The following is a 72,089-nucleotide window of genomic DNA, read 5'->3' on the forward strand; positions in this document are numbered from 1 at the left end:
TAAGAGAAGGAGCATTCTTGGTACTATTCTTGTAATAACATATGAAATTATATAGAAATTTTAAGTTCCTAAAACTGGTTGTAGAACTATATGCTCAGAGTGAGCATCTATTTTGTAAAATAGCAATTAAGACCAAAACTTTAATCAGATAAAATCTGATCAAATAAAAGTTGTAATATATTACAGTATTTTTGACATCAAATCATGGGAAACGGGCGATAACTTACAAGTTTCTCTCCAAGCACAGCACATTTTTGTGTATTTTTCAAGAATTCAGCTTCCTGTAATTCTTGTTTAACTTCCTCCACCTAAAGTGACACAGTTTACCAAATAATTTTAAATAATGATTAGATTTGGTTAGATTCTAAAGGCTTCCTCTTTGAAAATTATACATTTAATTTGGATATGGAATTGACTTGCCCTCTTTGTTTCTGTGAAAGAAATATACAAAAATGCCCTCTTATTAACACACAATGGATTTCTCCTGACCATTATTTCTAGTTATGCACAGTCTTCTAACTGTCTCAGCAAAATCATTCTGAATTTTTTCCATTTCTCAGGTAACAAATAGAGACCAGCTCAAGAGAGATTAAAGACTTAAATGTAAGACTTGAAACTATGAAACTACTACAAAAAACATAGGGAAAACCTCTTCAGGACATTGGTTCAGGCAAATAATTTATGGATGAGATCTCAAACATACAGGCAACAAAAGCAAAAGTAGATAAGTCAGATATGGCTTCTGCACAGCAAAAGAAGCACAGTGAAGAGACAACCCCTTGAATGAGAGAAAATAACTGGAAATTACTCATCTGACAGGGTAATAATATGCAGAGTATACAAGGAACTCAAATTCCTTAAAAGTAACAAAACAAGCCCATGAAAAATGGGCCAAGGACAGGAATAGACTTTTCTCAAAAGACATACAAATGGCTAACAGGTATATGAGAAAATGCTCAATATCATTGATCCAGGAAATGCAAATCAAAACCATAATAAGATATCATCTCACCTCAGTTAGAATGGCTATTATTAAAAAGACAAAAAATAACAGATACTGGTGAGAATGCAGAGAAATGGAAACTCTGTTACACTGTCAGTAGGAATGCAAATCAGCACAACCATGATGAGAAATAGTATGGAGAATTTTAAAAAACCTAAAAATAGAACTACTGCATGGTCCAGCAATCCCACTACTGGGTATTTATCCAAAGGAAAGAGTTCATGCCAGACACGGTGGGTCATGCCTGTAATCCCAGCACTTTGGGAGGCCAAGGCAGGTGGATCATTTGAGGTCAGGAGTTTGAGACCAGCCTGGCTAACCTGACAAAACCCTATCTCTACTAAAAATACAAAAAATAATTAGCCGGGCATCGTGGCACATGCTTGTAATCCCAGCTACTTGGGGAGGCTGAGGCAAGATAATAAGTTGAACCCATGAAGTGGAGCTTGCGGTGAGCTGAGATTGTGCCACTGAACTCCAGGCTGGGTAACAGAGTGAGACTCTGTCTCAAAAAAAAAAAAAAAAATTCAGTGTAGCAAAGGGATACCTGCATTCTCATGTTTTATCACAGCACTATTCACAATAGCAAAGATATAGAATCAACCCAAGTATCCATCAACAAATGAATAGCCAAGTAAAATGTGTGAAATGTACACAATAGAATAGTGTTTGGCAATAAAAGGCAATAAAATCATGTCATTTGCAGAAACATGGCTAGATCTAGAAGTCATTACGTTAAGTGCAATAAGCCAGGCACAGAAAGACAAATACTGCATGTTCTCACTCACATGTGGGAGCTTATAAAACTTGATCTCATGGATACAGAGAATACAATGGCAGATACCAGAGGCCAGGAAGGCTGGATGTATGGAAGGGAAAATGAAGAGAGGGTGGCTGTTGGGGTCAAACGTACAGTTAGAAGAAATAAGCTGTAATGTTTGACAGCAGACTACGGTGACTAAGCAACAATATTTCAAAGAAGCCAGAATACAGAGTTGTCGCATGTAACAAACACTCACATGTACCCTATAAATAGGTAAAATATGGGTGTCAATAAAATATTTTTTTAAGATGGAGAGGCTATGCCCAAGTCTTCAAAGAGGGGCTTTGGATCCACACAGCACATCCTGCCCACCTGCATCCACTGCTCCACCATGCTGGTCCTGTCTGGGCCTTCATGCTCTAGCCCCCAAGGCAAGTGGTGCTGACTTAGGTGGCCACACTGTGGACCTGGGTGTTGGTGGTCCAGAGGGTGGATGGTAGGGGCTTTCTGCCTTTTTTGTTCCACTGGGACCAGATAGAGCCAGGCAGTGATAGGACACCACCTTCTTGACCAGATCCTGGGACACAGGGGGAGTGTCACGTGGCCCCTCCTCATCCCAACTGAGAGCCCAAAGTATCCCCAGGCCTGGGCCATGGCTGGGCTGAAACTCGGGAAGCCTAGGATGCAGCTCAAGCCTTGTGGCATCTCTGGGTTCTCAGTCCATTGCGGGTGCCCCATACAGATGACCCAGGACCGATAGCTGGTAGGAAGAGACTGGCATTTCTCTGGCCCATCCTCACTCTAGTCAAGCACCCTAACTGTCCTTCCTGGTCCATTTCCCTGGTCACATTCCTCAGAGCAGCTCAGGGCTTTGTTCAGGTGTCTACCATAGTCAGGTACCTAATTAGTGCTGAGACTTGCAATGCCACCTGGGCAGATGGGTAGGTGCCCCCTGGTGAGCACCCCCAGCAACCAGCAGTGTCTAAGTAAAATGTGTCTGCCTGCACCTACTTGTGTTTGAGTATCACAGCGCTGCATGCCAGGGACATGGGCTTCCATCCCTCCTGTTGGGAAGGACACAGGCAGCAAGTGCCTGGGGGTAAGGCATTTGCCAGGTGGTGGCACAGGTGGCGAGTGCTGGAGCCAGGATTTGAACCCAGATCATGGAACCCTGTGTGGGGGAATGCCAGGTGTGGGGATGCTCATGAAGGAAAGAAGGGTGACCCAGCCCCACTGAGCCCAGCTACTCTCTGCAACCCTGGAGTAAACTTCTCTGCCCCCAGCTAGGGAGAAGGCCCAGGAGGCCAGGCCTCACCTTGCTTGCTGGCTCAGGGGATCACAGAGGGACAAGAGATTTAGAGTGTGTGTCTTTCTTTTTTTCTGTTTCATTCAAAATTTCATTTAGTATGAAGCAAGAGGAGCCTTATGTTAACCCTGCCGATCAGACAGAACTTCAGTTACAAAAGAATACATTCTTTTTGCACTTGTAATTGGCTTCCTCTCTACTTTTGTTGGAAAGAGCAGGTCGGTGTCACAGGCTCGGAATGCATTTTTCAATCCACACCAAATGCCCTGCTGTTTGTGTGAGCGGCCTGGAGCCTGGCTGCTCGGGGCTGCATGGCAGGAGGGTTCCGGCAGTAGGGTCAAGATGCCACTGCCCTGGTCCAGCTCAACTCCACTGCCAGGGTTGTCCCGGTCTGGGTCCCTGGGCCTTACAACATCTTGTTCCAGGATATTCACATAGGGGCGCCTTTCTGCATCTCCCCATCATAGGTAGGTGCTCCTCGAAGTCCCCTGCCTGCTGGCCTGGAGACAGCGGCCAGCACCCCACCCCTATTGCATGCCAGTGGAGACGAGCCCTGCCCAGAAGCCCCACAGTTGGCCCTGGCTTGGACACCAGGTTGGGGGACTGGGGCGGGAACTGGCCCATCACTGATGGCCCTGTGTACTGGGTGCAGACGAAGAAGGAGTGGGTGGGGAAGGCGCCTCAGGCAGCCCCTGGGCTCCATGGGTGGCTTGTGCTGTGTGATTTTGAGGCCATTTGCAGCGAGGTCTACCAGCCTGAGCTCTGAGGTGCAGCTGCAGCCAGCCGCAACAGCACCGCTGAGTGTCTTGGGGGCTTTCTTCAGAGGAGACTGTCAGTATCCTCAAGTTCCAGGCGCTCTAGCCCCAGCCCTGCTTCTAGAGGCTTTCTTCCATGGGCTGCCTCTGGTTCTCAATGGCCTGAAAGCTTTGCCAGCTCCCATGAAGTTTGGTGGGAACACAAGGCTGTCATTGACATTTGTGGCTCCAGGACTTGCACACGCGGGTTGCACACGTTGGCCACTGTGCCACATGCAGCGATACCAACTGAGATACGCACATGCATGCCACGCGTGGCTTGGCCTGGTGTTCCGCGCACGCGCGTGTAACTGCTTGGCTTCGTATTGGTCGCTTGGCTTGGTGGTCCTCCTTTAGATTAGCGTTTTCTCCTTTGTCATTCCTTTGCTGGGTTTGACTTTTTCTCTGCTGGGCTTGGCGTTGCCCTGGCTGGGCTGGGTGTTTGGCCTTTCCCCAGGTGGGTGTGGGCTGTCCCCGGGTGGTTGTGGGCTTTTCCCTGGGTGGGCGTGGGCTTTCCCCAGGTGGGTGTAGCCTTTCAAACCCTGCTGTGCTTGGCCTCTCCCCAGCTGGGCTGAGCTCCACTGCTGGGCTTGATGGGTTTTGGCTGGGCTTGATCTTTCTCCTCGAACAGGTTGGAAACCCGGAGTTTCCTGCTTGTTGATGAAACTTGTTGGCAGAGGCAGTTGGCTAGCTACTACCCCGCTCTGCAGGCTGGTAAAAGTTGATGGGGACTGAGGTTTCTCCAAAGCCAGTTGCCTCTGCTATGAAGAAGCCTTTTGGCCTCAGGAGCAAGATGGGTAGGTGGTGCTACCACTACTTCTCCTGCTACAGGGGGAGTGGCAAAAACAACGTGGGCACTTGGGGAGACCACGACGACAGCACCTTCACGGAGCCAAGGTACCACATCTGTCGAGAAGATCTGGGCAAGCTCCACAGAGCTGCCTGGTGGGGTAAAGTCCCCAGAGCCGATCTCATCGTCATGCTCAGGGGCCCTGGTGTGACAAGAGGGACAAGAAGAAGAAGTAACCGGGGCTTGGAGGAGGCCAGATGTGGGGGTATGGGGTGGGGATGTGCCCTCCTGTGGGGTGGGGGGAGGGCTGACTTTCTCGCCTCTGCAGGTCCCGCAGCACCCTGGGTGTGGAAACCTCGGAGAGGTTGAAGTTGGCGCAAAGGCCTCTTCATGAGCAGCAACACAAAAACAAAACTTTAGCTGATTTCCAATCCAATCATAATTTCCCTTATAGAATACTTAATAGACCGTTTTAAAGTGGTTTAACTCACAAAGTCGATGCAGTGGATTATTTTTAATGTACAGATTTAAAAACAATGCTATATACATTATAGAAAGGTGTATAATGAGAAATAAATCCCATAATGTATCAACTTCCGGGCTAAATATTCTTCAAATAAAGTCCAATATGCATTTTATGTCAATTTACCCGTATATAAATAGGTTCTTCACTGAGGATCTTAGAAGAAAACTGAAATGGGAAGATGGTTCATGTCCTTGAATAGGAAGATTCATTTTTCTCAATATGTGAGCTATTTTTGCGTCACTTTTACCTAAGCCAAATAAAAATATCAAAGTTTTGGCTTGGGCGTGGTGGCTCAAGCCTGTATTCCCAGTACTTTGGGAGGCCGGGGCACGTGGACCACTTGAGGTCAGGAGTTCGAGACCAGCCTAACAAGGTGAAACCCTGTCTCTACTAAAAATACAAAAATTAGCCAGGTGTAGTTGCGGGCGCCTGTAATCCCAGCTACTTGGGAGGCTGAGGCAGGAGAATCGCTTGAACCTGGGAGGTGGAGGTTGCAGTGAGCCGAGATGGTGCCACTGTGCTCCAGCCCTGGCGACAGAGCAAGACTCTGTCTCTCAAAAAAAAAAAAAAAAAAAAATCAAAGTTTTAACATTTTTATGCTACACGTGCTGTCTTTTACTATTGTGATAAATTAATGTTTTGTAACAGAATGGAAACAGACTTCCCTTTCTAGATATCAAAATGTACTATTTCTACAAATTGTTTACTAACAGTTGAAAAGAGATAAATGAATAGAACAGAATAGAAAATCCAGAACTACCCAAATATATGTAAGAATTTAGAACTTGGTAATTGTGACATTTTATATTAGTAGAAAAAGATGAATTATTAATAAATTAAATGCCTCTTTGGAGAAAACTAGATGTTTATATCACAAAAATAAGTTTCTGATAGAACATAATTTAAAAGTTTTAAATATAAAAAGATGAGAAAAGTGCCAGAAGAAAACACAAAAGCCTATTTATACAGATATATTTTACCTTGACAAAGACTTCCTAAGAACCTCACAACGAAGCATTCTGAAGTTTGTTTCAGCAAACTAAAAATTAAAACATCCTGTATAGAAGAAAAAATTTAACAAAAGACAACATACTAGCAAAATATTTATTATATATGTATCAGATGAAAAGTGTATTTTCATTTTACGGATAATTCTTTCAAATCAATAAGAAAACAATTTAATAAGCTCAATTTAAAATTGGGAAAATTACTTTTTGGCAGATCTACCAGTGACCTATGCACTTAAAAAAAAGTTAGTGTTCCTGGTGAGAGAAGGAATTTAATGAAATACTGTTTTCTATTTAAGTTAGAAGGGGAATCAAATACTGTTTTCTAGCCACAAAGTTTGTGAGGATGAAGAGCAGTGGTACTTACACAGCTGCTTAAAGTTTAAGTTACTGTGCCTTTTCAAATAGACACTTTGGTGGTAAGAATCACATTTTAAAAATGTGTATGCCTTTTATCCATTAATTCCATTGTGCTGAAATATCTTTAGGAAATTGAAACATCTGTTTTTCTCAGTATTGCTTAAAATAGCAGTGTATTAAGAACTCAACAGATTTTATGAACAAATTTCATCTCACCTACAGGATGGAATAATATGTAACCACTGAGGGTGTCAATAGGTACAGACATACATGACATGCAAAGATGTACTTTGGTATATATCAAGTGAGAATAAAACAGTTTGGTTATACATAGACACAAACAGAATATGCTCTTGTGTTAGGTGAAATTATGATAAAATTTATTTGTGGGCATTTGTATTGTAAGTGAAGTTTTTCCCTTTGTCTTATCTGTGATTTCTGCAATGAACATCTGAAAAGTTCTAATTAAGTTTCATTATGAATGAAATAATCCTTGGGAAGAGGAGGAATATGATACTCGCATAGATAAATTCTCAGTTTCAATTATTTATTTTTATTTCTGTGGCTAGGTATCTTCTGTGAACTTTAGCCTCTTCAGAAGTTGAGGGAATCTTTTTACCTCTGCCTGTAGATTTTATCATGTATATATTTTGTTATGTAAGTTTTTATTATATATAGATTAACATGTGCAAGAAGTATGGATTAATCATTGTAGTTTAGTTATATCTTTATGAAAATTAAAAGAGCAAATATAAATGATCATTACTATTGCAAATGGATTGCTCTACAGGAGTTTTCTTCAAAAATATTGAGCTCCCCAACTGTGTTTATCCATTCTTTAAATCCATTTATTCATCAAACATAAGCCAGATACCTATTATGTGGCAGGCATATCCTACTATTGTGCAGTATCCTTCCATCTTGAAAACTTCATGCTTTCCTGCCCAGCCTGAGCAAAGTGAGAGATTTAAAAGTGGAGTAAGAGGACTTAATCTTAATCAAAGATTTTTCTCCCTCCTTTCAAACAAAAGCATTTCTGAAGGCAGAAAATAGTAAAAGATAACCTTTAACTGCCCTTTTGAAAATTTGTTACAGTCTTCGATAAAGACTGTTTTAGTGCTTTTTTAAAATTTTTAATTTTTTTATTTTTTAGATGGAGTCTCCCTCTGATGCCCAGGCTGGAGTGCAGTGGTGCAATCTCGGCTCACTGCAACCTCCGCCTCCCAGGTTCAAGCAATTCTCCTTCTGCCTCAGCCTCCTGAGTAGCTGGGATTACAGGTGCATGTCACCATGCCCAGCTAATTTTTGTATTTTTAGTAGAGACAGGGTTTCACCATGTTGGTCAGGCTGGTCTCGAACTCCTGACCTTGTGATCTGCGCACCTCCGCCCGCCAAAGTGCTGGGATTACAGACGTGAGTCACCCCACCTGGCCTGTTTTAGTACCTTTAAGAACTAAAATGTGGTACATAAACATCATGGAATACTATGCCGCCATAAAAAATGAATGACAGCATAGCCTTTGCATGGACATGGATTGTATTGGAGGCCATTATCCTTAGCACACTAACACAAGAACAGAAAACCAAATACCACATATTTTCACTTATAGGTGGGAGCTAAATGATGAGAACACACAGACACCTAGAGGGGAGCAACACACACTGGGGCCTATTGGAGGGAGGAGGGTTGGGGGAGGGAAAGAAGGAGAAAATATAACTAATGGGTACTGGGCTTAATACCTGGGTGATGAAATAATCTGTACAGCCAACCCCCTTGGCACACATTTACTTATGTAACAAACCTGTACATCCTGCACATATACCCCTGAGTGTAAAAGTTGAAAAAACTCCACAAATAGTTTCATAAATCCATTAAAAATAGAAAATTTATAATTGTCTTAAATCATAATATTGATTGGAAATATCTGATTTATATACATTCTATAAATCTAGGTATTAAAAGAGAGCCACACCTATTCATTTGAATTCCAAGTTTCCTTTGGCTTAAAGTTGTTTGAAAATTAAAGTAAGAATTAGTTTAGTTTAGACATTTGTTGTTTTTACCTCAGCCCTCTCATTCCATAGTACTTTTAAGAACTAAAATTAATCTAAATGCCAGTCATCTGGTTAGAACTGCCCCAGAACTGTTATACATACCATATTCTACTTAACGTAAGGGATGATGGATTGTATGATGCACCTGTTGTTTCATGTGTCAATAAGAGAATTATTTAAATGCCACCAATTATAGTTACAGTAAATCATGAATTATGAGTGGTATTCCAATGTAAGGAATGTCAAAACATGGAGACAGTAAGCATCTTACAATCATCAAAATACAATGTAACCTGTAATCTTTAAAACATTCCTCAAAGTGTAGATATAATTGTATCATCTCACATAATTCAAATGTTGTCTTTAGTAGTATTAGCAAAAAATATCTAACAATTATTGAGTGGTTATTTGTGTTAGGAATTATTCTATATATTTTGCATAAAGTCTCATTTAAGTATTACAGTGGTTTCCTGTGAGAAAGCTACTATTTTCATTCCCATTTTATTGGTGAGAAATTGAGACACAAGCTAAGCAACGGCTAGGAAGTGACAGAGCTTAAAGCAGGATTCCAGCCCCAGCTGAATGTATTCCAAGGGCTATGCTGTTTCTATTCAAATAGGTTGCTATTTCATTAATACAGTGAGAAATGAGAGGTAATAAATAGTGTGCTTTCTTCACAGGAAAATTAAATGTTCATTTTGAAGGCAGAGGAATAGCATGCTATTCAGTGTTTGCAATTATATGAGTCATTTATATGGCTTTAGATAGTGCACTACAATTTCCTAAAAAGTTCTCTCACTCTCATAGGACTGCTCTACACTTGCCCTGTGCCAAAGGCAATTCAGAAGTGGTAAAAATCCTGCTGGACAGAAAATGTCAACTTCATGTCTTTGACAGCAAAAAGAGGACAGCTCTGATAAAGGTATGCAGTAGTCAACTATATCAGCATGAGATGGATTTGAGAGAATAAGAATGAGTTTATCTCATTTAAATATAAGTAGTGGGTGAAAGCTGTGGAATGTTTTATTTTGAATTACTGGGATTTACAATTTACCTTTTTGTCTAATACTGACAGGCCATACAATGCCAGGAAGAGGAATGTGTGATGCTTTTGCTACAACATGACACTGATCCAAATCTTCCTGATGTGTATGGCAATGCCACCCTGCACTATCCTGTCTACAATGAGGATAAATCAATGGCTGAAAAACTGCTTCTATATGGTGCAGGTATTGACTTTAAAAACAAGGTGTAGATCAACCAGTTTTATTTTTGAAATATTGAAATGTATTTGTTTTAACATTGACCTATGTAAGGGTCAGTTTTCCATATTTGGAAGCTCAAGCATAACCTGAATGAAAATATTTTGAAATGATTTAATTATCTAAGATTTTATTTTAAATATTATTACTTTCAAAGAAGCATTAGAGGGTGCAGCTTTTTGATGAACATTTTTGAAAACGCTGAATTTTTGAAACGTAATACTTTTTTTTTCAAATTTTTCCTCTCAGGTTTTTCTTTTCCCTAATCAATGTAAAATGACAAAATTTGCCCTGGAAATAGGTTTTACATTAAAACTCCAAGAACACTGAAACATGTTACAATGAGTAGAAATCTTGCTGCTGTGGCAGCTTCCTAAAAAAAGTATTAGACATAAAAATAATGTATCTCTCAATGCTAAAGCTTAAGATATTTCTGATTGCTTATAAGGCAGAAATGGAAAGCAAAAAAGAGAACAATCAGAAATATCAAGGCCAATTTGGAAATTAGGTAATGGAGGGAAAAGACCATGAAGAGATTCCATGTGTGTGTTTTTTGTTGTTGTTTTTCATTCATTTTTTCCCTTTGTATGTTTAGACAAGGTTCTCTTGAGTTTTAGAGAATGACAGTTTTCAGTTTGGGGGAGGGAGTTAGTGAGTTGTAAACTGCCTAGAGATCAATTTTAGGAGGACTCTGAGGAACAGATTGGCAATGAATAGGTGATGATGTAGTGGGAAATGCTTGAGCAGAGGGAATAACAAGAATTTCACTGACTTATCCTAGTCTGATAAAAATGGCCGCCTTATGAACCTAAACTCTGCTTTCAAATCTAGACTGTCTTGATGGGAAGGTGGGAGATGGGGAGCTTATAAGTAGCAATTTCAAGTTGGATTTTGAGTTTACTGTACCCTGTTCTACCCCTAAGCAGGAAAATTAAGTGATGTTTTCATCAAGTAATTCTCTCTCCTACTCTTTCCTCTTTTTGGCCAAATCTTCAAATGATAAAGGGAATTGTTCATGTCGGTGAGAGATGAGACTGAAGAAATTGTCTATTGCACTACTTCTCAGCTACAATTGTGCAACACAGTAACCTGAGGAAGACTTTTTAAAAATCTACAAGTCTAGGCTGTCCCCTGAAGATTTTGATAGAGTAAGTCTAATAAAGCCTAGACGTGTATGTTTAAAATTACTTCCTTGAAGCTAGCCATGGTGGTGCATGGCTGTAGTGCCAGCTCCTTGGGAGGCTAAGGTGGGAGGATCGCTTGAGCTTGGGAGTTTGAGTGTAGCCTGGGCAACATAATGAGACCATGTCTCTAACAATAACAGCAACAAATTTCTCAAAATCCAGATACAGTCCTGGTTAAGAACCACTGAATAGATAAGTTTAATATGTAAATTCTCATATCTCAGCAACTTAAGATATCTCTAGAAGAGTCGGAGTGGGATGCATACTAGTTCTTTTAAGTCTTTCCAATAATATTAGTCCAATTTTTTTTTTTTTGAGACAAGGTCTCTGTTTCGCAGGTTGGAGTGCAGTGGTACAGTCACTCTCACTGGAGCCTCAACCTCCCCAAGCTCAGGTGATCCTCCCACCTCAGTTTTTGTATTTTTTTAGTAGAGATGGGGTTTTGCCATGTTTCCCAGGCTGGTCTTTGAACTCCTGGGCTCAAGCAGTTCACCTTCCTCCGCCTCCCAAAGTACTAGGATTGCAGGTGTGAGCCACCATGCCTGGCCTAGTCTGACTTTTATCTCTGGTGGGGACATTAAAATGAATATTATTGGCAGTATCTATCAGCTTACAGCATAATAACTTTTTCTTCCTAACATCAGTTATTCACTGCCATTCAGAGGGTCTTTAGAAATTCGCAATGAATAGTCTTTCAATAAGTTGAGGCTTGCCTTCTCAGGATTTTGCATCTCTTTGTTATTCAAGTGCTTAAGTCAGTGTGTCTTTATTAAAAGCGAGTTCTCTTAATTAGAATTGTGGCAAATTCTAAACTTTTTTGTCAGTTGCAGCTGTATTTTGAACTATCTCAGTATGTCTGTTAAGTTTTTGATGCTTTGGCTTAATCAGGGTGGCAGTTTTAAACACTAAAAACCATGAAGTCATTAAGAATACAGATAGGAATTCTGCTAATGATTTAGTTTCAGCAGTCCTGTGAACTGATTGTCTATTTAGTTAACAATCTGAAAAAATTAGATAGAAATATTTTTAAGTGAATAATTGTAGGAAAAATTCTTGAAATGGGTAGCATGAGTCTTAATAGCAATTTTTGTTGCGTGTTGGAGCTTGATTTTTTTTGGTAAAACATCTGAAAATAAATATTTTACATGCAAATTCTTGCTTTATACACAATGATTTATCTTAGGGTTTGAGGATATAGAGATAAAAGATATAGCCCCTGCCTTCAAGAAACTCATGGTTGAGATGGGAAACAATATTATCATACAATATAGCGTGACAAATGCTGGAATAGAAGCAAGATTCTTTTGTTTAAAGTGAGTTTTTGAGATGAGAAGAGTTAATGCAGTGAGGCAGAGAGGAGTGTTTCCAAGGGAAGGAAGAGTGTGTGGGAAAGCACAGAAGAGTGAGAAGGAAGTGACTACATTTTATTTACTTTATATGAGCTTAAGTTCACAGAATTTTAATAAGGTTTCCAGTTCAGTTGAGAAATATGTAATTTTTAAAATTATGAATTGTTTTGCCATTTTACAGGGTGGCCTCACACCACTTTTACTTGGTGTACATGGACAAAAACAGCAAATGGTGGAATTTCTAATCAAGAAAAAAGCTAATTTAAATGCACTCGATAAGTTTGGAAGGTATAGTTATTTTTTTAACCTGTGTTTTGTTCTAGAGTGATAGCAGTCACTCAAGTCATAAATATTAATAAGATTAACTTATACTCATTGGAATATAGCGAACAGTATCAACACAAATCATCAATTAAGTAGAAAAACAATTATTTGGACTGGGCAACATAAAGAGCAGTTTTAGTAGGATTCATCTTCTCTTATTATATTGACTGATGTTATCTGATATGTGATGGTTTTGCTCATGTGATCTTACGTTAGCTAAAGAGATTTCATATTAGCTGTATGACGTGTGACTTTAACTTTTAGTTTATGACTTAATATTGAATTTCTTAACCCTTTATAGTGCTTTTAACTTGCACTTTTTATATGCTTTTCCACCAAACATGCTATATTAAACATAAATAGAAGTTGGAAGTCATTTGTCTTTGTGATGACTCTGCTTTAAGTTGCTTTCTTTTTTTGAGACGGAGTCTCGCTCTGTTGCTCAGGCTGGAGTGCAGTGGCGCAATCTCAGCTCAATGCAAGCTCCATCTGCTGGGTTTACGCCATTCTCCTGCCTCAGTCTCCCCAGCAGCTGGGACTACGGGCGCATGCCGCCACGCCTGGCTAATTTTTGTATTTTTAGTAGAGACAGGGTTTCACCATGTTAGCCAGGATGGTCTTGATCTCCTGACCTTGTGATTTGCCTGCCTCAGCCTCCCAAAGAGCTGGGATTACAGACATAAGCCACTGTGACTGGCCTTAAGTTGCTTTCTTAAATAATATTAATGTTAGCTTATTCCTACAGGACAATTAATTGCTATTCCCAGGTACTGTGGGTTCATCAACTTTTTTTTCTTTTATTTTCCAGTGTATTTTGATGTTTTATTTTTGATTGGTATGGACAGAGGGAGTGAAGAGTTTTAAGTGGGTACACTTTTCCTTTAAAGAAGGCAAGCCGTAGGTGTGTGATAAAGAGAGAAGAGCAAGGCTTTAGATTCACAAAAGACTGAGTTTAATTCCTAGCTTTTCCACTCGCTAGCTGTGTGATTTTGGGAACTATTATTTATCACCAAATATGTTGTCATATATGAAAAGGAGGATAATAATATATCCTTCAAAGTTAGCTGTGCATATGTAGGAAAGATATATAACATTTAATTCAGTGCCTAGCACATGCTTATTGGTATCATTAACTGAAACTACTGTGACTGCTCTTCTCACCATTACTAATATTACTGCTTTCAGCATGCAGATAGCTCTTATTTGTCTGACCCTCTGGCTGATTTTCTATTATGGTATATCATTCCAGGGAAGCAGGAAAGAAATCTTCACTTAAATTTTTGTCCCCTTCGGATAAGTAGACCTAGCACAGTTTCTTGCCTATCATAGGACTTTAAATTAGTAGTTTCTCCTATTTAGTACCCCACTGGGATAAGAGGTTTCCTTTATGTCCCTTCCTTTTAACCTTGGTGGTATTTTACAAAGACAAACACTTAAGCACCCAAGTTATTTATATCTTTTAGTACATGTAAATGTTTAGTTCTGCATGGACAGGCAAGATATTAAATTGGTAAAGTGTATTGATTAGCTCTTAAAATAACTTTATTAAAGTTCCTAATGGAGAAGTTATCCCTGTCTTTTTAGAACTGTCCTCATACTTGCTGTATGTTGTGGATCAGCAAGTATAGTCAACCTTCTTCTTCAGCAAAATATTGATGTCTTTTTGCAAGATAGATCTGGACAGACTGCAGAAGGTTATGTCATTTCTAGTCATCATAATATGTAAGTGTTTACATTAAAAGACTAGTTAACACTAAATAGAGGTTTAAAATCATTATTAACTGCCTTTTATATATAAGGTAAGATGTCATAATTTGGTTCAGGTAGTTTTAGAGTGGCAATGAGTTAATCCAATGAGGCCCTCATTGGTGTTTTTCTCTAGCAGATATTAGTTGGGCTTATTCTAAACAGCCAGAGAGGTTAAAATAAAGTGACAGAAAGAGATCAGTGTTTGTTTCTTCTTCTTTGCTACCAGATCTGTACCATGAGGCATCTTGACATCCTGTATAGTGCCTTTTCTTAGGCAGTAGAAAGTCACACATTAATCTACCCCAGAGCAGTGGAAACCCATTTGTGGTTGGCCCCTTGAATGATCTGTTTTCCATAATAATGAAAATCTCTCAAGCTACTTGCATCTCTATGTCAAGATTTAAAAATATTTTCAAATTTTACCTCACGGGAAGCCATTGAACAGAATTCTCAGAATCTCAGATAGAGTAGTTGTACGTAAAAGAATCAAGCCTTGTCCATGGCTCATCACTAATCATGTGTAAAAGTATAAAAGGAGGGCTTTGTACTTGCTTTGGCAGCACATATTCTAAAACTGGAACAATACAGAGAAAATTAGCATGGCCTCTGCATAAGGCTACACAAATTTTTGAAGCCTTCCATATTTTGTGCAGTCACTGGATGGTTATTTGACTGTTTGTTGACTAGCTCTAAGGAAACAATGTTAGTCAAAGCAAAACGGGTGTCACCTAGTAGTGAAATTGTGATTTACAGTATGAAAATATTCATAAAATATTCATTCTTATCTCAGAGGTGGTCTCTGAGATAAGAATGGAGCTGAATAACACATGGGATGTTGTGTGCAGAATATATTATTAATATGTATAGAAAATGAGAGAATATCAACTTGCAACTCCTTTATGGAACCTAAAAAACAAGTGTTTTCTCTCCAATGTTAGTTGGACATAAAGCATCATTCTAACAAACATCTGCTGGTTCAGAGCTTGAGTCTGTAGAGAAGAAACCATGGTCCAAGACAGGTCTTGTCCTCCATTGGTTTTCTGCCCTTGATGTTATTGATGAGCTCCATAATAGTAGACAATCACATTATCTACTTCAATGAAATAATATATTTATAAATAAATTTAGTTACAAACTATGAAATAGTTGAGATGCCCTGAATTCTGAAGTATAAGCCCTAAAAGTAGGACAACTAGTAAGCAAAATTAAGACTTAATAGTATTTTCTGAATACCACATTTGCCGGTTAAAACCTGTGAACAAAATACAAATTGGGTTTTATTTGGGATTCCAGGATAATTTCAGCCATAAAGTTTAGGAACAGATTATTCAATTGCTTCACTATTTCTCTGAAACTCCACAAGCTAGAAGAGAGTGGGGGCCAATATTCAACATTCTCAAAGAAAAGAATTTTCAACCCAGAATTTCATATCCAGCTAAACTAAGCTTCATAAGTGAAGGAGAAATAAAATACATTACAGACAAGCAAATGCTGAGAGATTTTGTCACCAACAGGCCAGCCATAAAAGAGCTCCTGAAGGAAGCACTAAACATGCAAAGGAACAACCGGTAGCAGCCACTGCAAAAACATGCCAAATTGTAAAGACTATCGAGGCTAGGAAGTAACTGCATCAACTAATGAGCAAAATAACCAGCTAACATCATAATGACAGGATCAAATTCACACATAACAATACTAACCTTAAATGTAAATGGGCTAAATGCTCCAATTAAAAGGCACAGACTGGCAAATTGGATAAAGAGTCAAGACCCATCAGTGTGCTGTATGCAGGAAACCCATCTCACGTGCAGAGACACACATAGGCTCAAAATAAAGGGATGGAGGAAGATCTACCAAGCAAATGGAAAACAAAAAAAGGCAGGGTTGCAATCCTAGTCTCTAATAAAACAGACTTTAAATCAGCAAAGATCAAAAGAGACAAGGCCATTACATAATGGTAAAGGGATCAATTCAACGAGAAGAACTAACTATCCTAAATATATATGCACCCAATACAGGATCACCCAGATTCATAAAGCAGGTCCTTAGAGACCTACAAAGAGACTTAGACTCCCACACAATAATAATGGGAGAATTTAACACCCCACTGTCAACATTAGACAGATGAACGAGACAGAAAGCTAAAAAGGATATCCAGGAATTGAACTCAGCTCTGCACCAAGTGGACCTAATAGACATCTACAGAACTCTCCACCCCAAATCAACAGAATATACATTCTTTTCAGCACCACACAATACCTATTCCAAAATTGACCACATAGTTGGAAGTAAAGCACTCCTCAGCAAATGTAAAAGAACAGAAATTATAGCAAACTGTCTCTCAGACCACAGTGCAATCAAACTGGAACTCAGGATTAAGAAACTGACTCAAAACTGCTCAACTACATGGAAACTGAACAACCTGCCCCTGAATGACTACTGGGTACATAACAAAATGAAGGCAGAAACAAAGATGTTCTTTGAAACCAATGAGAACAAAGACACAACATACCAGAATCTCTGGGACATATTCAGTGTGTAAAGGGAAATTTATAGCACTAGATGCCCACAAGAGAAAGCAGGAAAGATCTAAAATTGACACCCTAACATCACAACGAAAAGAACTAGAAAAGCAAGAGCAAACACATTCAAAAGCTAGCAGAAGGCAAGAAATAACTAAAATCAGAGCAGAACTGAAAGAAATAGAGACACAAAAAACCTTTCAAAAAATCGATGAATCCAGGAGCTGGTTTTTTGAAAAGATCAACAAAATTGATAGACTGCTAGCAAGAATAATAAAGAAGAAAAGAGAGAAGAATCAAATAGACACAATAAACAATGACAAAGGGGATATCACCACCAATCCCACAGAAATACAAACTACCATCAGAGAATACTATAAACACCGCTATGCAAATAAACTAGAAAATCTAGAAGAAATGGATAAATTCCTCCACACATACACCCTCCCAAGACTAAACCAGGAAGAAGGTGAATCTCTGAATAGACCAATAACAGGCTGTGAAATTGAGGCAATAATTAATAGCTTACCAACCAAAAAAATTCCAGGACCAGATGGATTCACACCTGAATTCTACCAGAAGTACAAGGAGGAGCTGGTATCATTCCTTCTGAAACTATTCCAATCAATAGAAAAAGAGGGAATCCTCCCTAACTCATTTTATGAGACCAGCATCATCCTGATACCAAAGCCTGGTAGAGACACAACAAAAAAAGATAATTTTAGACCAATATCCCTGATGAACATCCATACAGAAATCCTCAATAAAATTCCGGCAAACAGAATCCAGCAGCACAGCAAAAAGCTTATCCACCATGATCAAGTCGCTTCATCCCTGGGATGCAAGGCTGGTTCAACATACACAAATGAATAAACGTAATCCAGCATATAAACAGAACCAAAGACAAAAACCACATGATTATCTCAATAGATGCAGAAAAGGCCTTTGACAAAATTCAACAACCCGTCATGCTAAAAACTCTCAATAAATTAGGTATTGATGGGACGTATCTCAAAATAATAAGAGCTATCTATGACAAACCCACAGCCAATATCATACTGAACGGGCAAAAACTGGAAGCATTCCCTTTGAAAACTGGCACAAGACAGGGGTGCCCTCTCTCACCACTCCTTTTCAACATAGTGTTGGAAGTTCTGGCCAGGGCAATTAGTCAGGAGAAGGAAATAAAGTGTATTCAATTAGGAAAAGAGGAAGTCAGATTGTCCCTGTTTGCAGATGACATGATTGTATATCTAGAAAACCCCATCATCTCAGCCCAAAATCTCCTTAAGCTGATAAGCAACTTCAGCCAAGTCTCAGGATACAAAATCAATGTATAAAAATCACAAGCATTCTTATACACCAATAACAGACAAACAGAGAGCCAAATCATGAGTGAACTCCCATTCACAATTGCTTCAAAGAGAATAAAATACCTAGGAATCCAACTTACAATGGACATGAAGGACCTCTTCAAACACTGCTCAATGAAATAAAAGAGGATACAAAAAATGGAAGAGCATTCCATGCTCATGGGTGGGAAGAATCAATATCGTGAAATTGGCCATACTGCCCAAGGTAATTTATAGATTCAATGCCATCCCCATCAAGCTACCAATGACTTTGTTCACAGAATTGGAAAAAACTACTTTAAAGTTCATATGGAACCAAAAAAGAGCCTGCTTCACCAAGTCAATCCTAAGCCAAAAGAACAAAGCTGGAGGCATCACACTACCTGACTTCAAACTATACTACAAGGCTACAGTAACCGAAACAGCATGGTACTGGTACCAAAACAGAGATATAGGTCAATGGAACAGAACAGAGCCCTCAGAAATTATGCTGCATATCTAAAGTATCTGATCTTTGACAAACCTGAGAAAAACAAGCAATGGGGAAAGGATTCCCTATTTAATAAATGGTGCTGGGAAAACTGGCTAGCCATATGTAGAAAGCTGAAACTGGATCCATTCCTTACACCTTATACAAAAATTAATTCAAGATGGATTAAAGACTTAAATATTAGACCTAAAAGCATAAAAACCCTAGAAGAAAACCTAGACATTACCATTCAGGACATAGGCATGGGCAAGGACTTCATGTCTAAAACACCAAAAGCAATGGCAACAAAAGCCAAAATTGACAAATGGGATCTGATTAAACTAAAGAGCTTCTGCACAGCAAAAGAAACTACCGTCAGAGTGAACAGGCAACCTACAAAGTGGGAGAAAATTTTTGCAACCTACTCATGTGACAGAGGGCTAATATCCAGAATCTACAATGAACTCAAACAAATTTACAAGAAAAAAACAAACAACCCCATCAAAAAGTGGGCGAAGGACATGAACAGACATTTCTCAAAAGAAGACATTTATGCAGCCAAAAGACACATGAAAAAATGCTCATCATCACTGGCCATCAGAGAAATGCAAATCAAAACTACAATGAGATACCATTTCACACCAGTTAGAATGGCAATCGTTAAAAAGTCAGGAAACAACAGGTGTTGGAGAGGATGTGGAGAAATAGGAACACTTTTACACTGTTGATGGGACTGTAAACTAGTTCAACCATTGTGGAAGTCAGTGTGGCGATTACTCAGGGATCTAGAACTAGAAATACCATTTGACCCAGCCATCCCATTACTGGGTATATACCCAAAGGATTTTAAATCATGCTGCTATAAAGACACATGCACACCTATGTTTATTGCAGCACTATTCACGATAGCAAAGACTTGGAACCAACCCAAATGTCCAACAATGATAGACTGGATTAAGAAAATGTGGCACATATACACCATGGAATACTATGCAGCCATAAAAAATGATGAGTTCATGTCCTTTGTAGGGACATGGATGAAATTGGAAATCATCATTCTCAGTAAACTATCACAAGAACAAAAAACGAAACACAGCATATTCTCACTCATAGGTGGGAATTGAACAATGAGAACCTATGGACACAGGAAGGGGAACATCACACTCTGGGGACTGTTGTGGGGTGGGGGGCGGGAGGAGGGATAGCATTAGGAGATATACCTAATGCTAAATGACGAGTTACTGGGTGCAGCACACCAGCATGGCATATGTATACATGTGTAACTAACCTGCACATTGTGCACATGTACCCTAAAACTTAAAGTATAAGAATAATAAAATTAAAAAAAAAGAATGCTTGTGATTTTTGCACATTGATTTTGTATCCTGAGATTTTGCTGAAGTTGCTTATCAGCTTAAGGAGATTTTGGGCTGGAACGATGGGGTTTTCTAGACATAAGAATCATGTCATCTGCAAACAGGGACAATTTGACTTCCTCTTCCTAATTGAATGCCCTTAATTTCTTTCTCCTGCACTTTCTATTATGTCAAGCTAATGCAATTTAATTTACTGAGTCACAGTGCACTCGATTTATGAGTATTTCACCTTTTTTTCTCTTTAATTAGAAGCTTATTGAGAAGTTTGTGGAATATATGCATAAGTGTATTGGATAATTAAAGTTTTGATATTCTGATATTTTTGGAAATACTTGAAGAATTTAACATTTGGTAAGTATTTTTCATGTGAGTATTAAAATAGTAATTTTACTTATTATATTTTTATACATAGAATTTTTCAATTACTTTCTGACTACAAAGACAAACAGATATGAAAAAGCAGTTATCTCAACAGCAATCCAGGTAAGACTTCTGACAGTGAATTACTTTAGGTCAGTAGTTCCCACCCTTTTTGGCACCAGGGACCGGTTTTGTGGAAGACAATTTTTCCATGGACTGGAGGAAGGAGGGGATGGTCTTGGGATGATTCCAGCACGTTACATTTATTGTGCTACTGTATATTATTATATTGTAATATGTGATAAAATAATGATACAACTCTCCATAATGTAGAATTAGTGAGATCCCTGAACTTGTTTTCCTGTCACTGGATGGTCTCATCTTGAGGCAATGGGAGAAAGTGACAGATCATCAGACATTGGATTCTCATAAGAAGCACACAACCTAGATCCCTAGCATGTGCAGTTTACAGCAGGGTTCATGCTCCAATGAGTATCTAATTCTACCACTGATCTGACAGGAGGTGGAGCTCAAGTGGGAATAGGAGAAATGGGGTGTGGCTGTACATACAGATAAAGCTTTGCTGGCTTACCTGCCACTCACCTCTTGCTCTGTGGCCTGGTTCCTAACAGGCCATGGGCTGACACCAGTCTGTGGCCCAGGAGTTGTGGACCCCTGCTCTAGGTGGTCCTACCATAGATAAGAAAGTAAAAGTAAGGAAGTTTTTATCACAAAAATAAAACAGTTTGAAAAATCACTGTGTATAAATTGCATGTATATATTTAAATTTTTTTTGAGAGTAGGTTCGATCTCAGAATTATTTAAAAATTTCATTTTAGGTGATTTATAATTTCAAATATGTGAAAAATTTAATTATGTTCTCTAAAATCTTATATAATATTTTTATATAAATAAGAAAAACACAAGTTAGTATATGGTATATCTTTTTTACGTTCATATGATAACAAATTGGACTTGTTATAAAATTGAATCTTCTATGTAATTTTTTAAATAAATGGTTTGCTTTGAGCAAATGAATGTTAATTACAGTTGACCCTTGAACAGTGTAGGACTTAGGGGTACCAATCCTCCATGCAGCCAAAAATCTATGTATAACTTTTGACTTCCCTCACAACTTACCTACTAATAGCCTACTGTTGACCAGAAGCCTTATTGGTAACACAGTCAGTTAAGATGATATTTGGTGTGTTATAAGTATTATATATTGTATTTGTACAATCAAGCGGAGAAAAGAAACTGTCAGGAAGAAAAAATATATTTAATATCAAGTGGAAGTGGATCATCATAAATGTCTTCATCCTTAATCTTCAAGTTGAATAGGCTGAAGAGGAGAAAGAGGGAGGTTGGGCTTGTTGTCTGAGGTGACAGAGGTAGAAGAAAATCTGCATATGAGTAGTAGATCCCTGCAGTTCAAGCCTGTGTTGGTCAAAGGTCAGCTATATTACACTGTGGTTTGTGTCACTAAAAAAGTAACTATCTTTAAAAGTGGTAACTCAGCAATACCTTTCTAATACCATAAGCAAATGAGAATGAGAACTGCAAGACTTAGTCAGTGTGCAGCAACACCAATGGGAAATTATTTTTTTAAAGATACCTACAGAGTGCAGACATCAGGAAAGCACTTCCTTGTTGAGAAGCACAGGTCATGTTACATATCGTTATACCAACAAGGTCTCACTGTTATTGACTTCATTCCTCCTAATTTGAAATTGAAAGAGATGTATTTACTTTGTTGGAAGAAGATGTATTCTTCTACCTGCTGGTTAACTGTCATGATAACAGTAATTTTCTTAGAACAAGATGCTCTGCTACCATTGGCCAAAAGATTATCATAATATTCAAGTTGCTCAACTCTAGGCTCAGCAGATTATAATAAAAGTACAAAAATGTTTCACAACAACAAAATATGCTAGTATGCTACCTGGATGTGGACACCTAATGTAGGAGTTCGAGACCAACCTGGGCAAAAGAGCGAGACCCTGTTTCAGTGTATTTTGTATTCAGTGTGCGAAAATTTTGTTTAGAAATTTTTAAATGACTATTTTTAGTGCAGTTTCAGGTTCACAGCAAAATTGAGAGTAAGGTACAGAAATATTCATGTGCTCCCTCTCCTCAGACATATGCATAGCCTCTGCCATTACCAGTATCCCTCACCAGAGTGGTACAGCTGATACGATTGATGAACCAGAAATGACATGTCAAAATCATCCAAAGTATACAGTTTATATTAGTCTTCACTCTTGGTGTTTTACATTCTGTGGGTTTGGACAAAGGTATAAGGACTTGTATTTGTCATTATAGTATTTCACAAAGTATTTTCACTGCTCTAAAATTTCTTTGTGTTTCACCTATCTGCCCTTTCCTGTCCTCCTGTGCCCTTCCAAACCTTGGGCAACCACAGATCTATTTACTGTATCCACAGTTTTGCCTCTTCTAGAATGTCATATAGTTGAAATCATATAGTACGTAGCCTTCAGAGTGGTGTCTTTCACTTGGTAATATGCACTTTACAGTTCCTTTATGTCTTCTTGTGACTTGATAGCTCATTTCTGTTTAGCACTGAATAGCTCATTGTGTGACTGTACCAGAGGTTGTTCATTCACCTATTGCAGGATATCTTGGTGTCTTCAGAAATTGATTAAATTTTTACATCAACATTCATGAGGGAGTTTTCTTTTTTGTTATATTATTGTTTGGTTCAGGGTAATGCTAGCATTATAGAATGAGTTGTGTTGTATTTTTGGGGGGAGAGTTTATGTAAAATTGTATTACATTTTCCTAAAATGCTTGATAGAATTCACCAGCATAGCTATCTGGGCCTGGGGTTTTCTTGGTAGGAAGGTTTTACCTACAACTTTATTTTCTTTTGTAGATATAGGGTGATTCAAGTTATCCATTTCTTCTTGATTGAGCTTTGGCAATTTTTATTTTCCAAGGAATGTGTCCATTTAATCTAAGTTGTCATGTTTAGTTACATAAAGCTCACACTATTATCTTGCTATTCTTTTAGTATCTGTAGAATCTATAAAAATGTCACATTACTTATTTCTGAAATTGGTAATTTGTATGTTTTCTTCTTTATGATCAGGATGGCTACATCAAAGTTGATCACTTTCATTAACCACCTCAAAATGTTCAGTTTTACTGATTTTCTTTATGGTTTTTCTGTTTTATTGGTTTCATCTTTGATATCATTGTCTGTTTTGCCTCCTGTCACAAAATACTGTAGACTGGGTAGCTTATAAACAACAGAAACTGATTTTTTTTTTGAGATGGAGTCTTGCTGTGTCCACCAGGATGGAGTGCAGTGGTGCGATCTCAGCTCACTGCAACCTTCGCCTCCTGGGTTCAAGCAAATCTCCTGCCTCAGCCTCCTGAGTAGCTGGGACTACTGGTGCCTGCCACCACAGCTGGCTAATTTTTGTATTTTTGTAGGGATGGGGTTTCACCATGTTGGCCAGGATGGGCTCCATCTCTTGACCTCAGGTGATCCGTCTGCCTTGGCCTTCCAAAGTGCTGGGATTACAGGCATGAGCCACTGCACCTGGCCAGAAACTGATTTCTTACATTCCTGGAGGCTTCAAAGTCCAAGATCAAGGTGATGGCAGATTTGGTGTCTGGAGAGGGACCAATTCCTGGTTCCTAGGTCCCTTTTTTCCCCCTGTGTGCTTCATATGGCAGAAGGGGTGAATGAGCTCTCTGGGGTCTCTTATATAAGGGCACTGATCTCATTCATGAGGGCTTGAATTCCAAGAGCTAATTGCCTCCACAAAGCTGCAATTTCTAATAACATCACCTCTGTGATTAAGTTTCAGCATATGAGTTTTGGGGGAACACAAATGTTCACATCATAGCAAATGATTATTATTTTCTCTTCTTCCTTTGGGTTTAATTTGCTCCCTTTTTTGTTGTTTCTTCTATTTTACTTTCTTAAGATAGAAGTCAAGGCTGTTGATTTGAGTGTCTTCTAATGTAGACATTCAGTGCTTTTTATTTAAGTATTGTTGAGGCTACATTCCACAAATTCTGACAAGTAGTATTTTCATTTTCATTCAGCTCAAAATAGTTTCTGATTTCTCTTTGCATCACCTCTTCAACCTAGGATCATTTAGATGTGAGTTACTTTGTTTTAAATTTTTGAGTATTTTGATGAGATATTTTGTTAGGGATTTCTAATTTGATTCCTTTATGGTCAGTGCATACTTTGTATGACTTAAATCCTTTTGACTTAATTCTTTTATGAAGATTTATTGTATGGCCTAGAATATGGTCTGTTTCGCTAAGTATTCCAAGGGTACTTGAGAAGCATAGTGTTCTTCAAGTCTACTCTCATCTTGCTGATTTTCTGCCTCCTTGTTCTAGCATGTATTGAGTAAGCGATATTGAAATCTCACGCTATACCTGTGAATTTGTCAATTTCTTCTGTTTGTGCCTCATGTATTTTGAAGCTGTTATGCTACTAGGTACATAAGCATTCAAGATTATGTGTTCTTTATTAATTTAACTTTTTTTCATTATGAAATGATTTTGTTGATAGCTAGTAATATTTTTTGCTGTGAAATCTGCTTTGGTATTAATATAGCTATTCCTGTTCAGCTTTCTTTTGTCGACTGTTTGCACAGGATATATTTTTTCATCCTTTTAGCCAATTCACATCTTTACATTTAAAGTGTGTTTCTTATAGGTAGCATGGAGTAGGATCTTGCTTTTTTATACAGTTTGACAATCTGCCTTTTAATTTGGGTTTTTAGACTGGTTTCATTTATAATGTAATTATTTATATATTAATAGTTAAGTTTATCAGTCATTATACTTTTTGATTTTCATTAGTCCCAGCTGTTCTTTGCTTTTTCTTCTTTCTCTGCTTTCTTTTCAGTTAGTTCTGTAATTTTTATGAATTTAGTTTTCTCTCTCTTCTTTTTGGCTTATTGGCTATAACTCTTTTATTGCTATCTTAGTGATTGCATTTCAATTTGTAATATATGATTTTAACTTACTGCAGTCCACCTTTGGCAATATTATACCATATCATAAATGGCATAAGAAAATTAGAATAGTATACTTTGATTTTTCTCTCGCTGAGCCAGATCCTTCCTGGATTTGTGTGAATATAGTTTTCATTGAGTTTAGAAAGTTTCCAGCTGTTTTCTCTTTATGTTTTGTCTTTCTCTCTCCCTTTTTGGAGACTTACATAATTATTGCTTAAAGTTTTCTCAGAGTTCTGTGATGTCTCAAATTTATGAATTTTCTCTTTCGTGATGTCTAGTCTTTATTCGCTTCCACCCAGTGCTGTTTTTCAGTCCTGACTATTTTTTTCTTTTTTTCAACACTAAGTCTTGCTCTGTCATCCAGGCTGGAGTGCAGTGGCTCGATCACCATTCACTGCAACCCCCAGCTTCCAGGTTCAAGTGATTCTCCTGCCTCAGCTTCCAAAATACCTGGGATTACAGGTGCAAACCATTACACCCAGCTTATTTTTTTGTATTTATAGTGAAGACAGGTTTTTGCCATGTTGGCCAGGCTGGTCTTGAACTCCCGACCTCAATTATCCACCCACCTTAACCTCCCAAAGTGCTGGGATTACAGATGTGAGCCACTGTGCCTGGCCCAGCCCTGACATTTTAATTTGAATTCCTACAAGTGCTGTTTGCTTTCAGAAAATATCTTCCATGCTTCTACTTGAGATTTATTTGGGGACACAGGTGACTTACTTATAAACAACTTGATCTTTCTGGTCTTGCTTCATGATTTGATCAAACTTTCCACTCCTGAGGCAAGGTATTTTTGATAAGTCTATTCATTGCCCTGTGAAGTCTGAGTTTTTCCAGTATAGCTCACAGGAATGGACACTTCCTGGCACATTGTGAGCAACAGGCACTGTTTTTTCTAATTTTTTTAATGATTTTCCCCCGGTCTCAGGTAGATTTCTAGCACACATGTACTGTTCATTACTCTGCTAAATAAATACCCAAAAGGGTATTTTTGCAGGTCCTCAATGTTCTTTTCCTGTACTGCTTTCTCCTTTCTAGTATTCTGTTTTGTAATTTTTGTCTGTTTTGGTTTTTTGAGACTCTCAGCTTCATTGTTCCAAGTCAGGGAATCTGGTGGACTCATCAGTTTTTTTCTTACTGTGTCATATCCTGGAAACTTTGTCAAGTCAGGGAGCTGGGGTGTTTGTAAGGCTTATTCATTTGTTTCCTGTTTTACATGGATCGTGGTCTTCATTACCTGAAGTTCAAGTTCTTGACAATTACTGCAGTATGTATTTTGTCTTTTTGTTTTTGGTTGTTTTAGGTAAGAAGGTAAATCAGTATCTGCTGCTCCATCGTGGCCAGAAGCAGACTGCAGCAGAGCTTCAGCCCATGCCGTAGACTGGCTAGAATGCCTTTCTATGCTCTTTACTTAACTGCTTCCTTCTCACCCTTCATTTCTCAGTGTAGCCATCTCTTCCTCAGGGAGATCTTTCTGATCCCAGTATAGATCAAATTCTATGTGATCATAGAACTGTTTTCTTGCAGCGTCTATCTGAATTTGTAATTTTCACATTTATTATATTTGTTCTTCACTACACTTAAAGCTAAACAAGAGAAGAGGCATTGTCTGTTTTATCTGCAGAGCTCAGTAGATGGTCTTCCACATGGTAGAAACTCAGTGCATATTTGTTTGGTGTATGGATGGGTAAAAGTTAAAATATACAGGCCTTTATATCCAAAAAGTACTCATGTATTTTATTTCCACCTTGTTTTCCCCCAATGCAGATTCTGTTAGCCTATCAAAAATCCAGGATGCTGTTCTTTCCAAAGAACTCTTACTAGAACTTAAAAATATCACTGTGAACAACTTACAGTAGAAGTTAAACAAATGGAAAATATGGTTCATGTACTACAAAAGGAGCTATATGAAGCAAAAGAAACACAGCTACAGATCGAGCATAAAAAGGTGAATGGGAAGAAGAATGCTGCAATTTGAGGTATGACATTCTAGTTGAAAGAAATATTTTTACTAAAGATATATGTAAGAATTGTTATTGCTAACATTCTGAGGATTAACGGGTAAAAACATCTTGCTCTTGTGAAATATTAAATTCTTGGAAATAATATAAGAAATTCTTAACAGTGAATTTTTCTACAAATAATTAATGGCATATTAATTCATGATTTTAATGGCTGCATAGAAGTCTGCTCTATAGAAACCTCATTATTTAACAAACTGAATTTGGGGTTTTAAATTATTTTGTATTAGAATTAATGCTGCAAGAAACACCTTTTATTGTTACTATTGTTATTATTGTCAGACATAGGGTTTTGCTCTGTCACTGAGGCTGGAGTGCAGTGTTGCAATCATAACTCACTGCAACTATGAACTTTTGGCCTAAAGGGATCCTCTCGCTTCAATTTCCTAAGTGGCAAGGACTATAGGCACACACCCCCATGCCTGGCTAACTGTTTAAATTTTTCATGGAGACACGGTCTCACTCTGTTGCCCAGGATAATCTCCAACTCCTGGACTCAAACAGTCCTCCTGCCTTGGCCTCCTAAAGCATTGGGATTACAGGTGTGAGCCCTCTTACCCAGCCCAGAACATCTTCTATATAAATCGTTTTCTACATTTCTAATTATTTATTTTCAAGAAAGTCTTCAATATATAATTTTTTAATTAAAATATAGAAAAATTTTTAAAAAGGTCCTGCAATTTCTTGAATTTTAGCAATCAGACCTTGGTGATGACCTTGAGCAGTAGGATATAAATAACTCCCACGTGCTTAGCATATCAATAATGGAACACTGGTTAATACCTAGGTGCTGGGTTGATAGGTACAGCAAAGCACCATGACCCACATTTACCTATGTAACAAACCTGCACATTCTTCACATGTACTCTGGAACTTAAAATTTTAAAAGAAAGAATATTTGTATTAATTTACAGTTCAACCAACAGAGCGTGAAATGGCCATTTGTCTCAACCCAGAATACACAGTTTTATTCTTTTTTTTTACTCTCTTTAAATGTATTTTTATTTATTTCAATAGCTTTAGGGGCACAAGTGGGTTTTTGGTTACATGGATGAATTGTATAGTGGTGAAGTCTGGGATTTTAGTGTACCCATTACCCAATAGGTAGTTTTTAATCTCTCATCTCCCTTCTACCTGTCTTCCTTCTGAATCTCCAATGCCTTTATACCACTCTGTCTGCCTTTGCATACCCATAGAATAGCTCCTACTTAAAAGTGAGAACATGTGGTATTTGTTGTTCCATTCCTGAGTTACTTAGAATAATGGCCTCCAGCTCCATCCAATTTGCTGCAAAAAGCATCTTTTTTTTTTTTTTTGTGGCTGAGTAGTATTCTGTGGTGTGTATATCACATTTTTCTTTATTCCACTCATCAGTTGATGGACACTAGTTGATTCCATATCTTCGCATATTGTGAATTGTACTGCAATAAACATATGCATGCAGGTGTCTTTTTGAGATAATGATTTCTTTTCTTTTGGGTTGATACCCAGAAATGGGAATGCTGGGTTGAATGGTAGTATCTACTTTTAGTTCTTTGATAAATCTCCATACTGTTTGTTGTACTAATTTGCATTCCCACCAGCAGTGTATAACTGTTCCGTTTTCACCATATCCACACCAACATCTATTGTTTTTTTATTTTTAATAATGGCCATTATGGGCTGGCTTGGTAGCTCATGCCTGTAATCCCAGCACTTTGGGAGGCCGAGGAGGGCAGATCATCTGGGGTCAGGAGTTCGTGACCAGCCTGGCCAACATGGTGAAACCCCGTCACTACTTAAAAAAAAAAAATTAACTGGGCATGCTGGCGGGTTGGCAGGTGCTGGTAGTCCCAGCTACTTGGGAGGCTGAGGCTGAGGCAGGAGAATCGCTTGAGCTCACGAGGTGGAGATTGCTGTGAGCCGCGATTGTGCCATTGCACTCCAGCCTGGGTGACAAGTGCAAAACTCTGTCTTAATAATAATAGCCATTCTGGCTGCAGTGAGGTGATGTCTTGTTGTTTTGTTTTTCATTTTCCTGATGATTAGTGATATTTGGCATGTTTTTATATGCTTGTAAACCATTTGTACATCTTTTGAGAAATGTCTATTCAGGTAATGTACCCACTTCTTAATGGAATTATTTGTATTTTTCCTGCTGATTTGTTTGAGTTTCTTGGAGATTCTGGATATTAGTCCTTCATCACATTTATAATTTGCAAACATTTTCTCCCATTCTATATGTTTTTCATTAACTCTGGTGATTATTTCCTTTGCTGTGTAGAAGCTATTTAGTTTAATTAGATCTTATTTATTTTCCTTTTTGTTGCATTTGCTTTTGGGGTCTTCATCATACATTCTTTGCATAGGCCAATGTTTTCAAGTCTTAGATTTAGGCCTTTAATCCATCTTGAATTAATTTTTGTATATTGTGAGTGATAGGAATCCAGTTTCATTCTTCTATATGTGGCTATCCTATTTTCCCAGCACCATTTATTCAATAAGGTGTCCTTTCTCCAGTGTATGTTTTTGTATCCTTTTTCAGAGATCATTTGGTTGTAAGTGGCTTTATTTCTGGGTTTTCTATTGTGTTCCATTAATCTGTGTATCTACTTCTATACCAGTATTATGCTGTTTTTCTTACCATGGCCTTGTTTAATTTGAAGTCAGGTAATGTGATGCCAATATATTTGTTCTTTTTGCTTGGTATATTTTTTGCTATTGTGGCCCTTTGTGGTTCTACATGAATGTCAGCATTTTTTTTCTAATTATGGAAAGAATGACATTGATATTTTGATAAGAATTGTATTGTATACGTAGACTGCTTTGGGCACTATGGTCATTTTTGCAATATCAATTCTTTCCATCCATGAACATAGAATATATTTTCATTTGTTTGTGTCATCTATTATTTCCTTCAGTGGTGTTTTCAAGTTATCCTTATATAGATCATTCACCTTCTTCATTAAGTCTGCTTCTAGGTATTTTATACTTTTGCAGCCATTGTAAAAAGATTGGGTTCTTGATTTGATTCTCAGCTTGATCGTAGTTGGTGTATAGTGGTGCTACTGATTCATATTCACTAACTTTGTAACCTCTGAGACTTTACTGAATTAATTTTTCAAACCTAGGAGTGTTTTCTAGGAGTCTTTAGGGTTTTTTAAGTATAAGATCATATCATTGGCAAACAGAGATAGTTTGACTTCCTCTTTCCCAATTTGGATGCCCTTTATTTCTTTCTCTTGCCCAATTGCTCTGCCTAGGACTTCCCAGTTTTATTCTTACTATGTATGAAACAAAAAGTAAAATGGAAAGTAATTAATGTTTTATTTCACATCACTCTCTCATACACAAATAAAATTAATTCAAAGTTCCATGTTGAAAACACGTTATTTTTTATTGTTCAAATATTAGATCCTGTCTTGTTCCAAAAGGAATTTTAAATTGTGTATTAAATACATAGGAATCAAGAAGATAAGTGGAAAGTGTTACCAAAACAATAAATATAAGAAGTATAGTTAACACAAGGGTCCCCAGTCCCCAGGCCAATGACCGGTATCCGTTTGTGGCCTGTTAGGAATTGAGTCACACAGCAGGAGATGAGTGAGCAAGAGAAGCTTCATCTCTGTTTACAACCACTCTCCACTGCTCATATTACTGCCTAAGCTCCACCTCCTGTCAGATCGGCGGTGGCATTAGATTGTCATAGGAGAGTGACCTGAACACTATTGTAAGCTGCTCATGCAAGGGTCCTGTGTTGGGCAATTTTTGTGAGAATCTAGTGCCTGATGATTTATCACTATCTCCAGCCTCCCTCAGGAAAACAAGCTCAGGGCTTCCACTGGTTCTACATTATGGTGAGTTATATAATTATTTCATTAGCTATTACGTAATATTAATAGAAATAAAGTACACAATAAATGTAATGTGCCTGAATCATCCTGAAACTATCCCCCTTCCTAGGTCCATGGAAAAATTGTCTTCAACAAAACTTGTCGCTGGTGCCAAATTGGTTGATGACAGCTAGGTTAATAGATAATAGGACCCCTTCACCCTGTCTTGGATTATAGTAATCTGCAGATATGCATTGTGTGAATGACATCTGAAGGTGCTATCTTGCACTGTAAATCATTTTAGGGATACCTGCAGTATTTCATAAAAATTAAAATTTATTTTTAGTTAATTTATAAACTTGTTTATAAGTAGTGTGTTCTTCTTAATTAGTTAATTTGAAGTGATCTGTCCTAATTGAGATGTTCTTATGACTGTATTAAAAAAAGGTAATTTTCAACTTGTAATTTTACTGCATAATTTCTATTATTCTTTTCCATAATATTTATCAGAGTTACTAATAACAGAAACTCACCAATTAGCAGGATGTTCTTTTGTCACTACTTTTCAAGTATATTTGTCACTTGGAAGAGATTGAAGTGAGAAATTAACAGCATGAGAACTGGAAAGGAAAAGTAGTCAAGAACACAGAAATTTTATTTGGATAATAAACCTACATAGGGTGAGCCAGATCACAAACTTTTTATTTTCTAACAAAACAAATTTTAATATAATTATATGTAACTGTAGATTGACCTTAAAACAAGAAGAGGAGAAGAGAAGAGATGCTGAGATGTTGTACAAAAAAGATAGTGAAGAGTTAAAAAGAAAACAAAAGGAATATGAGAAAGAAGTTGAAATGAACCAACAACTCAAACAGATTCTGAAAACTGCAGTCACGGAATTGAGGAGAGTAAGAATGAATGTGCATCAGGTAAATTAATTTTTGGTGAAAACTTTATATTTCTAACTTTATATTTTATCAGTATTACTCATAATATTCCTTTGATTTAATGTGCATTATTCAGGTTTAAAACACACCAAAACTGTTAGCTAATTTTACAAATGAGCTTTGACATTTATAGCTAGAGTTATTTATTGTAAACAATAGCATCTCAACCTGTGAAGCTCAGTCTTAAAAACTCAGTCTGTGTTTTCTGAATGAAGGAATGGAGGATAAATTGAGTTTAATCACTAACATAAATATTCGTTTATGCATTTTTATGTTAAAATACAGGCTAAATAGCTTTGAAACTATAATGAAACTCATTAAATGTTTTGAAAGAAATCTTATTACACAATGCTATATTTTTCTGTAGGTAGGAACTGTTTATCCTCTTAGAGAAATTTAGCTGTCATGTATGTAATTAAAATTTGAGTGATTCTTGAAGGATAACTGGGATTGTGTTTTAATAGGCTACTTTTTTTAACAGATTTATAAAAGAGGTTCTGCTCTTTTAGACTTTATTTTTCAATGCTATTAGACCACAAGTGTAATGTATCTCTAAGTTGTGTAGGAGCAAAATGATACCCAGAAGCAACTTCCCGAAGAACAGAATGCCAGAATATTACAAAATGAGATTCTGAGTAATAAGCAAAAGGAGATACAAGTGGCTGAAAAGAAAATGAATTCTGAGCTATTTTCCTTACTCATTTTCAGATATATTTTTGTATGTGTATGTATTTGAAAAACCAATTCTATGTATTTTGGAAAGTATAAAGGATTTTAAAATCATAGGTGTGTGTGTCTGTGTGTATCCTATGTATCCATATATGCATATATATGTATATACATATATGTATATACATATATATACATATATGTATATACATATACATATATGTGTGTGTGTGTGTGTGTATATATATATATATATATATATATATATATATATGCATGCTTGTCCTTTGGAATGAGGCCATTGTGAATGTCACTACTCAATTGTTGCAGACAATCAGAGTTGAATTAAGAATATGGCAGGGGGTGGAGCCAAGATGGCCGAATAGGAACAGCTCTAGTCTACAGCTCCCAGCATGAGCGACACAGAAGATGGGTGATTTCTGCATTTCCAACTGAGGTACCAGGTTCATCTCACTGGGGAGTGCCAGACAGTGGGTGCAGGACATTGGGTGCAGTGCACCGTGCATGAGCCAAAGCAGGGCGAGCATTGCCTCACTCGGGAAGTGCAAGGGGTCAGGGAATTCCCCTTCCTAGTCAAAGAAAGGGGTGACAGACGGCACCTGGAAAATCAGGTCACTCCCACCCTAATACTGCGCTTTTCCAACAGGCTTAACAAATGGCACACCAGGAGATTATATCCCACACCTGGATCAGAGGGTTCTACACCCACGGAGCCTCACTCATTGCTAGCACAGCAGTCTGAAATCAAGCTGCAAGGCAGCAGTGAGGCTGGGGGAGGGGCGCCCGCCATTGCTCAGGCTTGAGTAGGTAAACAAAGCGGCTGGGAAGCTTGAACTGGGTAGAGCCCACCACAGCTCAAGGAGGCCTGCCTGCCTCTGTAGGCTCCACCTCTAGGGGCAGGGCACAGACAAAAGACAGCAATAACCTCTGCAGACTTAAATGTCCCTGTCTGACAGCTTTGAAGAGAGTAGTGCTTGTCCCAGTACACAGCTTGAGATCTGAGAATGGGCAGACTGCCTCCTCAAGTGGGTCCCTGACTGCTGAGTAGCCTAAATCGGAGGCAGCCCCCAGTAGGGGCGGACTGACACGTCACATGGCTGGGTGCTCTTCTGAGACAAAACTTCCAGAGGAACGATCAGGCAGCAGCATTTGTGGTTCACCAATATCCGCTGTTCTGCAGCCACCACTGCTGATACCCAAGCAAACAGGGTCTGGAGTGGACTTCCAGTAAACTCCAACAGACCTGCAGCTGAGAGTCCTGACTGTTAGAAGGAAAACTAACAAACAGAAAGGACATCCACACCAAAAACCCATTTGTACATCACCATCATCAAAGACCAAATGCAGATAAAACAACAAAGATGGGGAAAAAACAGAGCAGAAAACCGGAAACTCTAAAAATCAGAGTGCCTCTCCTCCTCCAAAGGAACACAGCTCCTCACCAGCAATGGAACAAAGCTGGACAGAGAATGACTTTGACGAATTGAGAGGAAGCCTTCAGAAGATCAAACTACACTACACTACTACTACTATGGCAGAAACTCTACAAGCCAGAAGAGAGTGGGGTTCAATATTCAACATTCTTAAAGAAAAGAATTTTCAACCCAGAATTTCATATCCAGCCAAACTAAGCTTCATAAGTGAAGGAGAAATAAAATACTTTACAGACAAGCAAATGCTGAGAGATTTTGTCACCACCAGGCCTGCCCTACAAGAGATCCTGAAGGAAGCGCTAAACATGCAAAGGAACAACTGGTACCAGCCACTGCAAAAACATGCCAAATTGTAAAGACCTTCAAGGCTAGGAAGAAGCTGCATCAACTAACGAGCAAAATAACCAGCTAAGATCATAATGACAGGATCAAATTCACACATAACAATACTAACCTTAAATGTAAATGGGCTAAATGCTTCAATTAAAAGGCACAGACTGGCAAATTGGATAAAGAGTCAAAACCCATCAGTGTGCTATATTCAGGAAACCCATCTCATGTGCAGAGACACACATAGGCTCAAAATAAAGGGATGGAGGAAGATCTACCAAGCAAATGGAAAACAAAAAAAGGCAGGGGTTGCAATCCTAGTCTCGGATAAAACAGATTTAAACCAACAAAGATCAAAAGAGACAAAGAAGGCAATTACATAATGGTAAAGGGATCAATCCAACAAGAAGAACTAACTATCCTAAATATATATGCACCCAATACAGGAGCACCCAGATTCATAAAGCAAGTCCTTAGTGACCTACAAAGAGACTTAGACTCCCACACAATAATAATGCGAGACTTAAAAACCCCACTGTCAACATTAGACAGATGAACGAGACAGAAAGTTAACAAGGATATCCAGGTATTGAACTCAGCTCTGCACCAAGCGGACCTAATAGACATCTACAGAACTCTCCACCCAAAATCAACAGAATATACATTCTTCTTAGCACCACACCACACCTATTCCAAAACTGACCACATAGTTGGAAGTAAAGCACTCCTCAGCAAATGTAAAAGAACAGAAATTATAACAAACTGTCTCTCAGACCACAGTGCAATCAAACTGGAAATCAGGATTAAGAAACTCACTCAAAACTGCTCAACTACATGGAAACTGAACAACCTGCTCCTGAATGACTACTGGGTGCATAACGAAATGAAGGCAGAAATAAAGATGTTCTTTGTAACCAACGAGAACAAAGACACAACATACCAGAATCTCTGGGACACATTAAAAGCAGTGTGTAGAGGGAAATTTATAGCACTAAATGCCATCAAGAGAAAGCGGGAAAGATCTAAAATTGACACACTAACATCACAATTAAAAGAACTAGAGAAGCAAGAGCAAGAACATTCAAAAGCTAGCAGAAGGCAAGAAATAACTAAGATCAGAGCAGAACTGAAGGAGATAGAGACACAAAAAACCCTTCAAAAAATCAATGAATCCAGGAGCTGGTTTTTTGAAAAGATCAACAAAATTGATAGACTGCTAGCAAGACTAATAAGAAAAGAGAGAAGAATCAAATAGTCACAATAGACAATGACAAAGGGGATATCATCACCGATCCCACAGAAATACAAACTACCATCAGAGAATACTATAAACACCTCTACGCAAATAAACTAGAAAATCTGGAAGAAATGGATAAATTCCTCCACACATACACCCTCCCAAGACTAAACCAGGAAGAAGTTGAATCTCTGAATAGACCAATAACAGGCTCTGAAATTGAGACAATAATTAATAGCTTACCAACCAAAAAAAGTCCAGGACCAGATGGATTCACAGCCGAAATCTACCAGAGGTACAAGGAGGAGCTGGTGCCATACCTTCTGAAACTATTCCAATCAATAGAAAAGGAGGGAATCCTCCCTAACTAATTTTATGAGACCAGCATCATCCTGATACCAAAGCCTGGCAGGGAAACAAGAAAAGATAATTTTAGACTAATATCCTTGATGAACATTGATGCAAAAATCCTCAATAAAATAATGGCAAACCAAATCCAGCAACACATCAAAAAGCTTATCCACCACGATCAAGTTGCTTCATCCCTGGGATGCAAGGCTGGTTCAACATACAAAAATCAGTAAATGTAATCCAGCATATAAACAGAACCAAAGACAAAAACCACATGATTATCTCAATAGATGCAGAAAAGGCCTTTGACAAAATTCAACAACCCGTCATGCTAAAAACTCTCAATAAATTAGGTATTGATAGGACGTATCTCAAAATAATAAGAGCTATCTATGACAAACCCATAGCCAATATCATACTGAATGGACAAAAACTGGAAGCATTCCTTTGAAAACTGGCACAAGACAGGGATGCCCTCTCTCACCACTCCTATTCAACATAGTGTTGGAAGTTCTGGCCAGGGCAATCAGGCAGGAGAAGGAAATAAAGGGCATTCAATTAGGAAAAGAGGAAGTCAGATTGTCCCTGTTTGCAGATGACATGATTGTATATCTAGAAAACCCCATCATCTCAGCCCAAAATCTCCTTAAGCTGATAAGCAACTTCAGCAATGTCTCAGGATACAAAATCCATGTATAAAAATCACAAGCATTCTTATACACCAATAACAGACAAACAGAGAGCCAAATCATGAGTGAACTCCCATTCACAATTTCTTCAAAGAGAATAAAATACTAGGAATCCAACTTACAAGGGATGTGAAGGACCTCTTCAAGGAGAGCTAGAAACCACTGCTCAATGAAATAAAAGAGGATACAAAAAATGGAAGAACATTCCATGCTCATGGGTAGGAAGAATCAATATCCTGAAAATGGCCATACTGCCCAAGTTAATTAATAGATTCAATGCCATCCCCATCAAACTACCAATGACTTTCTTCACAGAATTGGAAAAAACTACTTTAAAGTTCATATGGAACCAAAAAAGAGCCTGCTTCACCAAGTCAATCCTAAGCCATAAGAACAAAGCTGGAGACATCATGCCACCTGACTTCAAACTATACTACAAGGCTACAGTAACCAAAACAGCATGGTACTGGTACCAAAACAGAGATATAGACCAATGGAACAGAACAGAGCCCTCAGAAATAATGCTGCATATCTAAAGTATCTGATCTTTGACAAACCTGACAAAAACAAGCAATGGGGAAAGGATTCCCTATTTAATAAATGGTGCTGGGAAAACTGGCTAGCCGTATGTAGAAAGCTGAAACTGGATCCCTTCCTTACACCTTATACAAAAAGTAATTCAAGATGGATTAAAGACTTACATGTTAGACCTAAAACCATAAAATCCCTAGAAGAAAACCTAGGCAATGCCATTCAGGACATAGGCATGGGCAAGAACTTTATGTTTAAAATGCCAAAAGCAATGGCAACAAAAGCCAAAATTGACAAATGGGATCTAACTAAACTAAAGAGCTTCTGCACAGCAAAAGAAACCAGCATCAGAGTGAACAGGCAACCTACAAAATGGGAGAAAATTTTTGCAACCTACTCATCTGACAAAGGGCTAATATCCAGAATCTACAATGAACTCAAAGAAATTTACAAGAAAAAAGCAAACAACCCCATCAAAAAGTGGGCGAAGGATCAGAGAAATGCAAATCAAAACCACAATGAGATACCATCTCACACCAGTTAGAATGGCAATCATTAAAAAGTCAGGAAACAACAGGTGCTGGAGAGGATGTGGAGAAATAGGAACACTTTTACACTGTTGGTGGGACTGTAAACTAGTTCAACCATTGTGGAAGTCAGTGTGGCGATTCCTCAGGGATCTAGAACTAGAAATTCCATTCGACCCAGCCATCCCATTACTGGGTATATACCCAAAGGACTATAAATCATGCTGCTATAAAGACATATGCACACGTATGTTTATTGCAGCATTATTCACAATAGCAAAGACTTGGAACCAACCCAAATGTCCAACAATGATAGACTGGATTAAGAAAATGTGGCACATATACACCATGGAATACTAGGCAGCCATAAAAAATGATGAGTTCACGTCCTTTGTAGGGACATGGATGAAATTGGAAATCATCATTCTCAGTAAACTATCGCAAGAACAAAAAACCAAACACCGCATATTCTCACTCATAGGTGGGAATTGAACAATGAGAACACATGGACACAGGAAGGGGAACATCACACTTCGGGGACTGTTGTGGGTTGGGGGGAGGGGGGAGGGATAGCATTGGGAGATATACCTAATGCTAGATGACGAGTTGGTGGGTGCAGCGCACCAGCATGGCACATGTATACATATGTAACTTACCTGCACATTGGGCACATGTACCATAAAACCTAAAGTATAATAATAATAATAATAATAATAAAAGAAAAAAATAAATAAATAAAAATACAAAAATTAAAAAAAAAAAAAAGTGGGCGAAGGATATGAACAGACACTTCTCAAAAGAAGACATTTATGCAGCTAACAGACACATGAAAAAATGCTCATCATCACTGGCCATCAGAGAAATGCAAATGAAAACCACAGTGAGATACCATGTCACACCAGTTAGAATGGCGATCATTGAAAAGCCAGGGAACAACAGGTGCTGGAGAGGATGTGGAGAAATAGGAACACTTTTACACTGTTGGTGGGACTGTAAACTAGTTCAACCATTGTGGAAGTCCATGTGGCAATTCCTGAGGCTTCTAGAACTAGAAATACCATTTGACCCAGCCATCCCATTACTGGGTATATACCCAAAGGATTATAAATCATGCTGCTATAAAGACACATGCACACGTATGTTTATTGCGGCATTATTCGCAATAGCAAAGACTTGGAACCAACCCAAATGTCCAACAACAATAGACTGGATTAAGAAAATGTGGCACATATATACCATGGAATACTATGCAGCCATAACAAAGGATGAGTTCATGTCCTTTGTAGGGACATGGATGAAGCTGGAAACCATCATTCTCAGCAAACTATCACAAGGACAAAAAACCAAACACCTCATGTTCTCACTCATAGGTGGGAATTGAACAATGAGAACACATGGACACAGGAAGGGGAACATCACACACCGAGGACTGTTGTGGGGTGGGGGGAGGGGGAAGGGATAGCATTAGGAGATATACCTAATGCTAAATGACGAGTTACTGGGTGCAGCACACCAACATGGCACAAGTATACATATGTAACAAACTTGCACGTTGTGCACATGTACCCTAAAACTTATAATAATTTAAAAAATGGCATTATCCTACCCTATATAGGATCCTACCCTATATAGATAAAGTCATATTCTTAATTCAACTCTGTTTGCCTGCAACAAGCCAGCAGTAACATCTACCATGGCCTCAAACCAAAGGAGAAGCATTTGATATTTTTTCATAAGAATTGATGATACTTCCTTAATCGCAGAAGTTTGGCTACTAACAACAGATGTTGTAGTTTTTGGACATTATTTTATCTTCTTAAAATATTAATGGAGAAGTCAATTTATTATTTTCACTGGTAGGTAAAGAGGAAATATATTGCTGGTTCAGAGGCCATATTGTGGATGCCATTCTCCTTACTTTTGAGGAGAGTAAACAGTTTATTCCAAGTAGCATCTCATTTCAACGCAAAGAGCTTTGAAAGCAATGGCACCCCATAATATATATTTTGTGATAATTTATATATAAGTCTTTTGTTCCTAGAACACGAATGCAGTGTATTTCCCCTATTTCATACTTATTACTGTTTCAAACATTACAAAGGGGAAATAAAAGTTGTTGCAATAGCAGATAATCTCATGATTTTCTAAGAAAAGCTCTATAAATTTTATTTTGTTTAGCAATCTTATTTTGAAATGAAAGCCTTCTTTTGTATTTGTATATTTATACCACAGAAGTAACTGTGATTTAGTGGAGGAGCAGTAGAAGTAATATCAGAAGACCTAGGGAAAACCTGCATCTTGCATATTTTTTGACTTCTCCTTTTCAGAATTGTGATCTTAAATGAGCTCAGTGATGTATGTAGAAGTGCAATGCTTAGATGTAGATGTGTACAATGTAGAAGTGTACAATGCTTAGATTTAACATTTATGAATAAGTGTAATTCTTATAACTGACAATAAAAATGTTAGAAAAGTAGACTCTCTCTCTATAGAACCTTCTCAGGAAAAAGGAACAGAAAAATCTTTGAGAAATGTACTCTGTCTAAATATATGCAGGGCTAAGGCTCTTAACATGGTGTGGTTTATAGGTTAGATCTCAGAGTGTAAACCAATTTTTAAAATATTCTCAAATTTATTCTTCTTATAGTTTACACCTCTGGTCTTTTTGTAATTCAGAGAAAGGCTTTTTCAATTCTGAGATCCATAAAAATCCTCTAGTTAGTGTTTTATTTTTTACATTTATGGATTCATTGTCTTGAAATAAATTTTCAAACTTTCGAGAATTTACACTCTATTAGGTTTGAAGTTTTGATCCAATTTTTTTTCCAGTTAAATATTCACTTATAGGAATCCTTTCATTGTACAGATATACGCGTTATTTTTTAAAAATTTCTTAAGAAATCGTGATATGTCATTGTATTGAGGGCTAACTAAAAGTTTCCTTTGTTTACTTAGATTTGTCTTAGGCATAAGAAAGAAAAAGATCTGTTGCATGAAAATAGCATGTTGCAGGAAGAAATTGCCGTGGTAAGACTGGAACTAGACACAATAAAACATCAAAACCAGCTAAAGGAAAAGAAATATTTTGATAACATTGAAAATATGAAAAAAAGAATGACAGTCTTCTAAAAGCTATAAAATTGAATGAGGAAACGTTAACAAAAGCAGTATTTCACTACAATGAACAGCTTAGCATTTTGACAGCTGAGAATAAAATGCTTGGTTTTAAACTGGGGGATGTAAAGCACCACGAGGAAAGACTGGAAACAGAAATTCAATCATATAACTGTAGACTGGCTACTACTGTATATTATTGTGACCAAAGTCAGTCAGCAAAAAGAGACCTCTTTCCAGAGAATAAGACATAAATAGGTTCATTTACAGGAGAAAATGAAGTTTGATATGCTTACCCTAAAAGGTAACAGTGAAGTTCTTTCTGAACAACTCTCTAATGCTAACAGTAAAATTAACTGCCTAAAAATTAAGCTCCATCACGCAAGATAAATGCTCAGAGAAAAGAGTTCAGTTTTAGAACATTTCCAAAGAGATCTATGCCAAACACAGACAGTGTCAAAAGAAAGAAATTGAAGAAATATGTCAAAATGAACAAAGCAGAGTAAATAAATATACTGGAGAGCAGAAACCTATGAAGACAGATTTTCTCAACTACAAAGTGAAAATAATTTGCTGTGACAGCAACTGGATGATACTGACAAGAAAGCTGAGAGTCAAGAAAAGACAATCAGTACTATCCAAGAGCAATTCCATGCTGTTGTCAGAAAACTTCTAGCTGAGAGTATAAAGTCTTCTGCTGGAAGAGGAAAACAAGGAGTTAATCAATTTACGTAATCCCTTGAAAGAAAGAATATATCAATGTGAAAAAGAGAAAGTGGGAAAAAAGTAAGTATTAACAAAGATATTTTTCAAACTTCCTGAAAGAAAATTTAAAGTAATATTTGGTTATGGTAAATGTTATGTGTATTTGAATATAAAAATATGTAGACCATAAAATATATTTGCTGTATGGCCTAGAAACATACCAGCAAAAAAAGGTAGACCTGAAAGATGCTTATTTTGAATAATGAAATTGTATCACCTTTGAAATTTTAAGACTTTAATTTACAAATTGTTACTATATATAGACTAATAGTTCTAATGTAGAATTCTGCTGAAATAATTTTAATATCTCTCTGTGGACTAATTTTAAGACCATGATGAGGCAGATAAACAGAAATGCCTTTTATCTGAAATGAGTTTTTTGAAATTAAGATTCAATTATGTGGGTTACTTTGACAGTTAATTCCAGATTTCCCAGGTGAACTGAAATATACTGCTGTATCTCATAGTACTTTTTTAAAGTAGCTTTTTATGTATTTATGTTGGTGTAGTTTTATTTTTATTTATACTGATTTGACTTAAATCTGAGACTTTAAGTCTCACATTATTGTTATGACCTCTCAATTATTTAAAGGCATTTACTTTTTATAAAATCATTATTTGGAACAGATGTGAATTTCCAGCAAAACCATATTTGATTTAGTCTTACCTCTGGTATTTATAATTTTAATGTTCTTAAAAGTAATTTGCTCATGATTTTTATCTTATGGCTCAATGACTGCCATTTGGATATAACCTTGTCCAGTACAAAGATAATTGTGGTTGTCTGCGGTTGCTTTGTTTAGCATTGGGTTTCCATTTTCAAACTAATAAAGGTTGGCAGAATTCACATATATTTGGAATGGAGTGAGTAGGGGAGAGAGTTATAGGAACTGAGGTAAGGGAGGGAGGTGGAGGCCAGGTTACCTAGGGCCTCCAAACGTCATTGGAATTTTACTTTTATTCTGAGGTAGAAATCTATTAGAAGGATCTCAGCAGGCAATTGAATATGTGAGGAGTGGGGAGGTTTTTTTGAGGTTCTAATAAAAAAGAGGAAAGACATTTTACACTCTAGCATTTTCCACTACTAGTCCCACCCACATACCGAATTTTTGGGACTTCAGTAGGTTGTTAAGCATTGTAAATGTATCAGGGATTAATGATTCTGTCATCTAGCAGAATACTTATTTGGAAGGAACATAACACCTGTGTCCTTGACTGAATTCAGTAATAATGTGTACTCATGGGGAAAAGAAGGTGAATCCATGTATGTGGTGCTATTTTTCAAAGTATATGTTGAATGTTATGATCATTATTTAATAATAAGGTGATATATGATATCAGTAACAAAAATATCTTAACAGGTAATTATGAGACAACTTCTACAAGAACTGGCTGATACCCTAAAAAAAACCTACGTCAGAGCCTTCCCTAGAGGCTACACCACATTGTCACATTAATTTAGAAGAGACACAAGATTCAAAGAAGGAATTAGGTAAAATCAGAGTCAAGTATGTATGAAATGTAACATGTCAACAGTTCATCTGTAGGTGGTGGAGGAATATATAATGTTTTAGGATGCTAATTGCAGTGGATAGATTTCTTTTGTATTTTCATTATAATTAATTTTATTATCTTTATCATGCACTTATTTCTTCTAACTTTTCAGTCTGTCATGTTTTTCTCGTAAATATGTACATTTTAAAGATAATATTTACCCTTAGGAAAGCTGGGAATTATACATCATTCCTCACAGAAGTTGAGGGAGGTTTTTTGTGTGTGTGAAACAGTATTTTTCAGGGATTTCTCTGTTGTCATGTTGAGGCAAGCCAGATTACATCAGAGGATAATGTTTAATAGAATGTTCCAGAAAAGCATCTTATTGCTTATCTTACTTTCTTGAATGGGTGCAGAATCTTTGTATATTTATTGCATGAATTTTAGGATAACTTGTACAGAAAGGCCATTATACTTTTCTCCAAAATGCAGATGTTTTAGGTTAATTTACAAAGTACTTGAAATGTTAGGCATTCCCTTCTTTTTTCTTTCGTTTTAAGTATATTGTAAAAGCATGGAAATGCTCAGTTCGTGTAGAGTATATACATCCAAATTAGAGGATTAAGAAATGTATCTAGATCCTACCATTGGGATTTTAAAAGACAATTGTATTGATGTATAATTTGAACACCATACAGTTCACATGGTCTCTTAGTATATTCACAGAGTTGTATAGCCATCACCACCATCAATTTTAGAACATTTTCATGACCCTAAAAAGAAACAGTGCATCATTTTGCTATTATCCACCAGTTTGCCCTTCCTCAGCTCTAGGGAACCACCAGCGTACTTTGTCTTTATAGAGTTGCCTATTCTGGACATTTCATATCAGTTGAACCACACAATATGTGGTGGTCTTTTGTGATTGGGTTCTTTCACATAGCGTAAGGTTTTAAGGGTCATCTGTGTTGTAACATGTATCAGTACTCAGTTCCCTCTTATTGCTGAGTAATATTCCACTGTATGGATATATCAGTCATTTTATTTACTCATTCCTCAGTTGTAGACCTTTGAATTGTTTCCATTCTTTGGCTATTAATCATGTCTGCTTTTATGTACAAGTTTTTGTATTTTCATTTCTCTTGGGTGTATACATACCAGTGGAATTGCTGGGTCATATTGTAACTCTATATGTAACCTTTTGAGGAGCTGCCAGTCTGTTTTCCAGAGTGGCTGTATTATTTTACATTCCTATCAGAATTGTGTAAGGGTTCTAACTTCTCTATATCTTTGCCAACATTTTCACATTTTTTATTAAGAAAAGATTTCATCTTAGTGGCATGAAATGATACCATATTCTGGTTCAATTTGCATTTCCCTAATTCCCTATGATACCTCATTCTGGTTCGATTTGCATTTCCCTAATGACTAATTACTTTAATCATCTTTTTACGTGCTTCGGAGTGACTTGTGTATCTTCTTTGGAGAAATGTCTATTAAAATGCAGCCTATTTTTAAATGTGGTTGCCTTTTTGTTTGTGAATCCATAAGATCCTTAACAGATATGATTCTCAAGTATTTTCTTTCACTCAATAGGCTTTTTTAAAACTTTCTTGATGATGTCTGTTCACGTGCAGACATTTCAAATTTTGATAAAGTCATTAATCTTTTTTTGCAGTCACAAAGATTTATGTCTATATTTTCTTCTAAAAATTTTATAGTTTTAGCTCTTATATTTAGTGATTCTATTTTGAGTTAATTTTAGATACAGCATATGCTAGGAGTCTATTTTTATTCTTTTGCATGTAGATACCCAGTTTTCCCAACACCATTTGCTGAAAAGACTATTCTTTTAAACAAATTAATATTCTTTTTTAAGTGTTGTTCTTTTTGGCACCCTTGTTGAAAATCAATTGACCATAAATGTGAGTTTATTTTTGGATTCTCAATTCTAATATGTTGTTTTATGTCTACTGTTATGCCATTACCAAAGCAAATTTTAGAATTTTTTTCCAATCATGTTACTTATTATTACCAATTGCTTAAAGTAAGAATAGAAATTCAAGTACTAGGTTGCCTTTAATTTCACTGTTTGCTTCTTGAAGGAACATGTGGTCAGCTTACATTATGGTAACTTCATGCTTAACCTTTTGAGGAGCTGCCAGTTTGTTTTCCAAAGTGGCTGCACCACTTTACATTTCCAGCAGCATTGTATAAGGGCTTTAATTTCTTTACATTTTTGCTAACACTTATTTTCTATCTTTTTTATTGAACAAATATTTCATTCTGTGGTGTGAAGTGATACCACATGGTGGATTTTATTTATATTTTCCTAATGACCAATTACATTAAGCATCTATTAATGTGCTTATATCCATCTTCATATCTTCTTTGCAAAATTTCTATTCAAAATCTTTGCCCATTTTTAATTGGGTTATCTTGTTATTTATGAATTGAAAGGGTTCTTTATATATCCTAGGTATAAGTCCCTTATCAGATATATACTTTCCAAATATTTTCTTCTACTCATTGACTTGACTTTTCACTTTCTTGACTGTTATCTCACACACAGCATTCTTCAGTTTTGAAGTCCATTGAATCCATTTTTCCTTTGGAGTCAGAGCTAAGAAAACACTGCCAAATGTAGTTACAAAGATTTATGCCAGTGTTTTCTTCTGAAAGTTTTAGAGTTTTAGCTGTTACAGTTAGCTGTTTTATTTTGAGTTAATTTTTAAGTATGGTATTTAGTGAGAGTCCAACTTTATTATTTTTTTGCATATGAATACCCAGTTGTCCCAGCACCATTTGTCTAAAAGACTATTCTTTTCTCATTTCATTGTTTTGTTAACCTTGTGAAAAATCAATTGACTGTAAATATGCAGGTTTATTTTTTAATGATCAGTTCTTTGTTTGTCTATTCTTATGCCAGGGCCAAATTGAATTTAATAAGTTTTTTTCAATCATGTTGCATATTACCAGTTATCTTATGTCATAATAAAAATTAAATATAGTGGAACATCTTTAACTTCACCTTCTGCATCTCCAGAGAGTCTGTGGCCAGCTTATACTTTACTTATCCTAAGACATGATGAGAAGTCAGGCTTACAAGACACAATTCATTTCTTTTTTTTCCTCCATTCAAGCCTTTAGTCTCTTATCCAGTGCCTCCCTCTATTGTTTCATTTTCAGTAAATTTTGGTCACAGGATCCGCTGACATAGCCTACTATTTAGTGCATTATGTCTTATTAACTCATTATAATTCATAGAATCATCCATAGATGCTTACCATCTAGGAAGGAGAAGTTTACGTCTGAGCTGCCAGCTTTCCTCAGTGGAAATCAAGTGAAGTTATCATCTTTCAATATGCAGATCCTTTTTCCACCTGGTAGCTGGTTCTCTTGTGTAGCACTATGGCTAATCCTTTTCTTGGTGCAGATCCTCCATTCTCAGAAACCACAGTTCCCTGTATTGACCTCGTTTTACTGAAACAGATGCACAGCTGTGCTTTCTAGCTTAGAAGATTTTTGGAATAAAAAGTTTAACTCATTCCAAGAAAAATTTTTAGGAGTGCAGCGCTTAAAAATCTGGTAATGTTCAGGAAATTTATCAGAGACAAATAGTAGATTAGTAATTTGAATTTTAAAATTTCAGAGTCAACTTGTGTGCTATAGAGAAGCGTTGTGGTATAACATAGAGATTGGATGGTCTTAACTTCTCCATACAAACAAGCTTGAAGTAAGGATGAAGGAGAAATCGCATTTGATTTCTTAACACTCAAGGCACACTACGTTTATTTTACTTCTGTAAAGATTAAAAATAATTCCATCGTGTTCTCCTTATTTCCTCACTGAGTAAAGGAAAATGAAAATGGAATACTAGATTGATTAATAAATACTCAAAGCTGCTTACTTTTAGAATTTTTAGTTAATTGAAATCAGGTAAACTGTCTGATTTTGGTTATTTAACCAAGTAGTTCTAGTTGTTTTTCCAAATCACGTCTTCTTGCTTTCCAGTCTTATTTCCTAACTTGAGGGTAAATTCTAAGGAGACACCCTTGCCTTGTTATCAGAGTTCATAATTGAAGGGAGTTTTAGGGAAAGGTTCATCCTCAGGAACTTATGTCTCTCTCCCAGTTACCTGCTGCTTCTCAATAATGCTTGTCATCAATAAATTAATCTCAACATTTATTTGATTCTACTTTAAAGGAGACTCTTTTCTGCTGCGTAAGTTATGTTTCCTGTTGTCTCTTTTTTAAAATCATTTTTTTCTAACAATTACCCAGAGTTTAGTGGCTTAAAAGAGAAACATTTAGGGCTGGGCGCGGTGGCTCACGCTTGTAATCCCAGCACTTTGTGAGGCAGAGGTGGATGGATAACGAGGTCAGAAGTTCAAGACCAGCCTGGCCAAGATGGTGAAACCCCGTCTCTAATAAAAATACTAAAAAAGAACAACATTTATTTTGCTCATGAATCTGTGGCTTGGAAAAAGCTTGGCCAGGACAGCTTGTCTCTGCTCCCCTCAGCTTCCCTAGGAACAGCTGAACGACTGGGGAAATGGAATCGTCAGATGCTTTGCTCAACCATGTGTTTGATGGTTAATGCTGGCCATTGGCTGGAACCTTGGTTTGGGCAGGCAGCATGAACACTGACACTGGCACGCTCAGGCTCTCTTTGTGGCCTGAGCTCTCTCTTGGTCTGGGGGCTGGGTTTGAAGGGAAAGCAGTTGGAGATAGAGAAGCCACATGGAATCGCTTTTACTGCATTCTTTTCATTAGAAGGAAGTCAGTAAGTTTGGTCCATATTCTATTTTTTTAGTGGGATGAATTTATCTTCTCTTTTGTTTTTAATTGACATGTATATACAAAATTATGAGCTATAGAGTTATATTTTGATACATGTATATAGTGTGTAATGATCAAGGTATTACTAGCATATTTATTACCTCAATCATTTTTCAAAAAGTCTTCCAGCTTTTTGAAAATATACAATAAATCATAGTTAAGCATATTCACCCTACAATGCTACAGGACACGAGAACTCATTCCTTTTATATAACTGTAATTCTGTATCTATTAACCAGCCTCCCCTCCCTTACTTCCTTGAGCTTTTTTGTTGTTGTTAAGAGACAGGGTCTTGCTAGTCTAGTCTGGGCTCTGGGCAACTGCAGTCACCCAGACTAGAGACAATGATTTGATCATAGCTCACTGCAGCCTCAAACTCTTGGGCTTATGTGATCACCCCACCTCAGCCTCCTGAGCAGCCAGGATTATGGGTGTGCACCACTGCACCTGTCTGATTTTTTACTTTGTAGAGATGAGGTCTCATGATGTTGCCCAGGCTGGTCTGGAACTTTTGGCCTCAAGCAGTTCTCCTGCCTTGGTCTTTTAAAGTGCTAGGAAATTGCAGGCATGAACCATGTTGTCCAGCCTTCAATTTTCCTTTAGCTCCCACACACGAGTGAGAATGTGCAGTATTTTTCTTTCTGTGCCTGCACTTAACATTCTCCAGACTCATCCACGTGGCCACAAATAACAAGATTTCATTCCTCTGTATGTAGAATACTATTCCATTTTGTATGTATACTACATTTTTTTGTCCATTTGTTGATGGATGTATGGGTTGATTCCATACATTAGCTGTTGTAAATAGTGCTACAATAAATGTATGAGTACAGTTATCCTTTTGATCTTTTGTTTTCTATTGGCTGAATACTCAGTAGTGGGTTTGCTGGATCCCTCAGCAGTTCCAATACTAGTTTTTTGAGAAAATCTCATGTTGTTTTCTGTAGTGGCTGCACTAATTTACCTTCCTACCACCAGCATATAAGAGTTTACTGTTCTCTGAAACCTCACCTGCATTTGTTATTTTTTGTCTTTTCAATGATAGTCATTTATTTGAACTGGAGTGAGATTATATCTCGTTGTAGGTTTGATTTGTGTTTCCCTGATGATTAGTGATACCGAGCATTTTTAAATGTATTTATTTGCCATGTGTATTTCTTTCTTTAAAAAAGAAATGTCTATTCAGATCTTTTGCCTTATTTTGAATTCAGATTATTTTTTTAATGTCAAGTGTTTGCGTTCTTGTATATTTTGGATATTAGTCCTTTATTAGATGAATAGTTTGAAAGTATTTTCTCCCATTCTACAGGTTTTCTCTTTACTCAGTTGTTTGCTGGGCAAAAGCTCTTTAGCTTAATGTGGTACCATTTGTCTATCATTTGTTTTTGGCCTATGCTTCTGATGTCTTATCCATAAAAATCTTTGTGCAGACTAATGTCCTGAAGCATTTTTCCTATATTTACTACTACTAGTTTGATAATTTTGGGCCTGACATTTAAGTCTTCAATCCATTCTGAGTTTATTTTGGTATTGATGTTAGATAGGAATCTATTATCATTGTTCTCCATATGGATATTCAGTTTTCCCAGTGGCATTCATTTGAAGAGGGTGTCCTTTCCCCAATGTGTGTTCTTGGCGTCTTAGTCCAAAATCAGTTGGCTGTAAATATGTGGATTTATTTCTGGGTGCTGTATGCCATAGACTTTACCCTAAGAATCATTACTTCTTAAAATGCAATTCAAATTAGCATAAAACATTTGCAGTTTAGGGAAAGGCTTATGACATTAGAATCCTTATTTACAGGATTCATTATTTTGTCTCTTTTTTTTGAGATATGGTCTTTGTCTGTTATCCAGGCAGAAGTGCAGTGGTGTGGTCATAATTCACTGCAGCCCTGAACTCTGTGTCCAAGCCATCCTTTTGCCTCATTCTCCCAACGAACTGGATGTACAGGCATGAACCACCATGCCTGGATAATTAAAAATAATTTTTTCTGTAGAGATGTGGGGTCTCACTATGTTTCTGTGGCTGCTCTCGAATTCCTGGCCTCAAGTGATCTTTCTGCCACAGACTCCTAAACTGCTAGGATTACAGGCATGAGCCACCATGCCTAGCACAGAGTATTATATTATTTTCAGTGTCTTATTCTGAGAGCCATTTATTGATGTTGGCCTAAATATCTTAATATGATATCTCTGAAACTTTTTTTGACAAATTATGGGGAATGATGATGAGGGAAGAGGTTTATAAACTTTCTCCTAAGAGAGAACTTAGAGCCACTTAAGGAGGAACAAAAAGAAACAATCAGAATAATGAAAGATCAAGTGCAAAAATTCTGCATCAAATATGATGATAGTAAAGAATATATTTTTGTGACTCATGGTGGTCTAATTTTGTTCTTGAATTTCTGAGTAATTTAAGGGTTAACATTTGAGGAATCTGCTACATTACAGGTAATATTTTATTCCAAGTACATGTATTTCAAAAGTTTTATTGGTTTATTATTAAACCAAAATTTTTATTGGTTTTATTAGATTATTCTCAGCTACTTCATTATCAAGCTGTATTATTTCATTCATGCAGTTTGATGATCTCACAGCAGAACTGGAAGCTGTATCTTTACAATGTGTCTATGGCTGAAAACAAGTTACTCAACAGGAGTTATCTATGAAAAAAGTACAACAGGAATGTGAAAAACTTGAGGAAAATAAAAAGATGTTGGAAGAAGGAATAGCAAATCTTATGACACATATGGAAAAATATGGTAGAACTTAGTAAAGTACAAGAATATAAATTGGAGCTAGAAGAAAAAGCAATGCCAGCAATAGAAAAAAAATAGAAGAAATCCATTAACAGGTTAGTTTTTAAATCAGGTAAGTTTATCTGTAATGTGCTTTCATTTATTTCACTGCAAATTACATTTTAGATATTATATGTATTGTGTTTACTCTGCCTCTCATAGCAATTTATAGAGTTCTAGAAACAGGTGGCATCTGTGTTTTTCTTTTAAATATTTAAACTTCCATCATTATTATAACAAAATTGATCTTTCAGGGTAATGATTCTCACTATAGACTCACTTGATTATTAATACCTGTAGGCATAAGACTATTAGGAAAAGAGAAGATTGTGATTTAGAAATTAAATGATACTTTTGAATTGGTCTTAAGCTATATTGTTCATTGTTCAGTTTTTAAAATTATAAATGGATTCTATTACTTTTTAAATGACCAGATTGCATTAATACTAACACTACTAAACATACACTCATAGAAAATGGAATAAGCTTATTAATTTGTTTTGAAAGCATAATTTAGTGAGATGCCTTCAGGAGATTAGTGGAAAGTGAATGCTAACTTGACAATATAATTTTGGAAAATAATGTCAGTAAATAATCTTACCTTTAAAATGTTAGTCAAGGACAGTTTCTGTGTCTCCTTCCTCTCTCTCTCTCTTTCTTTTGTATGGCTTTTTTTTCCTGAAAAAATCTCATGTAGTTAACTTGATCTATTAGTTTTTTTCACTAAGTATTTTTGAATCATTATAATTAATAAAGTGATCTTGTTATAAAATTACTTGTCAGAATTTCCCTAAGTAAAAATATTAATGAGTTTAATTTACTTTTTGGTACATCACAATCTAAACCCAAAGTGTCAAGTACTACTGCTACTCTGGGTACATCCTGGCCCTCAGGCATGGAACTGTCCTTGATTGTGATCTTTAGTATTATCACTATAGGGCACCTTAAGAAAGACTATTCTTTGTAACATTTTCAAACTACAGAAAGGCATTCTTGTGAAATAGGGAATAATTATTACAGGAATGAAAGGAAGTGTAATTCACAAAGTGGTTTAAAATAACACCTTGTTCAGCCTGAAGGGGTGTGTGGAAGATAGAAAGAAAAAATCCCATCTCCAGTGCATTGGTCACAATGTTAGGGGCTAATTGTCTTCAGAGATGCTTTAGTTCTTTTCGATCACCAACCGAGCCATCTACTTCTCTACTATGAGTTGTTGCTCAGAATTATTCATCAGTGCCAAATGCTTAATTGTTCCTAGATAATGGGTGAAATGTACAAAGGTGAAACCTGAAACTGATTTACTAAACACAAGTATTTCAAGCGGTTTTTTTTTTTTGATTCATTTTAGATTTCTTAAATGTATGTTATTTAAGGAGTACAACAAGACGTTTTGATGTATTTATAGTGAAGTGGTTCTTATAGTCAAACAACTTAACATATTCATTTTGTCACATAGTTACCCTTTAAATACAAGTATTTCTAATAGAATTTTCCAAATCTTACAAGTAGAGTCATTTTAGAAAGCAGCAAGTGTTACCTGTTCAGCCCCACATTACTGATAGCCATTTCTCTTCCCCCTCTACTTTGTTTGAATTGCTTATTCAGTAGAAATCACCCTAGAAACACATGTACTTCTTTTGAATGATTTTAAAATTATAATTGGTTACAACAGATATGCTCTCACACATCTTCGGTGAGAAAACACTGTTTAGTGGGTAATTTGGTTTACTCTCTCGGCAACTTTTAAAAAAGTGGAAGTCATTAAGACTTATTTAAGGAAAAATGAAATACTAAGCATTTGTCTTTGCTATCTTCACAGATTGAATAAGGAAATAACAGTGATCAGCACGAAGCTCCATATGGAGAAAGAGTGGATGAAAGCTTTTCTCAGTGCTCTTTCTACGAGGCCAGGCTCAGAGTCACCTCGTGTTGAAAATCTTAATAGTATAGGACTCAACAGAAAATGTATTCCCAAAACACCTGTAAGAATTCCTACTTCAAACCCACAGACTTCAAATAACTGCATGAACCACATGACTGAGATTAGTTATATTACCTTTTCTCTTTTGGGTTTTATTTCACTAATAAAATTCTTGTTTTTAATTTTGTGAAATACTGAGTTGTTCAGTTGACTTATGCATGTTAAGTAAAGATTATAGTTAGCTGTATTAACACAGAAAGGAAATGGGAACTTTACTTTTTTTTTTTTAATTCCCCAGAGCTCTAATTTTCAAGAGACACCCATTTGCTAACTTTATTCAGTAAATGTAAATAAACTGACACATTTTAACTTTCTTTAAAGGCTGCATTTAAGTTAGATTTTAGAAATTGCATGTTATTGCCTAATAACTGAAGGTATACTTTGAGATGCTTTGGCTTATGCTCTAATTGATTGTAGTTTGGCTGTGGTTCATGCCACTTTTAAGGTTTCTTTGTACCATCTCACCTCTTCCCACCCATACTCACGAGGGAATGATTGGCATCCAAACACTTAATCACACATGGGTATTTATTATTTAATAGAATCCAAAATAAGTGCATTTTATGAATTAAATAAACATAAATTACTAAAAGATTCATTTCCATTTTTATTTTAAAAGCCTTGTGCTCTTCTTACATAAGAGTACATCCTCTGACTATAAAAATCCTAGGAAATATTCTTCTGGACATAGTGCTTGGCAATGAATGTATGGCTAAGTCCTGAAAAGCAATTGCAAGGATAACAAAAATTGACAAGTGTGATCAAATTAAACTGAAGAGCTTCTACACAGCAAGAGAAACTATCAAGGGATGGAACAGGCAGCCTACAGAATGGAAGAAAATATTCACAAACTATGCATACAGCAAAGGCCTATTATCCAGAATCCATAAGGGACCTAAACAAATAAACAAGCAAAAAATAACTCCATTAAAAACTGGGCAAAGGACATGAACAGACACTTTTCAAAAGAACACATATAAGTAGCCAACAAACATATTAACAATTGCTTATCACTAATCATCAGAGAAATGCAAAACAAAACATCAATAAGATACCATCTCACACCATCAGAATGAATATTGTTAAAAAGTCAAAAAAAAAAAAAACTGGTGTTGGGAGGATTGGAGAAAAGGGAAAAATTACACACTGTTGGTGGCAATAAAAAATTAGTTCAGCTACTATGGAGAGCAGTTTGGAAGTTAAGAACTAAGAATGATCATTGGATGCAGCAACCCCATTACTATGCTAGGGGTATACCTAAAGGAAAATAAATCATCGTAACAAAAAGATGCATGCACATGTATGTTCCTTGCAGCACTGTTCACAATAGCAAAGACATGGAGTCAACCAAGGTGCATCCAAGGTAGACTGAAAATCCAAAGTAGATTGGAAAATTTCACATACACCGTGGATTACTATGTAGCCATAGAAACAACAAAATCATGTCCAACATGGATACAGCTGGAATCTATTATCCTAAGCAAACTATCATAGAAACAGAAAACCAAATATGTCATGTTCTTACTCATAATGTGGGAGATACGCATTGGGTGCACACTGTCATAAACGTGGGAATAGTAGACACTGGGAAATAAGAACAGGGAGGGACAGAGTAGGCCAGGGTTGAAAAACTACTTATTGGGTCCTATGCTCACTACCTGAGTGATGGGTTCAGTTGGACCCCAAACCTCAGCATTCCTCAATATACCTTTGGAAGAAACCTACACAGGTACCACCTTAATTTAGAATACAATCTAGAAAAAAATTTACTATAAAAAAGGTTACTGTAAGTGGAGAATAGAAATTTCTTTTTAAGGAAAAGTTTACTGAAGTAAAAATTGGATTAAACTTTTATAAAGGGTAGAGTTTTGCTAAGAGTTTTGAAGCAATGTATTCATTGCAAAACATGATTTTAATTGTTTAACCTTTGTACTAATAAAACACCACCTTTCTAAAATTATTTATGTACAATAGACCAATATTAATTTTAATCAGATAAATCTAAACAGCATTACACAGATATATCCTCTATTATCTAAACTTAAAATAAGTAGAAATTTTATTTTATTTATATGATTATTTTTCTATTTAAACAAGTGTTCAGGTTATGTGTAGTCACTAAATATACGAAAGGCCACATTTTGTAAGTGAGATTATTCTCACGATAATGTCTCTTGTTTAACTTAAACATTATTATTATTTTTACTTTAGATGGAGTTGGACTGTGTAGAACAAATAATTAGAGAAACAAAGAAAAGTATGTTGCCAAAATTTATTAATTAAATTTAGACTTATTTTAGAAATAAACTGTAAATAGCAAATGGCATTCCTTTTCATTGTTGGGTTAGTAGATACTATGTTATTCTTTTCTTACATACATCTAACGACAGATGTGAAAACAAAAACTTTCACAATGAAGAGTATACTTATGCACCATTAATTCATCATGTTCCATAGCTTAAAAAATTCCCAAGAAGTCTATGCATCCCTTTTTTACTGGCTCTACACTTTATTCACTTTTACCATCCTCATGGAACTGTCAGCCAGCACACTGAAACAATTCTCAGCAAACAAAGGCATCATCAGGTTCTCAGGGTTCTGGTAGAGATTTAAGACCAACAGACCTCATGCTCATTTAGAAATACTCAGCTGAGCCATAACCATTCATAAGCAGTCACTTGACGGGACATTTTAAATTTTCTGTCATTTACTTTGTCATTGGCTTACTTTTGTTCTCAGGAAAAGTTCCAAATTTTTCACCATGGAATAAAAACACCCACATCAATGTGATTCTCATCAAGTTACTCAGCCTTGTCTCTAGCCACTTATCACACTCTGCCCTTTGCTCTAGCACCAAACTGGATGGAGTGGAACTCCACAGGGTTCTTCCTCATCTCAGGCTCTTTGCCTTCATCTCATTCCTCTATCTGGCAATCTTTTCCACGTCCTTCAGGCATCAACCTACCTATCTTCTCCACCAGAAAGCCTATGATATTGACACAAACCTGGAATAGATGACCCTTCAGTGTGTTCCAGTAGTGCCCTGCTGTATACCTGTCATGGCATCTATGACTCTATGTGGACATTGCCTGCCTGTCTGTGTTTTCAGATTATAGGATATGATTGTTGAGAGGTGGGCCGTACTATCTTCATCTTGTAATTCCAGTGCTGGTTCTAGTACCTTAGTACATGGCTGTTGAGTATGTGAATGAAAAATAAAAAAGCGCTCGTATTTAACCACAATTGTAATTAATTCCATGTGTAAATACAAGCAAATTCTATTTAATAGTAATTTTGTATTATAATTGTACATACATATTTCTCATTCTTATTAACCCTGATAAAGTTCTCTTTATTTATTTATTTATTTTGAGATGGAGTTTTGCTCTTTTTGTCTAGGCTAGAGTGCAATGGTATGTCTTGGTTCACTGCAACCTCCTCCTCCCAGGTTCAAATGATTCTCTTACCTAAGCCCTCCGAGTAGCTGGGATTACAGGAGTGTGCCACCATGCCTGGCTAATTTTGTATTTTTAGTAGAGATGGGGTTTCTGCATGTTGGTCAGGCTGGTCTCGAACTCCTAACCTCAGGTGATCTGCCCATCTCAGCCTCCCCAAGTGTGGGGATTACAGGTGTGAGTGACTGCACCTGGCCAACTCTTTAGTTTTTAAACTTACACATAGTTAACTGAAATGTTTTAGGTAAGGAACATAATTCTTTATTTTTCTTTCCAGCTGTTGCTGTGTTGGACATTTTCTCCCATCTGGTTTCTTCTTTAGAATCCACTGATGATGAGTGACAACTAATGAAGAGAATATCTAAACCATAAAATCTTAAGGAAAAAGTTTATGATTTAAAAGACCAAAAACATCTTAAAACTTTATTACTGATCTGTGTACATGACATTTTAATTGCTTCTCATAAAATATGTAACATCACGATCTTCACTAAAGTAGAATATGTTTGTATCATACGTGTGATGAACATGTATATGGTATTTTAAATGATTTTTCAGCCTCTTTAAGTTTTAAGTTGATCTTGTAAATGAAAACCAGTGTTGTTGAGTTTGACATACTCAAATTGCCCAGATTTCAGCTGTTTAAACAGCCAAACAATCAAGTCATCAATGATACTTCAGTAGAGGTCATTGATGGCTTATTGGCATTTTACAGCTTTTACTACTATATATAATAGGAGACTTGAGGAGTACCAGCCGGGTGTGTTCATGCTAATGTTACTATTTCCTTTTTTTCTTTTTTTGAAATGAAGTTTTGCTCTTGTCACCCAGGCTGGAGTGTAATGGCGTGATCTCGGCTCACTGCAACCTCTGCCTCCTAAGTTCAAGTGACTCTCCTGCCTTAGTCTCCTGAGTAGCTGAGATTACAATCACCCGCCACCACACCCAGCTAATTTTTTTTTTATTTTTAGTAGAGACGGGGTTTCATCATGTTGGTCAGGCTGGTCTCGAACTGACTTCAGGTGATCCACCCACCTCAGCCTCCCAGAGTGTTACTATTTCCTTTCTGTAGTTCAACAGTATTTTGTGTGGCGATACTTTGAGGCTCTGCAAATATCTGGTTACTCCTCAAAACCCACTAGATTTAGCATTTCATGGATGACTTGTATTTGAGCAATTATTAATGTAATGATTGCCAAATGATTATTTTCTTATTCTCTCCTTTGTTCTACATGGAGAAATAAAACCAATACATAACAGAGAAGGGAAAGCTTATGATTCTGGTCCTCAAATGCTCCAAGATTAGGCCAGTGGTAGACATTTCAAGCTCACTTTATCTCTTTTTTATTTGTCCCCATTAGTCTGTCAGCACTTTTTTACTTTCTGGCACAAGATGCTCCAAGCTTATCTTGTATTTTCTCTGCCCTAGCCCTGGAATGAGTGATTTTTCTTAGAAGCAGAGGTGGAGCCACTGAGGAAGCACAGGATGAGCATTCCCCAGCTCGCACTTACTGGTCCCCAGTAGGAAGAACCATTGCCGCATCCACTGAGGTACCAAGAAACTAGCAAAGAACCTTCTGACTGTCTGGGGACAGTCCTCACGTGGTCCCTGGCTCAGCCTGAAAGGTTCTGGATTGATCTCCCTGAAGCCTCTGTGCTTTGTCTCTAGACCTGGGCTCTGCAGGAAGGGCCCTGGGAGACCAAGCAGCACAGGGTGTCTCATCTGCCAAATGTCTCTCCCTTCCTCCCACTCTGAGACTTAGGAATAGGCTAGATGATGCATCCAGGCAGTGCCAGGCCACCTCACTGTCTCCTTTGAGATGGGCCCAGAGGACCTTGGGGGGTGAGTGAGAAGCTGGGCACATGGAGCCTGAGGCTGACTGTCCCTCCCTGTGTCTTGGAGGAGAGGACTTGTCCCATGAAGACCCGCAGGGCCTGATCTGTGGTCACACATGCAGGGAGGGATGGTCTGTGGGCTGACCGGGGCATTGGAACGAGACTTTGAGCACTGTTGCTCAGGGGCCTGGTCAGTGGCCCATGGTCAGTGATGACCTGGTCATCAGGACCTGGCCAGTCGGGGCAGGATCAGGGACCTGGTTAGTGGTGGCCTCCTCAGTGAAGGCCTCATCAATGGGGACCTGGAGACCTAGTCATTGGAAGCCTGGTTAGTGGGGACCTGGTCAGTGGTGGCTCCCACTCTTGTTGTAGGAGACATCTCATTGCCCCTAAGCTGTCTGGTGTGATTGGGAAGCTTCCTGACTCTTCCCAGAAACAGAAGACACAATGCTTCCTTTACAGCCTGCAGAAGCCTAATTAAATTAAACCTCTATTATTTATGATAATACAGAAATTTGGTGCTGCAGAGAGCAGCTGTGAAATGTCTTCAAGGCCTTTTCCCCTTTGACTTGGCTATCAGCACTGGGCTTCTTTATATGCAAATTTCTGAAGACTTCTTGAGTTTTTCCCCTTAAATGGGGTTTTGTGTTATTGCTAAATAGTCAAGCTGTTACAGAGATATCTGAAAATGTAGAAGCACGTTCAGAAGTGGGTAACAAAGAATGGGAGAGTTTGGAGGGCTTAGGGGATGACAGAAAGATGAGGGCCTGGTGGGAATGATTTGATCATGAACAGGAGGGGGGTGAGAGTGGAAGAAAAAAGGGGTGGGTAGGATGGGGAGAAGTAGGTTGGCAGTAGGGTGGTGGGAGGGTGGAGGGTAGTAGGAAGGGGGAGTAGTCTGCTGCAGAGGCAGAGCCTCATGGAAAACCTCTATTAGGACAGTGCACCTGTGGTTTTGCAGCGTTTAGCCTCCATGGCTGCTCTCATGGATGGGGTTGCTGTTGAGTGCCTGTAGCTTTTCCAGACTGAGGGTACAAGCTGCTGGTGGGTGTATGAATCTGGAATCTGGAGGATGCTGATCCCCTTTGTGGAAGCTCAAAGCCCACTATTTTCCTTCCACACTGCCCTAGTAGAGGTTTTCCAAGAGGCTCTGCCTCTGCAACAGGCTTCTGCCTAGAAACCGTGGTGGGTGAGGGTGGAGGGTGGATCCTTTACTAATGGGTAAGCATCATCTTCTTGATGCTCTCCTCATGATATAGAGTTCTCATGAGATCTGGTTGGATTACAGGGTGTGGCACCACTTTCCTCTCTCTGTCTTGCTACTTTTCCTGCTATGTGACACATCTCCTTGCCCCTTGACCTTTTGGTATGATTGGGAGGTTTCCTGACTCCCTCCAGAAGTAGAAGCCACCATGCATCCTTTACAGCTTGCAGAACCGTGAGCCAATTAAACCTCTTTTCTTTATGATCATACAGAAAATATAGTACCTTGAAGTGGACCTATGAAATGACTTCAAGGCCTTTTCCCCATTTTCTCAGCAGTCAGCTTGTTTTCATGCAAATGTCTGAAGCCTGCTCGAATTTTCTCCCTGAAAATGGATGTTTCTTTTTTTATGACATTCCCGGGCTGCGACAAAGCTGAAATGTAGAAGCAGGCTCAGAAGTGGGTAATGAACAGAGGTTGGGAGAATTTGGAGAGTTTAGAAGACAGGAAGATGAGGAAAAGTTTGCACCATTGTAGAGCATTTTACTAGTCATGTTCAGAAGGCTGACAGAAGCATCGATAGTGAAGGCCAGACTTTGAAAATCTCAGATGAATATGAAAAGCTTACTGGGAACAGGAGCCAAGGTCACTTTTGTTTGCCTTAGCAAAGAAGGTGTCTGCTAGGTGAACCTGCCCTGGAGATCAGTGAAAGTTTGAACTTGCTGGTGATCATTTGGGGTGTATCTAGTAGAATGACCTTCTAAGCAGCAAAGCTCAAGAGGTATCCTGTCTGCATCGAACAGCCTGTGCTCTTAGGTGTGATCAAAGAAATGACTTCAAGTTGGAAATTGTACTTAAATAAGAAGCAGAGCTTCAAAGTTAGAAAAATCTGCAGCCTCCTTAAGTGGTCAAAAATGAAAGCTGATTTGCAGAGGGAAAATCCAAGAAGGCTGTAGAAATTTACATAAAATGGAGTCCAGTGCTAATAGCCAAGACAATGGGGAAATGGCCCTGAAAGCATTTCAGAGACCTCTGTAGCAGCCATTGCTGTCACTGGCCCTGAGGACTGTGAAAGAATAATGGTTTCCTGAAACAGCCACATGGCCTCACTACTGTGTGCAGCCTCAGGACACTGCTGCCTGCATCCCTGCAGTGCCAGCTCCAGCTCTAGCAATGACTGAAAGATGCACATATTCAGCTTGGGTCACTACTTTGGGGCCTGCAAGCTATAAGCTTTGGTGGCTTCCACATAGTGTTCGGCCAACGGGTGTGTAAAGCATAAGAGAAGAGGCTTTGGAGCCTTTGTATAGATTTTGGAAGATGTATGGAAATGCCTGGGTGTCCAGCCAGAAGACTGCCAAAGAAGGAGATGCTCATGGAAAACCTCCACTAGGGCAGTACAGAAGGAAAATATGGGGTTGGAGCCCCCACACTGGAGGCCACCATTCTCAAAACCTCAGATTCATACACCCCCAACAGCTTGTACCCTCAGAGGGGAAAAGCTACAGGCACTCAACACCAGCCTAGCCCATGAGAGCAGCCATGGTCACTAAACAGCGCAAAGCCACAGGTGCAGGTCTGCCCAAGGCCTTGGGAGCCCAGCCCTCACACCCCTGTGCCCTGGATGTGGGACAGTGAAGCAAAAAGGATGATTTTGGAGCTGTAGGATTGAATGACCTGACTGCTGTGTTCTGGAATTTCATGAGGCCTATAAGTCTCATCTGCTTTTGCTCTTCTTTCTGGCAAAATTCTTCCTTTTGGCTGGGAATGCTTACCCATTGCCTGTGCAACCATTGTACCTTGGAAGTAGATAACTTGCTTTATATTTCAGAGGCTCATGGGCAGAAGGGACTGTAGCCTGTGTCAGATGAGATTTTAAGCTATAAACATTTATGTAAATGCTGGAAAGGGTTAAGATTTGGGGGAATGTGGGGAAGGCAATATTGTATTGTACAATGTGAGGAGGACATGAGATATGGGGGGCCAGGGCAAAATAATATGATTTTTCTCTGTGTCCCTACCAAAACTCATATGGAATTGTCATCGGGAATGTTAAAGGTGGGGCCTGGTGGAAGGTGATGTAATCATGGATGAGAGTGGGGGTTGGAAGTTGGGAGGTGGTTGGGAGAATGGCGGGGATTATGGTGGTGGGGGAGTGAAAGGTCGGGGTGGTGTGAATCCTTCACAAATGGTTAAACACCATCTCCTTCATGCTGTCCTCATGATAGTGATTCTCATGATGATTTTGGAGCTGTAAGATTGAACGAATAGTGGCTGGCTGGATTTTGGGCTTGCATTGGGCCTGTGGTCCCATTTGTGTTATTTTCCTGGGAAATTTCTTCCCTTTGGATTGAGAAAGCTTACCCAATACCTGTACCATCATTGTATCTTGGAAGAAAAGAACTCCTTTTTAAATTCAGGGACTCATCGGCAGCCTTGTCTTACATGAGACAGTGAACTTTTTACATTTGAATTAATGCTGAAATCAGTTAAGGTTTTTGGAAACTTTTGAAAAGGAATGATTGTATTTTGCTCTGTGAGAAGGACATGAGATTCAGAAGGGTTGAGGTCAGAATAATACGGTTATGGTATTTATCCCTCCCATAACTCATGTGGAATTGAAATCTCAAATGCTTGAGGTAGGGCCTGGTGGGAGATGATATAATAATGGAAGGGAGGGGTGTGGGGGTGGAAGGAAAAGGGGTGGGTAGGGTGGGGAAAAGTAGGTTTTTAGTAGGGTGGTGAGAGGGTGAAGGATGAAGGGTAGTAGGAAGCAGAGTAGCCTGCTGTAGAGACAGAGCCTCATAGAAAACCTCTACTAGGGCAGTGCACCATGGATTCACAGAGTTTAGCCCCCGTGGCTGCTCTCATGGGCTGGGCTGGTGTTGAGTGCCTGTAGCTTTTTCACATTGAGGGTGCAAGCTGTTGGTGGGTCTATGAATCTGGGGTCTGGAGGATGGTGGCCCCCTGTATGGGGGCTCCACACTCATAGTTTCCTTCTGCAGTGCCCGAGTAGCGGTTTTCCAAGAGGGTCTGCCTCTGCAGCAGGCTTCTGCCTGAAAACAGTTGTGGGTGAGGGTGGGAGAAGATCCCTCACCCATGGTTAACCACCATCTTCTTGATGCGGACCTCATGATAGTTCTCATGAGATCTGGTTGTATAAAAGCATGTGGCACCTCTTTCCTCTCTCTGTCTTTCTCCTACTCCTGCCATTTGAAACATCTCATTGCTCCTCAGCCTTCTAGTATGATTGGGAGGCTTCCTGGGTCCTCCCAGAAACAGAAGCCACTGTGCTTCCTTTACATCCTACAGAAACCAGAGCCAATTTAACCTCTTTTCTTTATGATCACACAGAAAATTAGTACTGCAAAGTGGAGCTATGAAATGCCTTCAAGGCCTTTTCTTCATTATCTTGCCAGTTATCATTGGCCTACCTTTTTTATGCAAACATCTGAAGCTTTCTTGAATTTCTCCCTGAAAATGGAGTTTTCTTCTTTTACTGCATTGCCAGGTGTGACTAAATTAGCTGAAAATGTAGAAGCAGGTTCAGAAGTGGGTAACAGCCAAAGGTCAGAGAGTTTGGAGGGCTTTGAAGAAGATAGGAACATGACAGAAAGTTGGGCCTATTGTAGAAACGTTTTAAATAATTGTGATTAAAAGGCTGACAGATGTATAGTGAAGGCCAGGCTTAGAAGGTCTCAGTTGAAAATGAGGAACTTATACTGGGAATAAAAGCCCAGGTCACATTTGTCTTACCATAGCAAAGAATGTAGCTGCCTGGTGACCCTGCCCTCAAGATATGTGAATCTTTGATCCCAAGGGTAAAGATTTAGGGTGTATCTGGGTGGAATGAACTTCTAGGCAGCAAAGCTCAAGAGGTGTCCTGTCTGTGTCAAACAGCCTGTGCTCTTAGATGTGACTGAGGAAATGACCTCAAGTTGGAACTCATATTTAAATGAGAAGCTGAGCTTAAAAGTTTGGAAAATTTGCTGCTGGCCAAGTGGTCAAAAAGAAAAGCTGATTTTCAGGAGGGAAAATTCAAGAAGTCTTCAGAAATTTGCATAAAAAGGAGCGCAGTGCTAATAGCCAAGACAATGAGAAAAAGGCCTTGAAGGCATTTCAGAGACCTTTGCAGCAGCCCTTAGTGTCACAGGCCCTGGGGCCTAAGAGAGAAGAATGGTTTCCTGGGCCAGACCCATGGCCCTGCTGCTGTGTGCAGCCTCAGGACACTGAGCCTTGCATCCCTGCAGCTCCAGCTCCAGCGTCAGCCATGGCTCAAAGATGCACAGGTACAACTTGAGTCACTGCTTCAGAGGGTACAAGCTACAAGCCTTGGTGGCTTCTGCATAGTATTAACCCATTGGGTGCATAGAGCCCATGACTAGAGCCTTGGGAGCCTCCTCAAAGACTTCAGAAGATGTGTGGGAATGCCTGTGTGTCCAGGCAGAAGCCTGCCCAAAAGGAAGAACCTCATGGGAAACCTCTACTATGGAAGTGCAGGAGGAAAATATGGGGTTGGATCCCCCACACTGGTTTGTCACTGGGAATGTTAAAGGTAGGGCCTGGTGGAAAATGATTTAATCATGGATGAGAGTGGGGACTGGAAGGTCGGGGGTGAGGAGAATGGGAGGGATTATGGTGGGGATGGGGGGTGAAATTTGGAAGTGTGGGGTGGATCCTTCAAAAATGGTTAAACACCATTTCCTTAATGCTGTCCTCATGATAGTGATTTCTCATGATTATTTTGGAGCTGTTAGATCGAATGAATACTGTCTTGCTGGGTTCTGGACTTGCATTGCACCAGTGGTCGCTTTTGTGTTATTTCTGTGGGAAATTTCTTCCTTTTGATTGAGAAAGCTTACCCAATGACTGTACCATCGTTGCACCTTGAAAGAAAATAACTCCTTTTGAATTCAGGGACTCATCAACAGAAGGGACTGTGACTTTGTCTCAGATGAGACTTTGAGATTTTAACATTTGAGTTCATGCTGGAATGAATTAAGACTTAGGAAACTTTTGAAAAGGCATGATTGCATTTTGCTCTGTGAGAAGAACATGGGATTTCCAGGGGTCAAGCTCAGAATAACATGGTTTGTCTGTGTGTTCCTACCAAACCTCATGTGGAATTGTAATCTCAAACCCCTGAGGTGGGGTCTGGTGGACGGTGATTTGATCATGGATGGGAGTGGGGTGGGGGTGGAATGAAAAAGTGGTAGGTGGGGTGAGGAAGAGTAGGTTTTCAGTAGGGTGGTGGGAGGGTGGGGGGTTGTAGGAAGTGGGAGTAGCCTGCTGCAGAGGCAGAGCCTCATGGAAAACCTCTACTAGGGCAATGCACCTGTGGCTTTGCGGAGTTTAGCTCCCGCAGCTGCCCTCAAGGGCTGAACTGGTGTTGAGTGCCTGTAGCTTCCCCACGCTGAGGGTGCAAGCCATTGGTGGGTCTGTGAATCTGGTGTCTGGAGGATTGTGTCCTGTGCGGGGGCTCCAAACCCATATTTTCCTTCTGTAGTGCCCAAATAGAGGTTCTCCAAGAGGCTCTGCCTCTTCCATAGGCTTTTGCCTGGAAACAGTGTTGGTTGAGGGTGGGGGGTATATCTTTCACCTATGGTTAAGCACCACCTTCTAGATGCTAACCTCATGATAGTGAGTTCTCATGATATCTGGTTGTATAACAACATGTGGCACCTTTTTCCTCTCTCTGTCTTGCTCCTACTTCTACCAAATGAAACTTCTCATTGCCTCTTGGCCTTCTGATAAGATTGGCAGGCTTCCTGAGTCCTCTCAGAAGCAGAAACCACTCTGCTGTTTTTACAGCCTGTAGAACCCTGAGCAAATTAAACCTCTTTTCTTGGCCTGGCGTGGTGGTTCATGCCTGTAATCACAGCACTTTTGGAGGCTGAGGTGGGCAGATCATGAGGTCAAGAGATCAAGACCATCCTGGCAAACAGGGTGAAACCTTGTCTCTACTAAAAATACAAAAAAAAAAAAAAAAAAAAAAAGCTGGGCCTGGTGGTGTGCACCTGTATTCCCAGATACTCAGCAGACTGAGGCAACAGAATCGCTTGAACCTGGGAGGTGGAGGTTGCAGTGAGCCAAGATAGGACCACTGTACTCCAGCCTGGTGACAGAGGGAGATTCCATCTCAAAAAATAAATAAATAAAAATTAAAAACTCTTTTCTTTATGATCATACAAAAAATTAGTATTGGGAAGTGGAGCTATAAAATGCCTTCATGGCCTTTTCCCCATTGTCTTGGCTATTAGCACTGGGCTGCTTTTATATGCAAATATATGAACCCTTGAATTTTCCCCCTGAAAGTGAACTTTTCTTCTTTCACCACATTGCCAGGTTGCGACAAAGATCACTGAAAATGTAGAAGCAGGTTCAGAATGTTGGTAATAATGTTCAAAATCCTAAGGAAATTGAACACTCAAATAAAGGACTCTTAGCAAAGCAATTTTACTTCTGCACAGAGGGGTACTTCTCGTTGGCCAGTCACCATGAGAGCACATCTGAACAAAGGGGCATGAGAGCCTTTATTCCTGATGCAAGTCCTGCCCCTGTACCCTTTCCCCATTGGCCAGGGTCAGGTCACACAATCTGAACTAATCCCAGTTGGCTAAACATTTGAACTTTCTTTAGATAAAGTGGGCATGTAAGGGAGAGAGGGAAAAAGGGGAAGGGGTGTCTGCAATGACCTAGAGAGGTAGTCTTTTTTCCAAATAAGGAAAGGAATGTGACCTTGTACTGATAAGCCTGGTACTGTGGTGTGTCTGGGCATGTAACAAAGGCAGAAAGGGAAAAAGATAAAAAGGAAAAGGGGGTGAGCACGGGTAATATGAATGAAAGAATAAAGGATTGATCAGGCTATTTGAAGAGAAACCTCATCATATCCCACAAGAAGTGAGTAATGGCCAGAGGTCAGAGAGTTTGGAGGGCTTGGAAGAAGACAGGAACATGAGGGAAAGTTTGACCCATTGTAGAGACTTGTTAAATAATTGTAATTAAAAGGCTGACAGAAGGACATACAGTGAAGCCAGGCTTAGAAGGTCTCAGATGAAAATGAGGAACTTACTGGGAACAGGAGCCAAGGTCACTTTTGTTTTGCCGCAGCAAAGAATGTGGCTCCACAGTGACCCTGCCCTTGAGATCTGTCACTCTTTGAACTTGAGGGTGATGATATAGGATGTATCTGGTGAAATGAACTTCTAGGCAGCAAAGCTCAAGAGGTGTCCTGTCTGTGTCAAACAGCCTGTGCTCTTATACATGACTGAAGAAATGACCTCAAGTTGGAACTCATATTTAAATGAGAAGCTGAACTTAAAACTTTGGAAAATTTGTAGTCTGGCCAAGTAGTCAAAAAGAAAAGCTGATTTCCAGGAGGGAAAATTCAAGAAGGCTTCAGAAATTTGCATAAAAAGGATCCCAGTGCTAACAGCCAGGGCAATGAGGAAAACGCCTTGAAGGCAATTCAGAGATCTTTGCAGCCGCCCTTACTGTCACAGGCCCTGCGGTCTATGAGAGAAGAATTGTTTCCTGGGCCAGACCTATGGCCCCACTGCTGTGTGCAGCCTCATTTCCAGCTCCAGCCATGGCTCAAAGAGGCGCAGGTACAACTTGTGTTACTGCTTCAGAGGATGTATTCTATAAGCCTTATTGCCTTTTGCATAGTGTTAAGCCAGCAGGCACACAATGCATGAGTCTACAGGCTTAGGAGCCTCCATCTAGATTTCAGAAAATGTACAGAAAAGCCTAGATATCCAGGCAGAAGCCTTTCCAAGAGGCAGAGCCTCATGGGAAACCTCTGCCAGAGCAGTGCAGATGGAAAATATGGGGTTGGAGCCACCCCCAGACCCTGGGGTCTGGAAGCAGGCCACCATCTTCCAGATCCCAGATTCATAGACCCACCAACAGCTTGCACCCTCAATGTGGGAAAGCTACAGACACTCAACACCAACCCCAGTCTGAGAGCAGCCACAGGAGCTAAACCCTGCAAAGCCACAGGTGCAAAGCTACCCAAGGCCCTGGGAGTCCCACTCTCAGTCCTGTGTGCCTTGGGTGTGGGACATAGGTTCAAAGAAGATGATTTTGGAGTTGTAGTGTAGTAGGACAAGCCTCAGACAAAACCCCTCAGATACCAAGTTAAAGAAGAAAGGGATTTATTTGGCCAGGAGCTTCAGCAAGATTCATGTCTCCAACAACTGAGCTCCCCGAGTGAGCAATTCCTGTCCCTTTTAAGGGCTCATGACTCTAAGGGGGTCCGCATGAGAAGGTCGTGATTGATTGAGCAAGCAGGGAGTACGTGACTGGGGGCTGCATACACTGGTGAGTAGAATGGAACAGGACAGGACTGGGATCTTCACAGTACATTTTTAATGCAATAACTGATTAGGTCAGGGGTCGATCTTTAACTACCAGGCCCAGGATGTGGCACCGGGCTGTCTGCTTGTGGATTTCATTTCTGCCTTTTAGTTTTTACTTCTTTTTTCTTTGGAGGCAGAAACTGGGCATAAGACGATACGAGGGGTGGTCTCCTCCCTTAGTAGGATTGAATGACTGGCCTGCTGGGTTTTGGACTTGGAAGGGGCCTGTAAATCTCAGCTGTGTTTTGTTCTACTTTCTCCAAAATTCTTCCTTTTGAATTTGGAATGCTTTCCCAATCCCTGCAGTCATTGTGTCTTGGCAGTAGTTAACTTGCTTTATATTTCAGAGACTCATGGGCAGAAAGAACTGTAGCACTGTCTCAGATGCTTTGGACATTTGAGTAAATGCTTTGGACATTTGAGTAAATGCTGGAATGAGTTAAGATTTGGGGGATTGTATGGAAGGCATCATTATACTTGACAACGTAATGAGAACATGAGATTTGGGGGCCAGTGGCAGAATAATATGGTTTTGCTGTGGGTCCCTTCCAAATCTCATGTGGAATTGTCATCCTGGATGTTGGAGGTGGGACCTAGTGGAAGGTGATTTAATCATGTTCTGGAGTGTGGGGTGGAAAGTGGGGAAGGAATGAGGAGCATTGTGAGGAGTATGGTGGGTGGTGGGGAGTGAAATGTGGGGATGGGATCCAGATCCTTCATGGGTGTTAAATACCATTTCCTTAATGCTGTCCTCACATGAGTGAGTTCTTGTGATGATTTTGGAGCTTTAAGATTGAATGAATACTGTCCTGCCAGATTTTGGACTTGCATTGGTTCTGTGGTCGCATTTGTGTTATTTTTCTGGCAAATGTTTTCTTTTTGGATTGGGAATGCTTACCCAATGCCTATATCATCATTGTATCTTGAAGGAAGAGAACTTTGTTTTTAATTCAGAGGTTCCTTGGCAGAAGGGACTGTAGCCTTGTCTGAGATGAGATTTTGTACTCTATACATTTGAGTTAATGCTGAAATGAGTTAAGAATTTGGAAAACACTTGAAAAGGCATGATTTTGTTTTCCATTGTGAGGAAACCATGAGATTTTCGGGGCCAAGGACAGAATAATGTAGTTTGGCTGTGTGATCCTACCAAAACTCATGTGGAATTGTAATCTCAAATGTTGGAGGTGGAGCCTGGTGGGGGGTGATTTAATCATGGATAGGAGGATGGTGGACCTGGAAGGAAACAAGAGTGGATAAAGCAGAGAGGAGTAGGTTGGTAGTAGGGTGGTGGGAAGGTAGGGGTTAGTAGAAAGAGGGACTAGCCTGCTGCAGAGGCAGAGGCTCATGGAAAACCTCTACTAGGGCAATGCACCTGTGGCTTTTCAGAGTTTAACCCCCATGGCTGCTCTCATGGGCTGGGCTGGTGTTGAGTGCCTGTAAGTTTTCCACACTTAGGGTGCAAGCTGGTGGTCGGTCTATGTATCTGGGGTCTAGAGGATGGTGGTCTCCCACGTGGGGGCTCCAAGTCCATATTTTTTATGCATTGCCTTAGTAGAGGTTTTTCAAGAGGCTCTGTGTCTGCAGCCAGCCTCTGCCTGGAAAGAGCAGGGGGTGGGATGGGGGTTGCATTCTTCACCAATGGTTGAGCACCATCTTCTTGATGCTGACCTCGTGAGAGTGAGTTCTCATGAGATTTGCTTGTATAATAGGATGTGGCACCACTTTCATCTCTCTGTCCTGCTCCTCCTTTTGCCATATGAGATCTCTCTTTGCTCTTGGCCTTCTGTTATGATTGGGAGGCTTCCTGAGCCCTCCCAGAAGCAGAAGTCACCATGCTTTCTTTACAGCCTGCAGAACCCCGAGCCAGTTAAACCTCTTTTTAAAATAACATGGCAGAAAACTGGTACTGTAGAGTGAAGCTATGAAATTCCCTCACGGCCTTTTCCTCCTTCTTTTGCATCAGCACTTGCCTCCTTTCTTATTCAAATATCTGAAACCTTGTTGAATTTTCCCCCTGAAAATGGATGTTTCTTCTTTTGCCACATTGTGAGGCTGTGGCAAAGATACCTTGCAGGTTCAGAAGTGGGTAAAGGACAGACAATGGAGAGTTTGAAGGGCTTAAGAGAATATGGTGAAATGGGGAAAACTTTGAACCACTGTAGACTTGTTAAATAGTTGTGATCGAAAGGCTGACTGAAGAATAGACAGTAAAGGCCAGGATTAGAAGGTCTTAGATGAAAATGAGAGAGTTACTGGGAACAGAGGTCAAGGTTAGTTTGTTTTGCCATAGCAAAGAATGTGGCTGCATGGTGCCCTTGCCCTGGAGATGTGTGAAACTTTGAACTTGAGGGTGATGACTTAGGTAGTATGTGGTGAAATGAACTTCTAAGGAGCAAAGCTCAAGAGGTGTCCTGCCTGCATTGAACTGCCTATGCTCTTATGTGTGACCAAAGAAATGACCTCAAGTTGAAATTTGTGTTTAAATGAAAAGTTGAGCTTAAAAGTTTGGAAAATTTGCAGCCTGGCCAAGTGGCAAAAAAAAAAAAAAGCTGATTTTCAGGGAGGAAATTAAAGAAGGCTTCAGAAATTTGCATAAAAAGGAGCCCAGTGCTAATAGCCAAGACCATGGGGGAAAAGGCTTGAAGGCATTTCAGAGACCTTTGCAGCAGCCCTTGGTATCACTGAGCCTGGGACCTATGAGAGAAGAATGGTTTCCTCTACCAGACCCCTGGCCCTGCTTCTGTGTGTAGCCTGAGGACACTGCTGCCTGCATCCTGCAGCTCCAGCTCCAGCTGCAACTCCAGCTCCAGTCGTGGTTCAAAGATGTAAAGGTACAGCTTGGGTTACTGCTTCACAGGGTATAATTTGAGGGGGACCAGGGGCAGAATCATATAATTTGGCTGTGTTTTCCTACTAAAACTGACATCATATCATAATATTTCATGTTGGTGGTTGGGTCTGGATGCCAAGGTGAGGAGAGGTGAAAGGTGGGGATGGTGTTCAGAGTTTGCAGGACTAGAGTGGTGGGCTCGGAGCTTATTTGGAGAGAGGGGTATTGTACGTTTTCAGGGCATGGGGGTGGGGTGCAGATTCTTTACCAATGGTTAAGCACCATCTCCTTGATGCTGTCCTCGTGATATTGAGTTCTTATGAGATTTGTGGGTTTTTTTGTTTGTTTGTTTTATAGTGTGTGGCACCACTTTCCTCTCTCTCTTGCTCTTACTTTGGCCATATGGGACATCTCTTTGCTCCTTGGCCTTCTGGGATAATTGGGAAGCTTCCTGAGTCCTGCCAGATGTAGAACCCACTTTGCCTCCTTTACAGTCTTCAGAACCATGAGGAAATTAAACCTCTTTTCTTTATGATCATACAGAAAATTGGTACTGTGGAGTGGAGCTATGAAATGCCTTCAAGGCCCTTTTTCCATTGTCTTGGCTATTAGCACTCAGGTTTGGTTTTATGCATATATCTTAAGCCTTCTTGAATTTTACTTCTGAAAATGGAATTTTCTTCTTTTACCTCATTACCTGGCTTTGACAAATATACCTGAAAATGTAGAAGACAGTTTAGAAGTGGGTAACAGACAGAGGCAGAGAGTTTGGAGGTCTTAGAAGAACAGAAGAAGATAAAAGAAAGTTTAGACCATTGTAGAGACTTGTTAAATAGTTGTGCTTAAAAGGTCGACAGAAGAATGGACAATGAAGGCCAGAGTGAGGAGGTCTCAGATGGAAATCAGGAACTTACTGGCAACAGGAGCCAAAGTTACTTTTGCTTGGCATTAACAAAGAAAGTTACTGCATGGTGGCCCTGCCCTGGAGATCTGTGAAACTCTGAACTTGAGGGTGATGATTTAGGGTGTATTCGGTGGAATGAACTTCTAACTAGGAAAGCTGTAGATATGTCCCGCCTGTGTCAAACAGCCTGTGCTCTTATGTGTGACCAAAACATAACTTCAAGTCAGAACTTACCTTTAAATGAGAAGTGGAGCTTAAAAGTTTGGTAAATTTGCAGCATTTTTTCTCAAGTTATGCATTTTTAGAATGACATGAGATTTGGAGGGACAAGGGCAGGGTAATATGGTTTGGCTTCATGTCCCTGCCAAAAC

The 72,089-nt window shown here is 38.7% G+C and overlaps 1 non-coding gene and 1 pseudogene across 1 annotated transcript; both read left to right on the forward strand.

Moving 5' to 3' along the window:
- Positions 1-4,590: 4,590 nt before the first annotated feature.
- On the forward strand, positions 4,591-53,258 carry LOC129060832 (POTE ankyrin domain family member A-like; annotated as a pseudogene).
- LOC112134748 (U6 spliceosomal RNA) lies at positions 15,017-15,120 on the forward strand. The gene has a single exon (XR_002916110.1). It is a non-coding gene; the product is annotated as a U6 spliceosomal RNA (small nuclear RNA).
- Positions 53,259-72,089: the final 18,831 nt, after the last annotated feature.

This window comes from Pongo abelii, chromosome 7 (assembly GCF_028885655.2).
Source record: "Pongo abelii isolate AG06213 chromosome 7, NHGRI_mPonAbe1-v2.0_pri, whole genome shotgun sequence".
NCBI lineage: Eukaryota > Metazoa > Chordata > Mammalia > Primates > Hominidae > Pongo > Pongo abelii.